The following is a 70,562-nucleotide window of genomic DNA, read 5'->3' as shown; positions in this document are numbered from 1 at the left end:
GGTGTCCTCACACTCCTGCTCTACCTTCTCAGCGTGAAAACACTGGGACAAGCTGCTGCCTGCTTTTCACGCTCACTGTTTGCTCTGCCTGCCTGCTTCTTGGGAAGCCAGGCCCCGTGGTCACGCTGACCTGTGCAGGGACCTTTGTGCTGGCTGAGTCGCGAGGGGCCTCCTCCTGACTCGTACGTGATTCGGTTTCCCATGGGTTACATCATGTGCTGAGGGCACAAGGCAGGCCCGGGAAGCGACAAGGGGCCAAGTCCCTGGGAAGGGTTCATGGTACTGTCTTCTGCGTCAACATTCTTTTCAACTCTTTCCCAGTTTGCATCAGAAAAAAGGCCGTGCCCTAAGGGGGTGGTCCGTGAAATTGCAGAATGTTATTGACCTGTCCAGAAGGTCGCAACCTCCAAGGCGGTCACAAAGACTGCTGGGTCTCTGGGCACGATGGCGAGGGAGGGTGACCCCAGTGACAAGCCTCAGGGTGTTTTCAGGTCGGCGAGTAAACAAGGCAATTGGGAGTCAGAGGACAGGACCTGGGCACAGGAGAGACCAGGGAGCTGGCTGCGTAGACACACCTGTCCCAGTATAGGATGGAAGGATGGATGGATAGATGGAAGGATGGATGGGTGGATGGATGGATGGGTGGGTGGGTGGGTGAATGGATGGAAAGATGGATGGATGGATGGATAGATGGGTGGGTGGGTGGACACCAGGCTCTGACACGGCAGGGTCACCGCTGAGTTAAGGCTCTGATCACTCAATTCCAACGTGAGGGGAGAGGTTCCCACACCACCAAGCGATCCTCTGAGACCAGCCGAGGGATTTACAGTTCAGCTCAACCCCGACGCTCTCTGCCTGGACATCACGCCAGAGCCCGCGGGGTGAGGCCCAGTCCTGCGAGGCCCCCCCACCCCCGCCAGATGCCAGTGTCAGGTCCAGGTTGTCCCCTGGGCTTCTGACTGCCTGGCTGTAGATCGGAGATTCCCACGGCCCTTCTTAGGCTTTGGTTACTTGGCTAGAAGGCCTGGCTCACTAGATTACTTCATTATTTATAAAAGGATGTGACCAGGAACATGGGGGAGGGAGTGTGGCACAGGCCATGCCATCTCAGAGTGTCTCATTCTCCCCAAATCACCCTGTGTTCACCAGCTGGAAACTCCCCAGACCTCCCCTCTCGGGTTATCACGGAGACCTCGTCACACAGGCAGGACTCACTAAATCACTGGCCAATGGTGCTTGAACTCCACCTCCAGCCGCCCTGCCCGCCGGGGTCGGGGGTGGGACTGAAAGTTTCAACTCTCTAATCACCTGGTTGGCCCCCCTTAACAACCCTGCCATCCTTGGGTGACCTGGGGGCTTCCCCGAAGTCACCTCGATGACACAAGGACCTCTCTTTCCACTCTTGTCTCTTAGTCGCTCAGGACATTCCTAGGGTTTCAGGAGCCAGGATAAGGGATAAAGAGCAGGTGTATGTTTCTAATTATAATGGCAGCATCACAAGGAGCAACACCACTTGGCCGTGCGTGGGGTGGGAAAAGGCACTCATAGGCCGACTTTCTGACAGCCTCGTCCCCACATCTGGGCTCCAGCGGAGGCAGGGCTGATGGAGAGAGCGGTCCCCTCTGACGGAGAGCGGCTCCTCAGGCAGCAAGACCCGAGGACCCCAAGTCCAAGCCCGGCACCTTCGTGTCTCATCCACACCCGCATTTATGACCCCAGAGCCCATTTGGTCCAAGCTCCACTCCCCTATCCAGTTCAGTGTCTGCGTGGCTGGGTCTGGGGTCAGCTTCCTAAACACTGTGAACAGAGGCGGCCAGTCACTTTGTCGGGGAAACTAGCATGAAAGGAGCAATACCGTCTTCATCCAAAGTTACTGTGTCTTAATCTCTGCTTTGAGTTATGCCTTTTGTATTTATCTCCCTTGTCTGCACCGCTGCCTCCATGCAGGAGGGATTCTCATTAAACCCATTTAATTGATAGGGAAACGGAGGCTCACAGAGGTGGGCCTCAGATTCCAGCACACACCACAGGCTGAGAGTCAGAATGAGATATGACTCAGATGCTGAATGTCCTTTCAAATGAGTCCTGTAACCGAAAGCAAAGCTCAGACTCTCTTCCCAGGCATTTGGTATTTTAATCAGTGAGTGACACCACGGTGCACAGTTCGATTCTTAAATCTACAGCAACACAGAGGATGCAAGTCACCCCCAAGAATCCAGCGAGTTGAGATGACCTGTGATATTCTCATTCTTTTTGGAAAGACATGAAGGGCAAAGAAGAGAACTTCCAGGCATGTCTCAGCCTTGTCACCCACTCCATGCCTTCCGGGGTTCTTACGATTATCAAATGGGGATTTCTTATTTCAACAGAGAGGCCCAGGGGCTCCTGCAAAGTCCGTGATCGCCACTGGAAATGTGTTTAGGCTCAAGCTGTGCCCTCCTGGCATATTTTAAAGCTGCTTTCAACAAGGGTTGAAACAGAGGGGTTTCTGCATGATTTTCAGTTGACATGCCCCTGGGGTCTGCAATGGTTTGCAGCTGTAATCAGCTCAGTGCCAGTTTCTTGAGAATATCGTTCTGGAGGGAAGCCTGGAAGGAAGCACACGTATTTCGAGTGTCACATTTTCCAGACGCATCGTGGCTGTTATGTTCCCCTGAGCCATCTCCCCATGGGCCTTGACTGGGGTCCCCCGTGTTCGGCCCCTGCCGGGCACGTGGAGGTTTTCCCAGGCTGGATGGGCGTCTCTGATACCCGCCTGCGATGGGTGCCGTGAAGCAGAGCTGGCTGTGAGGCCGAGGTTTGGTGGCGAATTTATAAAGCGACAGCCCATTTCCGGTTGATGGCAACAAATCTGAGATGTGGGCATGTCTTTCATTTCATGTCAGAGATTCACGGTATGAAATGAGCTAAAAAGATGTTCCGAGAGGACAGTTTCAGTGGCAAGAAAAGAAAGGCAGCTTCAACCTCGAGCAGCTGAACGTTGTGAGAAGGCAGGCGTCCCTTCACCGTCCTCTCGCTCCTGCCTGGGTGATGAGGCGTGGGGCTCACCTGGAGGCTGCTCGCGCTGTTACGGGAAAGCGCCGAGGGAGGTCACAGTTCCGTCCCCAGTTCTGTGTCGTCAGGTCCCCCGATCGTTTCGTTAACGTTGTGTTCTGCCCCCTCATCTGACGGGATGTCTCGCCGTGGTCTGGGGCAGGACCACAGCCAGCTGAGGACAGACGGACCAACCCCTGCACAGATGAAGACAGGAAAGCGGCTCGGAACTGAAACTTAGGTCCAGTCCTAGAGCCGTGGTCAAGCTTTTATTTTCTGCTTTTTTTTTTTTGTTGTTGTTGTTGTTTTTTGAGGGGACCATAAATTTGATGTCTTTGCATTTATTTTAAGGTAGAGATATTAAGAGGGTTCCAAAAAGACCAGGAGTTTTGTCAGAATAAAAGGTGAGGTTGCCGACAATGTAAAACCCGCTGCGCTCCGTGGGGCGCTGCTCGCGGGCCCTGTCAGGGCGGGAGGCATCTCCCTCGGACCGGGGAGGCCGCGCACCAGAAAGCCCACTTCTGCTCGTGCAGGAGGCACCCAAGATAGACGTCCAAGCAGAGGCTGCACGCGGGGCTCAGGGTTCCCATGGTGGTTCCACGTTTGGCCTGGAGGCTGCCAAGCGAGTGAGGAAGGCCGCTGCTTCAGCGGCAGCTGAGAGGTCCGGAAATTCACCCAGCAGAGGAGAGCGGTAGAGAAAGGCGTGCAGAGCGGGTGGGGCACGGAGGGCCAGACACGCCCTTTCCAGGAAGGAGGGCTGAGGGTGAGGACGAGGGACAACTACGTGAGTGGCTGGGGTCGCGGCTGATGGCGGGACCCTGAGGTGACCAAGGCAGAGGCGCGAGTCCCAAGCCAGCATTCAGGAAGCAGCAGGCCTGACTCTGGAGGGTGACAGGTGGGCTAGAGGACGGCTGGAGGAGGGGACAGGAAGGGGCTGGGAGACACAGGTGAAACTATAAACAGGGGTGTCAGGACCGCTGGAACAGCCTCAAAGAAGAGACAGGAAAAATCTGGGTCCAGCTCTCTGTGGTCCTGGGAGAGAGGAGGGCAAGAGAGAAGTTTGACTTTAGAGCCTCTGAGTCTGAACCCAGAACCTTTTTGGTTCTGCAGATTTGGCTGGCCTTTGTCCCGGGATCCTGGGGGGTGACCTGCAAGTCCTTGGAATTGCACAGTGACAGGAGCGTCTTTCTTACCGGAGGTGGGCCCGCCGCATGGAGGACGGTGCTTCGGTTGGTGAAGGCTGACAGCGTCCGGACTAGCAAGTGTGTCATGGCTGCGCTGCAGACGCTTTGGTGTTTCGTCCTGTCACCCTGACTCTGGGCTCAGCGTCAGGTCAGATGGAGCAGGAGGGGGAGCCTGAGGGAGGGGACACGCCCTTGTGCTGGGGCCTCTGGGGTCAGGCAGCGGTGGCCAAGCCTGCCCCTTGCAGTGGCCTTCATCAGGTTGTATTAAATCCATAGGTTACATTGCTCGAGAGAATAAATGTTGACACCAAGAGGCGACACGTGCTGACAGCGACCTCTAAGCTGTCGACTGAGCCTCACATTCTACGGTCACGGCTGCGGGGCACTGGGCACGCGGACCTGAGCACCCCCATCTCTCCCCAGGGCTCCCTCCCCTCTGGCTTATTCCTGTGTCAGAACCCCAGTCGCAGGTTAGGTGCACACTCTCCTCCTCGCTGGCCGGCTCCAGCAGAGGCTGGAGGGCAGGTCCTGTTTGCTTTAGCCACCTCGTAACATGTGGCGAGCAGCTCGCAGGCAGGAGGGCGAGGATCTGCGGGATCCAGCTAACAACGGGGTTTGCCCAGAAAGAAGAAAGAAATGCCACTTTGCAGACACAGCATCACGCAGCTCTACCAGCACCGGCCTGTGCTGAGGGGCCCGCGAGCATCTCAGTGCCCCTCGCCCGGGAGCTCAGGGGACTTGGGACAGGTGGGGTCTGGGCTGGGTCTTCTGCCCTTGGATGATTTTCTCTGTGACCTGTGCTCCTTGCTCAGGTCGCTTCCTGATAGAGGCATCGCAGAGATCTTTGCGGCTCTGGATTGTTGTTTAAAGCCCTTTAAAGAATGGAGCGGTTTGGGGGGGAAGGGGCAAGATGTGGTGGGAGATTAAGGGGTACGAACTACTGTGTATAAAGTAAATAAGCTACAAGGGTGTACTGTACGACCCAGGGGATAAAGCCAATATTTTATAATAACTATACATGGAGTGTAAGCTTTAAAAATTGTGAATCACCACATTGTACGCCTGAAAATGATACAATATTGCACATCAACTGTACCGCAATTAAAAAAAAAGAAAGCGGAGGGTGTCAGCCTCGTCTTTGACTCCCCATTCCTGTCCTCTTCGTTTTGGCTCCTTGTCCTCGTCTCATAGAAGCTGATGATTCAGGAAGAGAGATGATTGCATGAAAGTGGCTTTTTTCTGCCACGCCTCCTGCGGAACGTTCAGGAATGTCCTCAGCCAGATGACCCCCCTTCTCTTGCTGTTAATTGTTTTTCCACTATCAGATCTTCCCCTCGCTGTGGCAGCTGGAGTTCAAAGCTGTCCCCTTCCACAGAGTGTGTCCTTGGTGGGTTTTCTGTAGAGCCCATTAATGCCTGGCAGCACGTGGCCTCTTCAGGCAGCTGCCCCGTGTCGACTTCTTCAAGGCAGGCAAGAATCTGCCAGGAAAAAAGAATGATAAATCCTCCCTGGTGCTGGGCCCGCGGCCTGGGGTCCTGCAGGCTTGCTTCTGTAGAGCAGGGAGGGTCATAGTCTGAGTGCCTGTGCACGTGGAGTCATGCCTCTGTCTCTCGGCGACTTTAATAAAAACTGTCGTCTGCCTGTGTCCTCCATCCTGTGAACCGACAAGCCGTACAGAGTGACCCCTGCGTTGGAGCTGGGCGTCAGGGTGCAGCTGTCAGCACGGAATCGTGACCAGAGAAGCTAAGCGACAAGAGCAGTTAGTGGGTGGACCAAAAAGTCTTGCCACCGGGGGCTGGGCGTGACCACATGCACGGAGCATCACAGGAGGTGGACCTGGATCCTTCGGTCCTGCCAGCCCACCGTCCTGATCTACCCCCAGCAAGGACGGTTGGCAACCATCTGAGCCCGTCAGGCAGGTGGCTGGCAGAATGGCTCAGCCCAGAGCCAGCTCCTGCCCTGTGGCCCAGCTGAAGGCCTGCACGGACCCCCAGACCTGGGAGGGAACGGCCTTCAGGGGGTCCCTGCCCCACTTTGGGTCCCCAGAGGAAGCCCCAGACCTCACGGGGCACAGGGCAGCCACCTGCTGCTCCCTGTTTGAACTGGGAGAGGTAATAAAGGATTATTGTTGTTTTAAATCCCTAAGTGACTCATTCGAACGTCTTATCTGAAGTAGTGGGAGATGACCGGCCACCGGCCCTCTCGTGACCCCTTCTCATCTGCCCTGAAAGGAGGAAACACGTGAGCCCGGTGTGCGGTGGGGACTCAGGGACCAGGGGGGCACCGCCCAGCACCACGGGCAGAGGGGCCCCTCTCCGTGGGCTCGTCTCCCCGCTGCTTGCTCTGGCTTCAGCCGTGATTTGTCAAAACTGTTCGCGGCCAGCAGTCAGGCCCGCCTCTGGAAACATCAAAGAGAGAGCAAATGTCTGGAGGAAGGAAAGCTTCGGGGGACACGCAGATCTGAGAGTTCCACAGGAATTCCAAGTAACACAGGGAAACTTAAGAACCCCCATCTCTCAAGTGACTTTTCTAGGCCCCAGAAGTGTCTTAGCGCGTTACGTCCGTCACCGCATTTCCAGGCATTGTGTATATCCATCCCCTCCACCCCCAGGACGAAGACTGAAAATACTTCATCTTTCCAGGCAGGGGCTGGCTGCCTTGTCCTCTGTGCGGCACGTGGTGTCTTCACACCAGGGGGATTCCTTGGAGAGTGTCCTGGAAATGTGAGAAAGTGTGCAAGGCACCTGACACCCCGTTACCTACACCTGACCTTTTTCCTGACATCTGGCCCAGCTGCACCTTTACGTAGTCACAGGGCACAGATCTTCTGCAGGTTCAAGGAGATTAAGCTTTCTTCCGCACCCAGCTGCTGGGGAAGGACGCCTGGCGTCTGGATGGTGGATAGAGTTACCCACTCTGAACTGTGCTGGGAGACCTGTCTTGATTTTATTTTAACAAGGAGCTCAGATCATCGACCATGCCTGGGGACAGGGTGGCCGGCGTCCGGAAGCCAAATCCCACCACGTGCGGTGCCGGCTCGGGCGATCTGGGAGGCGGGGGTCTGTTCAGCCGCATTTAGCGTCTCCAGTCAAGGGAGGGGCTCCTGCTGCCTGGAATTGGAGACACGTGTTTGAATCCCCGTAGGAGACCTGCTGCTTTGTTGGGGAGTGACAGAGGGGCCTGAACTCTGGCTGGAGCTGCCCCCGCTCCCTGTGCCCCGGCCGCGCCCCTCTGGCTCCGGGCCTCCTTCTCTGGAGATGCTCTGTGAAGGCTGGAACGCTGTTTTCCTGCAGGAGGGACTGCCACCCAAAAAACCCCAGGCAGCAACTGTCCTCCCGGGTCGGCTGGGAGGGCCCCCTCTCCCGGGGCTGCGGGGCTGAGCTGGAAGGCAGCCCATGGGCCCAGCCCCCAGGGAGGAGGGCTCTGTGGGGACGCGGGCTTACTCCGGGAGGGCGGCCAGGAGCTGCGCAGGAGCTGGCCTTGCAGGCTGGCTTGGGGTGTGAAGGCTGGAGGAACACACACGGGGAGGGCCACTTCCGGACTTGGGGGGAGTGACAGCGGGGGGATGCAGGCTTTGCCTCCGACTGGCAGCCACTGGCGGCCACGCAGAGATCGAGGGGCCCCCTCACCAGGGTCCGTGAGCGCAGAGGGCACACGGGTGCTGGCGGCTGCGGAGAAGCCTCCCCCCCAGTGCTCATGTCAAGCGTGAGCGGGGCTGGCTTTGGGGACAGTCAGGGACCCGAGATGTGGGCACAGAGGGGCCTTTCTCCTCCAGCATTCCTGCCACTGGGACTGGGGAGCCCAGGAATGTGGGGTGAGGGCGGGTGACGGAGATGGAACGGGGGAGGGGGACATGGGGCAGAAGAGGTGGAGAATGGGGGAGGGGAGGGGGAAGTGGATGGAAGGGGGAGTCCGGGAGGAGATGGGGTGGGGGAGGGGGGTGGAGGTGGGGAGGGGGAGGGGTGAAGAAGGAGGGCGGAGTGGGGACATTTCTAGTCCCAGCAAGACAGCCCTGCCTGGGACAGGCCTGCCAATCTCCGTTTCCTTCCCGTCCCGATGTTCTGTGACTTAAACCCCAACCGGGAAAGCAGACGCAGAGCTCAGCACAGCGCAGACGGAAACTCGGCATGTTCACTGACCGCGGAGGTGTCAGTGAGGCTGCGGGCGCACGAGGTAGAGGCTCAGAGTTGGGCCCCTTCTGTCCAGGAAGCCACGCACCCGGGCCCACATCCCCACGGGGCCCGGGCTCAGAGGGTCTAAGGCGCGCGGTCTGCGGGCAGCCCTGACCCCCAGCGGTCTGGCCGCTGAGGCTGGTGGTCTCTTCACAGCCCAAGGGCTGCAGGTGGTGGTGGTCCAGTTCTGTGGTGCTGCTCTAACCTCACGTCCAGCTGGAGAACAGGCCTCCGGGCTCCTCTGCACAAGCCGGGTGCGAAGGTGCCCCTTCGGCTCTGATTGGAAGCAGCTTGGCCTCCGGGAGGGAAGTGAATCCTGGGGGTCTTTCTCAGTGACTTCATCCCTGTTTGGGATGAAACTTCCCAACTTGGGGAAAGCTATGCTTCCACTTGGATTATGAATGCCCCCCTGGCAGGGTAAATTTCACTCCTTAGCTGGGTGGGGGGTGGGAGCCTCAAAGGCATCTGGGTGCTGACACCTTCATCCATCCAGATGAAACGTGGGGCGGGCCCTGAGAGGTCTGTGCCAGGAGAGGCCTGGAAGCAAGGGACCGGACCTGAAAACCCCCAAAAGCTCTAAGAGGTTTGGCATGTTGATACAGAGCGGCAGGGAGCACCCCCAAGCCCGGCTCAGTTTATGGATATTTCCAAGGCCTCGAGGGCTGCACAGAGGGGAGCAAGTGGTTGGCGTGGCCAGGGTCGGATGGAGCTGAGTTCCAGCCTCTGAACTGAGCTGAGCCCTGGGACTCCAGTGCTGATGTGAACCCGCTGCCTCCGCCCCCAGTGCCAGTCCTCACGCACATCCGCCTATGGGACGGCTGTGGTCGCATCGGCTGGAAGCACAGCTCAGAGCGGCACCTGGTAACTAACGCACATGCTCCTGGCCTGTCTCCAGAGGACTGGTTGGGAAATCCGTGTAAATATAGCTGGCCTGGGTGAGGTGGCTGTGGTTGTGTGGGGCCATGCACTTTCGGCCTTTTGCTCCCTTACCGGAGTCTGCAGCGCTGAGAGCCCCAGCTACCCTCGGACGTCCTGCAGCCTACGCAGCCCTGCCCAGGGCATTGCGTCTGGGAGCCTCTTGTGGCTGCTCACACGCATCAGGCTTTGTGAGCTGATTTAACTGGGTCAGGGGCTGCCCAGTACTTGGTCAGACATGATTCTGGGTGTATCTGGGAAGGTATTTCTGGTTGAGATTGGCATTTGAACCTGTATGGAGTAAAGCAAATTGCCCTCCCTAGTATAGGTGGGCCTCATCCAATCAGTTGAAGGCCTGAACATAACCAAAAAAGGCAAAGTAAGAGGGAACTTCTCTGGCCTGATGATGGGGCTGGGACATTGTCTTTTCTTGCCTTTGGACTCAGACTGAAATGTTGGCTCTTTGTGGGCCTCGAGCCTGTCAGCCTTCAGACTGGACCATCCATCATCACTTTTCCTGGGATTCAGACTAGAACCACCAGAACTGGCATTCGCTCTCCTGGGCCTCCAGCTGGCTGTCTGCAGATCTGGGATCTTGTCAGCCTTTGTGATCGTATGAGCCAATTCCTTACAGTGAAGCGGATTCTGTATGTGTCCCTACACTCTACTGGCTCTGTTTCTCTGGAGACCCCTGGCTGACACAGTCAGTATTCTCCATCACTGAAATCCATCATGGCCCTCGTGCCTGCTCCCTTCTGGGACTCGGGACAAAGCTGCAAAGCTGTCCTCCATGGTCAGGCATTAGGATGGGACAGTGGACAGGCCTGGTCACCCCATAACAAGGCATCAACTTTATCTGGGCGGCCAGTGCAGGCCCAGTCATGGTGGGAGCAACACTTAGAGAATGCCTCTACATGTCTAAGGGCTTACAGAGCATTTTACATCCTAGCAAAGACATTTACACTAACCAATAACCTGACGTTAACTCAGACTTCTTGGGCGAAGCCTACAACGCAATCACAGAATAGAGGCGTTGAGATGCATTTCGGATGGAGAGTTCTTCCCCTCCTGCACAACTGGAGCCTCAGATGACGTCAGACACCTCCTAGGTGCCGGGGGCACAGGAAGGGAAAGGTTGGGGTTAACAAAAGTTTTTATTTTTTAAAAAAGGTTCTAATGCACCACATGAGTGTGAGACAAGATACATCTAAATGCAAAGGCAATTGTAAAAATTGTATTTAAACCTGAAAGTTGGGGTGTGGAGGTGGCAGGGCGAGCAGCCTTCACATTTAGGAAGAGTGCTTGGAAATGCTTTCACAGGGAGCGGTGGAAGAGGTACACACACACACACACACACACACACACACACAAGGCATATGTCCGCGCGCACACACACAGCCCATCCACACTTACTGCTGACGGTGCATTTCTAAAAGCATTTGACGTTTGCAGGCACGTGGTGACGCGAGTCCTGGATCTCGTGACAATCTCCATGGAAAACCCATCTTTGGGTACCAGGCCCTTCTATGAGAGCGCTTTGATGACAGGGTGAGAGATGGGACACATCTGGGGTTCTGGGGACAGCAGGCCGTCAGAGGAAAGTGAGCCTAGGAACCGCCAGCACGGATGCAGAAGTCGAAGGAAGACCGAGGACTGGCCCCGTCTCCAGCCAGGTCAGGATGGGAAGCTCTGGGCATTTCTGTGCCCAGGCCTGCAGCTTTGCCTCCGCTGCTCAGAGCAGAGGCCATCCCCATCCTGAGAGCAGCCTCCTGCCCTCCCGCAGGGCGCTTCGTTCCATCTTGCTGACCCAGAGCTAAAATGCCTCTTTCCCTGAAATACATCGAGAGGGAAACGTGACTTTGGCCTTGGTTGTGCAGTTCTGGCTGCTTCCTCTCGCCAGCAGCAAAGCTCCCATTTCATGTGGCTGCTGGTTCCCGATGGAGGCTGAGCCTCACTAAATGGTTCATGAGAAATGGCTATTTTTATGGGAGCAGAAAAGGCCAGTTCCTGGAAAGCTGGGGCAGCCGTAATGCCAGGCGGACAAAACAGTCTCTCCAGGAAGCCACCGCCCTGGGGCCGGTCCTCACGCATGTCCTCCTGCGAGACGGAAGCCGCTGCCCAGCCTCCGCGAGGCGCAGCTCAGCTGGGAGGGCGCCTTCTGTTGGGAGAAGGTTGACTTCTCTCCAGCCCAGATTCCCTGCTTTTCACATTCTGACACTTACGAAGGGAATCCTGAACTGGAGAGGGGAGCAGAAAGAGGGGGCTTAGACACAGCGTGGCAAACTGGGTCTCAAAGTGGTCGTTCTCGGGCCCACCCACCTGCTGAGAGGGAACCTCTGGGCCGGACTGGGAGGCTGGTACAAGGCAGGAGCGAGGAGCACTGGTGTGGTGACAGGCTTTGGGATGAGACCCTCCCTTCACCGGCGGAGCACCCCCGCCCCACACACCGGCCCCTTTCCTGAGTGGGCCTGGCTGGTCCCGGCCCTGCTGGCTCCTCTCCGCTGCGATCGTCACTGTGCTCTTCACTTCCTGGATAGGATTAACTGCGATCTGTGCTCAGTTTATAAGGCAACTGCATTGGTTCTCACCAACAAGCTCACCAGCCGAAAGGGCAGCAGGGCTGCCTTTCAGCGGCCAGTGTTCATCCGGCCCCTCACAGCAAGCCAGGCAGAGCGAGGGCTCCTGTTTCGTGACTATGCATACATCCGTGACTTTTCTTAGTCTCTCATTTACAACTTGGAGGTGGACTCTGCTTCAGAGAGATGTGGCCAGTTTGATGGCAGGCACCCGGCCAGCGTCCCTTCTACTGGAGACCTCTCAAAAGTGCCTTCCATTCCTTCACCCAAGGCAGGAAAGCAGCCAGTGAGGTGAAAGGCCGACGGCACCCCTCAGAGCCCTGCGGTCCTCTCCTTGCCCCCAGGGAGCTGCAGGTGCCAACCCTGGGCTACTGCGAAGCGCTGGGTTTGCAAGCTCAGAGGCTGAAGCCTGGATCCCTAACCCACTGCTTCTGAGCTCGCCCCTTGTGTGTCTCACGGAACCACTCTGACCCTCAGTCTCCTCTTCTGTAAGAGAGAGTAATAAACATGTCCCCCTCTCTTGGCCATCATGAAACATAAGCGAAATCTTATTTCAAAGACACGGAGCATGTTGGCACTGAAGGAACATTGGCTCCAAATCGCGTGCTGCAGAGTGAGACTGGATCAGGGCTCCAGAAGTCGGAAGGTCACAGCCGGATATCCAGGCTGGGCCTTGAGGGCCAAGGAAAGCTTGCAAGAGGGGGACAGTAAAGAGGGAAAAAGTGCAAAACAGATGGCAGGAGCAGCCTGCACCAAGCCAGCATTGGGGCGAAAGGGGGCTGTGGGCTGAGATCGGGTGGTAGGGGTGCCGGCCGTTCTGGAGGATGGGGCACGTGTCTGGGAGCCGGGAAAACATGGGGACAATGAGGCCGTGCTGTTTGGAGCATGACCGCTGTGAGAATGGCAAAGAAGGGTGCTGAGAAGCAGCAGGGTGGCTGCGTGGATTCGATGGCTCCACTCCCCCCTCCCAGACCACCTTCCTGCCCAGCAGGGACAGAAATGTTCAACTGTGCCCCTGGGAGTCCCCTTTCGGGTCAGGCCTCTGTGTTCGGTTTAAGTTTCCACGCCAGACGCCGTGTCCCGGGAAGTGCAAGTCAGCGCGCCAGGAAGGCAGGCGCTCCTGCTGCGTCTGCTGCTTCTGCCGATGCCACGGTGCTGGGGACACTGCTTGCTGGCGAAGGGCCGGGCAGAGCCGGGCCCAGTCTCCTGGGGCGTAAGGCTGACGGGCAGGATGCTGGGCACCCATCTGACTGACCACAGCAGGGGACTGTGACCCTGGAGCTGGCAGGAGAGTATCTTTCGGTCGGACCGCATCCTGATCCTCGTGGCTTTTTGACGGAGGTGGCTTTCGGGGTTGTGGCGTCCTGAGTCTGGGCGGTGGCAGGGTGGTGCTGGACCCAGTAGCTTTCTGACTGAGAGGGGACAGCAGCCCCTCACTGGCCGAGTCTGCCGTGCTGTTTGGGAGCTGCTCCCCAAAGCTCATCCCCGTGTCAGCCTCTCCAGTCCTGCCTGTGGTTCCGTGAGCCACTTCACAACCCACAGAGAATCTCTCTCTGCTCTAAACCAGTTAGAGAGGATCCTGGTGTTTGTAACTGAACCCTGACCAATAATGTGAATTACATAAGCGGATTTCTTAATACTGAACCGTTTTTGCGTTCCTGGAATGATCTCAACTTGGTTAGAGTGTTTCTCCTTCTAAACTACTACTGAACTCTCTTTGCTAATCCTCTGCCAAGATGTTGACATTGCTCTCCTATGCAAAGCTGATCTATTTCTGTTCCACACTTTTAAAGTTTAAGTATTAGTGTTTTGCTGGCCTTGAGAAACTGTATCTGGAAGATTTCTTTCTTTTTTTAAAAAATTTTTTAAATAAAGGCTTTATTTTAAAATAGCTTTAGATTTACAAAAAAAAGGGACAATACTTCAGAGTATATGTTTATGTATAACGGAAAAATCGTGCTCTACACTGGAATTTAACACAACATTGTAAAATGATTATAAATCAATAAAACATGTTAAAAAATAATGTTATCAATACTTGCTCATTGATTGTGACTAATGTACCCTAGGATTTCTTTCTTTGTTGTAGTCTAGAAAAGGTTGTGCTAGTGGAATTATTTATTCCTTGAAAATTATCAAGATTTTCCACATAAAACTATCTGAGTAAGGCATTTTGGGGTCAAGGCAGCTTTTAGAAAGCTTCCGTAATGTCTTCCAAGGTTATTAATTTATTAAATTTCCTGTTTCTTTTGGTGTCAATTTGACAAATACATGTTTACCTAAATAATATTCTCTTCCAGAGTGGACTGATGGATGCAGCGCTTAAAAATGATTGTTTCTTGCTCAGCAATGTAAATATGAATGACTAATGAATTTTTCTCTGCGTATTATTTTGTATGTTACTTTTTGTAACCTATAGATGGGTTTTGTTCCTTAGCCCATTCTGAACTTCTTTCTATGTTCAGCAAATGAGGCTAGCTCACATTTATAGACCTATCAGATCAATTTGGTCTTAGCTTCATCTTGTATCTCCTGTTTATTTTAAAATGTTCCTTTTGCTTTCTGTCTTTTGCTATGCAGTCTTTGTTTTTTTGTTTATTTTGGTATTGCAGAATACTTCTTTCTTATTTTGGTGATCTTTAAATAATGTGGAAATGTCTACGTTTTGAATTATCATTGCTGACGGCAACAAATTAATTATGCTCTCTCGTAGCCCTTACGCATTAAGATTAAGCTGTAACCCTTATTCACTGGGAAAAGAGAGAATTGCTTCAAGAGAGGGCATGCCATAGAGAAGCTTCCCGTTGCCAGAAAGAAGAATCAGATAGAACTGATTCCAGGAAAACGAACCAAAGAAAAAGGAAGAGCTGCTGGCTAGCTGTGTGTTTTCTTGCTCTGTTCTCTCCAGACAAAAAAGGTGCAGCTTGGGGACTCTCGGAAGAGTGGATCCCGATTCCTCCTGGGTCTCTTGGAGGATACTGCCCACGGAGGGCCTTGCACAAAGCGGGGAAAGCCGCAGAGGGGAAATGTCCGTGGTGCATGTTTGTGCCTCGAGAGACAGTGTGGGCTGCACTGCACCCCACCCTGCTCTCTCCTGCCCACTGTTCCCTTGGTCCCAGCATCGTAAGTGAACTGGAGAAGGTTCTCCTTCCTCTCGTTGGGAATGGAGAGGAGGTTAGCGTTGAAAGTCAGCAGGCCTGTGGTGGGTTGACACGGCAAAGGGCAAGGTGCCCTGGTGATAGCCGTGTTTCTTTTTTTGAAATATGCTTTTACACGTCTAGCTATAAGGCATCTTTTCAGTTACTTCATTGTCGTTGATTCTCATTTTGTCATCTGACAGGCAGAGAGTATGGTCTCCGTGGTGCTGATTGTGGGGTCTGGGTTGAGGCCCCTTTTGCGGTGCAGTGGCTGGTCTCTTTTGGAAAACATTCCACAGCTCCTTGAAATGCATGTGCGTTTTTCATCTCTTGTGCTGTGTGTGTCTGCTGGGCCAGCACGTTCAAAGGTATTCAGAACGAAGCCCTGACTAATTTTCAGATCTGGTTCGTCTTACCCTACCTGAGGGAGTGAAGCAGGCTCTTAACAGGATGGTCCTTTTTTCACTTTCTCCTTGAAATTGTATCCGTTTTCTTGCATTCTTTTGAGGCCATGCTGTTAGCGATGCCCAAGGATGGCAGGGCCATAAATCCTTGGGCAGTTTGTTCTTTTCATCATTAAGTTGAGATTTTTTCTTACTCTTCCGCCCTGTTATTTTATTTTGGATGATGGTAAAATTCCTTTACTAGCTTGGGATTGGGGCGTGTTGATCGTGTGGTGGACACTCGTGTGTTGGGGCTGTCAGCGTCTTTGTCCTTTTTGTTTGTCTGAGGACCACCCGCCCTTTGAACCTCTGTGGGAGGGGAGGCCACCCCCCCACCCCCGGTGTGGATACTGACAAGCACAATCAGTCTTCTGGCTTCTCTTGCTGCAGGTCACGACATCCAGTTTTGACCAAAGAGAAGCTGTCCCCCAGGGGCTCTGAACTGGGAGCTGGTGATGCTGGGAAGAAGGGAGAGTGGAGGGCCCATCCTGACAGCCGTGGGGACAAGGTCCAGAGGCAGAGGCAAGCAGTGGCCCCTTTAACTGAGCTTCGGTCACTGCCGTGTTCTCAGCAGGGCAGTTCTCAGGAATTCCTTCTGACAGTGGCTTCCACTGTTTCTGTGAATCTGGGGGAAGGGGAGTGGGGAGTGTTGGTTTGGATCAGCCCTAATTGGTTTCTTGCAACTTGGACCCTGCCTATTACTGAAGTTATCAAGTCAACGCATCCGTCTCTGCTACACAGGCATCTTCGGCCTTGCTGTCCACTCTCGCTTATACGTAAATGCCTCCTCCAACACCGCGACACTGGCTCCCACCACCCGCCGTCTGTTTCATTTTGGAAATTCTTGCAGCATTTCATTCCTTTTCATTATTATTATATTTGTTGGGCCATCTGTGATCAGAGATCTTTGATGTTACTGTTGCGAAAAGACTGACCCACTAAGGCTCAAATGATAGCATATTTTGGCAAGAAAGTATTTTTAAATGAAGATATGTACATTCTTTAGAAATAAAGCTATTACTCACCTAATAGACTACAGTGTAGTGTAAACATAACGTTTTTGTGTGCTGGGAAAGCCCAAAAATTTACGTGACTCACTTTATCACTATATTCACTTTACTGGGAATGTCTGGAACTGAATTTGTAACATTTCCAATGTGAGTCCTTTACCAGACATGTGTTTCACAAATTTTTATTCCAGCTGAACATTCATCTGTTACTCTCTTAACAGTGCCTTTTGCAGAGCAGAAGTTTTTAATTTTACTAGAGTCTCAGTTTTTCTCTCATAGATTGTGCTCTTGGTCTATCTGAAAACTCATCACCAAACCCCCAAATCACCTAGAATTTTTCTTATCTTTTCTCCTAGGAATTTCACAGCCTCACATAGTAGGTGTTTGATCTCTGTGTTAACTTTGGTGAAAGGTGTAAGGTATCTGTTAGTTTCATCATCTTCATTTCATCATTAATGAACATCCAGTTTTTCCAGCATCATTTGTTTAAGAAAAAAAAAAAGACTGTCATTTCTGCACTAAATTGCCCTTGCTCATTTATTAAAAACAAGTTGAGTATATTTTTGTCAGCTATTTCTAGGCGGTCTGCTCTGTTCCATTGATTTGGTCTGTTCCTTCGTCAGTGCCATGCTGTTTTGATTACTGTAGGTCTGTAGTTAAGTCTTTAAACCAACTGGTATCAGCTCTTCAGTGCTCTCCCCCTCCTCTTCCTCTTTCTTCTTCAATGCTGTCTTGGCTATTTTAGATCTTTTGCTGTTCTGTGTAAACCTTAAACTCAGAAAATACAGTTTGGTGACATTTCATTGAGACTTCATTGAATCTATAGATCAAGTTGGGAAGAATTGATTTCTTAACAATATTAAGTCTTCTAACCATGATCTTGGATTTCTTTGTCCCTAACAGTCTGCAGTTTTCTGCATATAGCTCCTACCTACTTTTTGTTAGGTTTATAGAGAAATCCATTTTTGGTGCTACTATGAATGGCACTGTGTTTTTAATTTCAAATTCTACTTCCTCCCTGCTGGTGTATAGGAAAGTGATTGGCTTTTTATATTAACCTTGTTGTGCTTGCTTACTCATTCCAAGAGGTACCGTTGTTTTTGTCATTCATTCTTTGGTATTTTCTGCATAGGCAATTGTGTTATCTGCGAACGAAGTCAGTTTTATTTTTTTATATCTCTTATTTCCTTTTCTTATCCTATTGCACTGGCTAGGATTTCCAATACAATATTGAGTAAGACTGGTAAGAGGGGACACCTTTGCCTTTTCTCACATCTTGGGGGCAGAACTTATAGTCTATCACCATTAAGTATGATACTAGCTGTAGGGTTTTGTGTGTGGTGTGTGTGAATGTGTCTGTGTTTCGTTTTGGTATATATTTTTTTTTTTTTTATCAAAGTCAAGAAGTTCTACTCTATTCCTACTGTGCTGAGATTTTTTTTTTTTTATCATGGATGTATGTATTTTTTAAAATGCTTTTTTTGTATCATTTGAGATGATCATATAATTTTTGTTCTTTTCCTGTTGATATGGTCAATTATATTAATTGATTTTCAAACATTGAATCAATCTTGCATACCTCACAATCCCACTTGGTCATGATGTATAATTAAAAAAAACTATCAGTTGTTTGTATGACTATTCAAATAAGATTTTTACATTGGAAAATATTTTGATGCCTTATAACTCACTTTTAATCTACAGTTTCCCTCTTGTTTTCTCAAATTCAGTCATTTGCATTATAGAATTCCCAGCAGTTTGGATTTAGTTGATTTCCTTTTCATATTGTTATGGAAAAATGTGTCACAGCTCAGTTGTGACAGCAACCTGGATCCAGGCGAGAGACCTGGAGAACTCAGGTTTATGACGCCAGCAGCCAAGAGGCGTTAACACTCCAAGCTCTAGGCCCCGTCTTTAGCTTTACACAGGCCTTTATAGGCTGCCAGTTTTACACTTTGCAACATCATATGCAAATAAAGTATAACAGAAGTTGACCAACCAGGAACAAGCTTTGTAGAAATAGACCAATCAGGAGTGAGAGAAATAACCAATCAGGAGTGAGTTCCATGCAAATTAAGTACTACAAATGGACCAATCAGAAGTTAGGGAAGTGGACCAATCAGAAGTGAGAGTAATAACCAATCAGGAGTGAGCTCAGGGAACCAATAGAATTTTAGGGGTAAGTAAGCCGTTTCAGAGGCAAAAAGGGAGATAGAGCTGCTGGGCCAGGGAACTGGATGGCGCCGGCAGGAGAGCAGTGGCCTTGCTTGGGGGTCCTGCCGGTCTCTTTATGGGGCTTCCCGCCTCAGCATTTTAATTTAACTTGTTCCTATGTCGGCAGTTGGATTCAGAGGCTTAGTTTACATTTAAGTTGAATTGACTGATTTGTTTGGGGGCAACACTACTTCACAGTTGGCGTGTACTTCCATCAAACAGTACATAATATCTCCTTTCTCTCTCTTTGTGATGTCAGAAGCCACTCGTGTTCGTTTCTCCAATATATAATCTTATTAATGGTACAGATTTTGATTTCTATTTCATCATTCATTGGCTGGGATAGTTCTATAAAGAGGAAACTCTCTCACTAGTTATTTGATACCCAAGGAAAGAGTTTGTCTAGGGAAGGCAGGATAAATATTTGAGTCTTTCCTTTTAATTCCCAGTTTTCAGAATCATGAGTTAATTCCTGTAGTAACTTTTTTTAAAAAGTACCATTTTGTATTCCAGGATTTAAACATCTTGCTATATTTTAATCCACTGCTCTTACGATCTTTGTTGTTGCTCTTGGCACCCCCTCTATGACTGCTGAGTTCCCATTCTCAGTGGCTCAGCCCTCATATCTTTATTAGCATCCTTGCTTTCAGAGAAGAGCGACTGCTCCTGTTGCATCTTGCACACCTGCTGCCCCAGGGGTGGCGTTAACCATTCCTCAAGGAGCCTTGGTCCCTTTTAGTGGGAAATGCAGAGATTGCAATCTGCACACTTAGGAGAGTTTTAACAAGAAAATGCAAATGGCATGGGGAGACCAAGCCTGTGCAGACCGGCGACCCGAATCACGTGTGGGAGTTCCGTGCATTCTGGATTGTCAAAATATTCCCACAGAATGGCTTTGTTTTTCTTCTGCTGGGGGGCCCCGAGGTTGCACCCATCCAGGACAAGTTTTTACATTCATTTCTTGGCCTACGATTCCCTGGACCACATTCACAGTGCAAATCTGGAATCTTCACTCGCATGTGGTAGGGCTTGAGGTTTTGATTTCTCGTGGGAAAGCTTCTTCTTCCCATTTGGAGCCCCAGGCAGATGGCAATCCTGCTTGACACATCCCAGGACTGGCAGCTGGAATTCCTCTAACCTCCTCTTTTCACAGGGCGGGCTGCTCGTTTATGGATAGCCCTTCCGTTCTCACAGCGAGATGCTGGGATCTCGGTTGCCTGGGTGTGTCCACGTTCCCCTCTCCCACCCAGAATATCCCTGGGCCTGCTTCCAGGTGCTGGGGCACTGGGAGTGTAGTCTTGCTTCTGTCTGAGTCTCTCTGCTGCATTTCTGGTAACTAAGGACCGACCCTTCTCTCTTCTGAGCTGGGCGAGAGGTTTTTAAGACAGTCATACTCAGCATTTTAAAATCTATTCCCTCTTCTGCCTTCTTCTTAACCAGAGAACCATAACGTTCTATGTTCCCTAACTTCTTTCCGCCTCTGATGGGGCCGCATTTTCTCCGTCAGAGTGGGGAGAGGGGCACGGGTCTCTCTCCCGGGCTGCTGGCTCCCTGCCAGGCTCCTTGTGCGCAGGGAAGACGCCTACAGCTGGAGGCTTTGATTTCCGTGACATTTAACACATCAGATGCGGTGACCTGCGTGGCCTTTGTCCTGCCTCCAGAAGGCTGGGTGGGGTCCACGTGTCCCCAAACACCGGACTCAGAGGGATGTGGGCTCCTGGAGCGCAGGGCTACCCCCCGGAAGGACGGTGTCTCCTTCTAGGTGCTTGGCAGGCGTCTTGCCATCTTCTCATTCTTTACCAGGTCATTTTTTTGGGAAAAGACATTAAAAATTTTTATTAAAAAAGTTTTGTGGGGTTAGGTAATTAGGTTTGTTTGTTTGTTTATTTTTAATGGAGGCGCTGGGGAGTGAACCCAGGACCTTGTGCGTGCTAAGATGCACTCTATCGCTGAGCTACAGCCTCCTCCAAAACAGACATTTTTAGGAACATCATCACTAAATACTGCATGCTTCCTTATCAATAAACTATTTTCCTCTGAAGGAAGCGCAGACGCGTCTTCAGAGACACCAGCGCCAAGCGTGCCGCGGCGCGTCTGGATGACCCTTGGCCGGCTGGCGGGCCCGGCGGCGGGAGCAGCGATGCTCGCTGGAGCTCCTCCCAGCTGTGAGCACAAAGGCCGGTGTTCTCCCCTTTCCAGGTGAGCTGTTCCCTCTGACTCGTTTTCTTACTGATTAAGGACGGCTGGTCCCTTTGCTCGTCATTACAAAGCTGTTGTCTGTAAACGGTCCACCTCTCACTTCCTGGTTTTCCCCCACTTTCGGAAGGCGGAGGCCACAGCCGACTGGCTCAGAGCCTCACACCACGCTTCGTGCTCCCCCTCGGGCGCGAGTCCCACCTGAGAGGGGCTTTGGCAGATCACACGTCCCTCTGCTTTCAATGGTACAAAGGACCCCTCCAAGGGGGGTGGCAGGCGGTGACGGACTCTGCGTAGCTACAGGAGATGGTGACATTTCCTGTCACCTCACACGGTGCTCGGTCCTGAAGGAGCCAGCAGGCAATGCGTGCTCAGCGCGGGTCTGTGTGAACGGCGCGCTTGCAATAAAGACACGAGAGGTTTCCTGACGTAGGATTCAGGGAAGGGCGTTGGTGAGACGGAGCGAACGCTAGGCCTGGATACGGAAGGTGCAGGGGAGCGTCCCGCTCCCACCCTTGGGCGGCGATCGATCCCGGTAAATTTGTTTGAACTTATCACCGCCTTGCCTCCGGCTCAGGATCCAGGGACGCCTACTCCACGGGGGTCTCACTGAGGATCAAAGGACAACACCGGGAGGAGGGATGGGCATGTGCTCAGCATGCAAGCGCCTGAGGCCGGCAATGACCCTGACAGCAGGCGAGACTTTCCGGGATGGCCGTGGACGTGACGTGTTCTCTGGTTCCCGGCAGAGCCAGCTCTTTCAGACTCCGTTTCCCCACTGCCCGGCATCCTAGTGGCACCTGCTAGGTTCTCAATAAAGGCTCCTTCACGTGCAAGCAGAAGGTCTGATGCAAAAGTGCGACCATGACCAACCTGACTTTGTCCCTTTACGTTCGCTGTAGGAGTCGCTGCCTTGCAGTGCCGATCAATGCAGGCAAGCAAAGCCGGCCTCCCTGTGCGCGGCAAGCTCTTCCCCGGCATCCACACCTACGGTTTTCATTCGGCAGCGGTCCGCTCCCCAGGGGCCAGCGATATTTGGCTCCTGCTTCAACACTGAAGTTTGGAGGTGAGGGATACCCTCTGCCGACCACGGACAATTTGGGGGACCCTTTTCCTGGTGCTGGAAATGGAGACACAAAAGACAGGTCCCAGCTCTCCTGGGGCCAGACCTTGGGACTCTCTAGGGCTCCTGCAGGAATAGGGGTCGGGGGTCCCCTCTGGAAAGAGATGGACACGGACGGATTTATTTTGCCAGAAGCTTGTTTTTGCATCACGGCGGAAAGATCGTTGGATTCGGAAGTGACCCAGTGACAAAGTGGTGCTTGCCCAGCCCACATGGGCGGGCCCTTGCGTCCCTGCACCGCCTTCAGCTGCAAGTTGGGAGCGGGAGTCTGTCCCTGACAGGCCGCTGGCTGAGTCCACTGGAAACGGCGGGGCCTGGGGAGTGTCGCTCAGCCCTTCCTCCCCGCTCCCTCCACTCCACTGGGTTGACACCAGGTGGCTTTGCTTCCCCGCGGCCATCCGGCTTCCTCGAAATGCCGTTTCCTGTGGAACAGTCAGCTTGGGCCGTCTTACAGCTTTTCCTCCGCAGAGCAGGGCCCGGGGCACTGAAAGAACTTTATTCAGCTCCCATTGCACGGGCTGCAAGTTTTCCATTCGGGGAGACTTCATGCATTTATTATGTCTGACCAGGAGACTCCCACTTCCCAAATCAAGGACCATTCGTGAAAACGGTCAAGAGATTTTTAGCTTCAAATCCAGAAACAGTGAAACCGACCAACACAACAGAGCAGCACGTTATCCCAGAGGCTGACTGTCACAGGCCTCAGAGTTTGTATGCAGGTGGCGTGTAATTACGGCAGCAGAGGTGCAGAAATGCTGGTTAATTGCTTGAATCTTTTTCTCCTTCCTTCTTCTAAATGCATTTCAATTTGCTTTTACCAGGAATTAACCAGGAGCGCTGGCTGTCTCAGAGGTTACCATGGGGCACCCTGCGTCTGGGGGTGTGCAGGGGTTACGGGATGCACCCTGCGTTTGGGGGTGTGTAGGGGTTATGGGGGCACCCTGCGTCTGGGGGTGTGCTGCAGGGAACTCAGACTCTCCTCCTTCCTGTCACCCCGGCAGCACTGCTTTTCCTAAGAAGGGAACTGATACAGGCTGGGGTTTAACCGCCAGCAAATACAGGGAATCTGTGCCTTCTGCTTTCCCTGGAGCCGTGCCCTTCCCGGTATGGGCGTGGGGCTGCCGTGTCTGTTTACAGATCTCTCTCCTTCGCTGGTTCCCCAGAAATCACCAGGGTCACGCTGGCATCCAGCAGACGGGGCCACAGGGAGGTGTGCCCTGCCGTTGCTGTAACAGTGAAGGGTGATCTGAATCGCAAGCCCAGTTAACACGCTTCCCGGCATGAGTTCATTGTCTTAAATGTCAATACGTATCGTAAATTCCTTGTAACTTCTTAGCTTTCTCGAAGAGGCAGTCTCGCTCACTGGTGCCTTGCCCACCGTAGGCACCTGAAACCAAACCCGCCGGCCACCTCCCCCTCCCCGTCCATTTTCCCATCGACTGACTCGCTCCCACTCACAGTGTAAACGCGCCGTAGTAAACCTGCTATTCGCCCCCTCCAGCTGCTGCCTTGTCTCTCTGCACCCCTTCACGGCCAAACTCCTTCAGTGATTCTGCTCTCGCTTCTTTTCCCGTTCTCCCTTGAGTCCATGCCAGTCACTTTTATTTTTTTTCCCCTCCAAGGTCACCGTTGACCTCGACATGGCTAAATCCAGCGGTCAGTCTTCAGTCCTGGCTCCAGCTCCACCTGTTGCTGCAAGACAAGTGCCCCCAACTTTAAACAACAACACACGCCTGTGAATCAGGATTTTGTTGGTGGGCTGGGCCCAGCTGCATGGTTCTAGATGGGTTTTTCGTGCGGTTGAGGTCGGACGGCAGCTGGGGCTGGGGTCACCGGAAGGCGAGATGGGGCAGTGCCTCCAAGATGGCGCACGCAGCACGGTTAGCAGTCGGTGTTGCCTGTGGGCTGGGAGCTCAGCATGAGCCTTGACCACAGAACCTGCACATGGCCTCTCCCTGTGGCTTGGACTTCTCACCCAGTGATGTTGGTGTCCAGGAGAGAGTCTTCCAAAGGTGAGCGTTCCAGGGACAAGAAGCAGAAACTGGGGGGAGGGTACAGCTCAGTGGTAGAGCGCATGCTCAGTGTGCACGAGGTTCTGGGTTCAATCTCCAGTACCTCCACTAAAATAAACAATAATAAAGCAAAAATAAAATTAAACAAAGCAAGACAAAACAAAAAGAAGAAGCAGAAACTGCCAGGTCGCTTATGGGTTCCACCTACAACAGGCACGGGCTCCTGCTGGTCAAAGTGTCACAGGGTCCACCTGGATTCAAGGAGGGTGAGAAATGAACTTGGCCTCTGATGAGGGGGTGACAAGGTCACATTGCAGAAGAGCGTTTGGCATGTGGGCCCCTCCCTCCCCTTTGAAACAGGATCCTCAGCATCTTTGCGGGTAGGACTCTCCACATCTCCCATCTCACTCGCTGCTTGTTCTCAGCATCTGTCCTGGCTTCCACGTGTGCAAGGAGATGTTTGGGCCGAGGCCATCAGTAAAGCGAGTGAGACAGCCACGCGGGTTTCTGGGGAGATAGTGTTCCGGGCAGGGACAAGGGCGGGTGAGGTAGGGGCTCACTTGGAACATCGGAGGAACAGAGGACGTTCTCAGGGATTCTGGAGTGTGGTCAGTGGGGGGCAGGGAGGCAGGAAGAGTCTGGGGGCCCCTATATGGACTAGCCCAGCCTGTGAATGTGGCACCGTGGACGCCCTCCCAGGGCCTGACTTGTGCCAGGCGGTGGCATCCTGCCCCGGTGCCCTAGGAGGCCGGCTGCCGCTCACGCTCTGATGGAAAAGCATTCAGCCGGTCTTCAAACACATCTGCAATACGGACACCGACAGAACACTGGGCGAAAGAGGAGGGAGAGCCTCACCGCCCTGTAGGTGCTGAGAAGTCGCGGAGTCTAGCTCACGTCCTCGGGTACTTACGCCGAGTTTGGAGATTCACGTGCGCTCTTCCATCTTGTTAGAGCCTCCGGGTCTGCCGGTTCCTGCTGTGCTCGGGTCGGGCTGTCCGCTGAAATGGTTTTCCTCCTCTGACTTCCTGGAATGGGTTTGCTTAAGGAAGTCAGCTTGGTGAGTTCGGCTTTAACCCTGGCACGCGCGTGGGAACCTCATGATGGAAGCAGTGTGTCCTGTGAGCGCCTGCCCGGCAGGGCTCCTGTCCAGACGCTGGGACTGCTGGCCCGCGTCGCGTGCGCCCTGGCTCTGGGTCCCGCTTCCTTAGCTGCGCGCTGGGCCCTCGGGAGGTATCCGAGGTTTCAGAGCAAGAGAATAATCTGAGAAAGACACGACGGCTAGAGGTCAGGCCCCAGTTCCCGAGGACAACGCTGCTGCTCTCTGTTTTAAATTGGATTTGTCTTGGAGACTGCGGTCTTGAAGAAGAAGGCATCGTCTGGGTAATTTTTCCCTCTGGAAGCTCCCTGGAGCCTCCTGGCAAAATCAGACCAGACAAAGAAGTGGAGAGGGGAGCAGATGGGCGCGCTCTCCAATTTAAGTTCGAGTGGGTCTCAAGGAAATGTGCAGGGACAACTGAAAAGGACCTAAAATGCCATCTTCGGAGGATGCCCTGATTGGTTTCCGTGGACAGAGCTGCCCTTCCTTTGTCATCACATTCCTGAGTAATGGAGCTGCGGGTGCGCCGCCCTTCGCTTGATCTGGGCTGAGGAGGGGAGGGGAGGGCCTCTCATGTGCTGTGAACTGAGCTGTGTCCCCCCCAGACTCATCTGGTGAAGCCCTGATCCGCCCTGTGACTGTCAATGCAGTCTCTAAATAGAGAGAGGGCCTCTAAAGAGGTAACTGGGGCCAAATGAGGACATCAGGGCGGGGTCCTAATCCCACAGGACGGGTGGCCCTACGGGAGGAGACATCAGCCCCCCCGTGCTCCCTCTGTGCCTCGGCAAGAGGCAAGGTTGTGTGAAGACAGCGGGAAGGAAGGGGGCTCTCACTGGGTCTCCTGGCACCTTGATCTTGGACTTCCAGCCTATAGAATTGCGAGAAGTAAATATCTGTCTTTTAAGCCACCTTAATCTGTGTTTTTTCAAAAAATTGAAGTGTAGTCAGTTTACAATGTTGTATCAATTTCTGGTGTACAGCACAATGTTTCACATACATACATTCCTTTTCATATTCTTTGTCATTATAGGTCACTATAAGATATTGAATATAGTTCCCTGTGTTGTACAGAAGAAACTTGTTGTTTATCCATTTTATATAGAGTAGTGAGTGTCTGCAAATCTCGAACTCCCGGTTTATCCCTTTCCACCCCCCTTTCCCCCTGGTAACCATAAATTTGTTTTCTATGTCTGTGAGTCTGTTTCTGTTTTGTAAATGTGTTCATTTGTCTTTTTCTTTTTCAGATCCCACATATAAGTGACATCATATGGTATTTTTCTTTCTCTGTCTGGCTTACTTCACTTAGAATGATGATCACCAGGTCCGTCCATGTTGCTGCAAATGGCATTATTTTATCATTTTTCATGGCTGAGTAGTATTCCATTATATAAATATACCACAGCTTCTTTATCCAGCCATCTGTCAATGGACATTTAAGTTGCTTCCGTGTTTTGGCTGTTGTAAATAGTGCTGCCATGAACACTGGGGTGAAGGTGTCTTTTCGAATTAGAGTTCCCTCTGGATATATGCCCAGGAGTGGGATTGCTGGATCACAGGGTAAGTCTATTTCTGTTTTTTTGAGGAATCTCCATACCATTTTCCATAATGGCTGCACCAAACTACATTCCCACCAACAGTGTAGGAGGGTTTCCTAACCTGTGGTAGTTTGTCATGGCAGCGTGAGTCGACTGAGACACATGGAATCAAGTATCATCGCAGGACCAAGACAGTGAAGGGGTGAGGGACAACATGGACATTCATCAGCCCCCACTGCCTGCCAGCGCCAGGCTCCACGTCCACAGGAGGCAGACCCACCCACGGCCACGTGCTCCCACCCAGGACCCCGGGGGGCTGCCGTCGCCTCGAGCTGGTGCTTGATTCCTCCCTGGGGTCATGATGGATGGAGAATTAAGACAACCTGCTCCCGAGTGCAGCAGGCCCCCTGCCCCGCTGCATGCTTCTGTGTTACAGCTCCCAGTGTTCTCTCTGCCTTCAAGGCTTTTGTCCCCTCAAAAAGCATTTCTTCCCATCACACCCCACCCACTCAGTCACTCACGAATCCATCCTCAGCATTGATGCATTTGCTCTGTGCTGACTTGTCGGTTGCCACCAGGAGCGAAGACCTGTGATGGGACATACTGAGCCCTCAGTGAGAGCTTGGTTGGGCGTTGGCTTGGCCTGGGGAGTGGGTAACAAAAAAATTCTTTTAGGGGATCATATCTCAACTATCTGACCAACAGGACAAAGAGTACCGCATATGGCAGTCAGAATACTGGCAGCATAAGAGTAGGGCTAAGTCACATCTGGGGCAAGAGAAGCTGGTCCCGGGCCAGGAGCTGGACCCCCTGCCCTGTGACGCGGCCTCACCACGCACAGGCTGTCCACGTGATGCTCGTGAGAAGGGTGCAGAGCAGATCACAGGTCCTCTGCGGAGGCGGTGGGGTCCTGACACGAAGCTTTCCTGGTCCCTCTCCTGGTAAAAGTCCCTCATCTTCCCTTTGAAGGAGTGACCAGGAGAGACAGAGAATCACCCCTGGGCAGCTCTCTTCCCATGGAAGGAAGATTCAGGAAACAGAATCAGTGCTGCCCCTTCCCTGTACAGTCTAGTTAGGGACACAGAAGGGAAATAAATGAAGCAGCAAATTAATAAAGACAATTACAGACTGTGATAAATGGTGTGAAGCAAACAGACAGCGCGCGGGGAGGAGGCGAGTTGCTGGCGAGTCTGTGCTTCCCCCAGGGTAGTGAGGAGACATGTAAGGTTGCTGTATCAGGAGCCATCATTGCTGACAGTGTGGGGAAAAGCGTTCAGAGGCAGGGAACAGTGCATGTGGGGTCTGGAAGTGTGAAGGAGGGTGGCGTGTGCTTTGGGAAACAGAAAGAAAGCTGAGATCACAGCACGGTGGACAAGAGGAAAGATGGAGGGGAGGCTGGTGAGGTGGGGCTGGGTCAGCCCCAAGGCGAAGACGCGGAGCGGGAGGAAGCCGGGGGAGGCCATCTGGGGTGCCGTCACGTGGCCCAGGCAAGGGCCGGGCAGTTGCACTGGCCCGTTGGCAATGGGGATGGAGAGCTGGGGGCAAATGTGAGACATGGCGTGGAGGTGGAGTTCGCAGGCGTCACTGATGGACTTTGCATGTGGAAGAGGAACAGGTAAGCACCAGGGAAGGCTCTGCACTGGAGCTGCGTGCATTTGGCTCTGGGTGGCGGCCAGAGCGTCTCAGAGATGGCAGCAGATGTGCAGGAAAGTGACAAGTGATGACTGCGGGCTTCCTCTGAGCTTCAGAGACCCTCAAACCTAGGGATTTTAAAATTCACTGGAATGAGGGCTCGTGGGAAGGTGTGGGAAGAAGGTCAAGTTGAAGGTCAAAACGGTGCCCCACGTTACTGCTTCATTTTCCTGTGTTTCCTCTTGTTGCTCTGCAGGGGCCAAGGCAGTGATCCATGTCTTAGGGCCTTTATAAAATATTAATAGACGCATACTTTTGTTTTCCATTTTACTTTTCTGGAAATATCTATTTTAAGAAAGGCTTGAGAGGCTTCCAAGTCCAAGGAAATCTAGTCATTCCTTAATCCGCCGAGCAGGTGCCTTCAAAGCAGCTGCGGAGCAGGAGTGTTTCCACGCTGCCCGCCAGCCGGCTCGGCTGTCGTCCGGGAGACCGGCGCTCTGCGGACCTCCTCGGGCCTCTTTCCAGTCCCTTCTTGCTCGTCACGCCCCACGTGGGACGCCGAATTGCCAGGAGATTAAAGTGCTCGTTTTTACCTCTAGCAGGAGTCCCTGAAGGGCTTTAAGGAAAAGCATGATTCTTCAGTAAATGTGCAGATTAATCCAAACGGCCGTTTTATTTGGGACTTCTTTGGTACGGCTGGCTGAATAACGCACTCCCTGCAAGATGCCCACATCCCAATACCCAGAGCCTGCAATGTTACATGACGTAGCAAAAGTTCCTTTGAAGATGGAATTGACTTAAAAATGCTGCGATGGAGAGATTATCCTGGGCTACCCGGGTGGCCCAGGGTCATCATCGGGTTTCTTATCCGAGAGGGGCAGTGGAGTCAGAGCTGGAGTTGGAGAGAAAAGACGTCAGGAGGGAAGCAGAGGTTGGAGCACTGTGCTTTGATGATGGAGGAAGGGGCCACGCGAGCCAAGGAATGCGAGCGCCTCCAGAAGCTGGAAAAGGCAAGGAAGCAGAAATTCCCTGGGAACTTTCGAAAGAAAGACGGGCTCGCTGGCATCTCGGGTTCAGCCCAGGGAAATGCACTTAAGGCTTCTGACCTCCTATGAGATGATAAATTCATGTTGTTCTAAGCCACACAGTTTACGGTAGTTTGTTACAGCAGCGAGAGGAAACTCAGAGGCCTAGAGCATTAATTCTGCAATGATCGAATCTCACAGGATGGACATTTAACTGTGTGTTCTCGTAGTTCACTGCTCTGCGTCATCCCGTATTTTGTAGTTCGTAGTTCATCTGGGCTGATTTTCATGCTTGGTCAGATGATTATTTATGTCCTTTCCCTAACACAAGAGGAGGCTCTCAGCTGACTGCCATTGTTTGGAATGGGCGTGAAATTAGAATCTAAAATTACCTTGTTACTCGGATCTCTGTAGAGTGGGCATAAAGTCTGGAAATAATGGTAACATTATTTTAATTTGAAATGAATGTGGATAAACCATTGAGTACGCATTCAGCTATGTTCCCAGAGTCTGTGAGCACCTTCTGGAACCTCTGCTACTGCTGTCCAAGGGACCTCCTTACTGCAGCTTCCAATAAGCAGCAGTTAGCCCTTCTCACTAGGGTGGGCTTCATTTATTTTACTCTCACACACACCCCCACCCACACACACACCCCCACCCACACACACTCATTTTGGGCTTTGATTCTGAAAATAACTTTCAAAGGTTAAGAAGGACCCGGATGTCCGTCACACAGACACACGCCGTGTCTGCGTCTGGGTTTGCATGCTGACTTAGGGTGCTGCTCCCACTAAATGAAGGCCAAAAGGCCAGGAAGCGAGGAGTTGGCAAGGATTTAGTGAAGAGGGTGAGGGGGCATGGGCTCCACTCAGGGCACCACCGACGTGGGCGTGCGCAGATCCGGGCGCCCACCCAGTCCCCCTTCTCTGGCACGTGGCCGAGGCAGAGGAAGCTTGAGACGGGCGGGGCTGGGTCCCTGCACCACTGCTGGAGGAGGTCCCCCTGCCCATCGGAACAACCACTTTTGATTTGATATGAATACAAAGTAAACTTCAATTATGTCTGGCTAAGCCACATGCTATTTGGAGGGTTTATCTGATACAGCAGCTTGCGTTTCCCGAACGAACACGTCCCCCAACAACACAAAGAAATGAAGGTGTGAGATAGCAGAGAGGGCCAAGTGCGAGGCAGACCTCGGGGAGCGGGGCGGAGTGACCGGCTGGCTGCGTGGGCGTTGCTGTCATCCATCCCAGGAGCCGTCCTGAAGCTGACACTGGCCTGAGAAGACGCTTCCAGGCAGGGACACGGGCTGGCACGAGGGCCCGAGGTTCAGGGCACCCGGAGTGGTTGAGAAGCAGAGAGACCAGGGCTGTGCTGTATTGGCCGAGGTGGTAGGAGCAGCATCCGGAGATGGAGAAGAGGGCCGTGGTCGGAGCACGGGGGCTGGATAGAACCAAGAGGAGAGTGGGTTTTGTTCCAGGAGCAATGGGCACCCCACAGGGTGCCGCGGGGCAGTGTTCTGTTCGCACGCGTGAAGGGTCGCTTAGGTGCGCAGGTGGGCAGCCGCCGCGGGAGGTGGGAGGCCAGGGAGCAGCCAGGGCTGTGGTCCAGCCAGGGGACGGCACAGGGTGGACATGGAGAATTGGGGCATGTTTTGGAAAAAGAGCTGACGGGACTTGCCCAGCATTAAGCGAGGGCACAGAAGAATCCAGGGTGCCGCCTGGGTTGCTGACTGAGGACCTAAGACAGAAGGGCTTCCAGAGAGGCTAAGCCCGGGCTCGGAGGCGTGGGGCGTCCTGAGCCAGCGAGCGAAGCCTCGGGATTATTAATATCCTTGGCAGAGCGTGGTTATGGGACAGACATCCTCTGTATTTGTTTTATTGAAATTAAAATACAGAAACATCATCCATAAAACAGGCCCCCAGGCGACAGCTTCCTGTTCTAAACCCAACGCTGGCAAATTAGTTTCTGCAAAGCGACACCACCTGTCACATTAAATTAATGCGGCCGATTTGTATTTTATGGGGTCTGTAGCTTTATAGTGCTTGACTGGAAAATTATTTTGGTTTATAGTTACAGAAAAGCTATAAAGTGCATGAAATTCTTACCCAATTTCACATTGTTACATATTTACTTCGCGTTACAAGGAGACTGATTAAGTCAAGGCAGCAGACCCGTGATGAACTGCTTCTTTTAAAGGGAATGTGGTGTCGTTCAGGCTTGGTAAACACGGCGTTGCTGACCTGCTGAGAAATGCCGCCTGAGTCCGTGCTGGGCACACAAAGATGGCCCTGTTGGTCGCTGTGCGTGGAAGGGTGGCATTCTGCTAAGTGAGGGATGTCCCCTGTCCTGCCCCTGTGGGGACCCACTGCACGCATTTGTAAGATGGCGGTCGTCAGTGGGAAAGGCTGTAGCTCCCACCTTGGCTCCACACGGCCGTCCTTCATCCGGGGAGTTTACAGAACGCTGAGGTCTGGACGCTAAACCTGCAGACACAGAGAGTTCATCTGGGGGAGGTCTGGGCATTGGAAGCTTGAAGGGGTGGTTGGAAGGTGCAGGCAGGCTGGGACGCAGGTGAGCAGAGCAGGGCCACCTGGGCCTGTGCTCAGTCTGATGAGCCCATCTCACTACACTCGTGGAGAGGTGGACGGATGACATGAATGTCACCAGGAGGCCACCTCCTCAGAAGGATGCTGGATGTCCCGTTGGAGCTAACCACCCCGTTGGAAATGAAACAGAGACCTCATTCTCTCCACAGCATGTGTTTTGACCAAGGAATAAGAAAGGGCAAACACAGTCTGAGAAATTTAAAAACAAGACAGGAAATAGGAAATTCACCTTCTGAGCTTTGAAAGAAACATTTTTTTAAATTAAATCCCCAGGTCTAGGGGGGACCCCAGAATGAAGTGTATTTCTGGGAAGACGGCAAAGCAAACGGGCAGACGCTGTGGTCTACGCCTGGGGCCAGACTGCCCGATGGGGTGGGACTGAGCTGGGGCTGGGGCTGATCCAGGCATCTCTGTGAGCAGCATTACCAGAATCTTCATGTCTCTGGTCCAGGCTGGAAGTCACCTTGCCTAGAATGTCTCTTTTATTTCACCTCTTTGTGCAAACAAATGGTAATTCTCCACTCCTGTGTCTTGCTCGCTGCTTCCCCACTGTGTTTCTCACGCTTTCCGAACACGTTTACTTATGTTCTCCCTCCCTTGTAGAGTGGATGGGGGGGTGGTCCTCAGAACATCTGAGTCCTCCCTGCTCCCTTACTCCTTACTTCGGTGCTCGGATACAGTCGGCACCCAGCAAGTGTCGGTGAGTCACAACCCAAACCACTTCAGCATCCTCGTTCTTCCCCAGAGGGCTTCTGCTCTGGGCTTCTGTTCTTCCAAAACACAGTTGTTCGCGTGGGCAGCGGGTGGCCTCCCTAGGGGGTTGTAAGGGCCACTGGCCATTGCCGGAGGTTCTTAGGGAGCTGGAAGGTGTGTGTCTGGGTGGCAGGTGTCCCGCACAGACTCGGCGCTTTCTGGAACTGGCCACAGCAGCTGCAGCTGGAGTTGGAAGTGGGTGGCAGGAAGTGACTTCGGAAGATTTCTTAGCATCTAATACCCTCCACGTCTGCGTCTGTCACGTGGGTGGCTTGGAACAGACCGTCCTCAGAGTGCGGCTGTCAAAGGGAGATGGTGGGAGACCAGCAGCTGACGGCCCCGCAGGACCTGTGGGATCAGAACTCTGCTTTTAAACAAGCTCTCCAGGGGATTTTCATGCATGCCGAAGTTTGAGAACCACTGGCCTAGAATTTCTTCCATCTTTCTCATTCTATCCTCTGCGTTTAATCCTCGAATGCATAGTTATTGAGCTTCCCCTGTGCGAGCAGCACTGTGCGGGGCTCTAGAGAGATGAAGATGAGAGGCAAAATCTTCGACTTTGAGAATTCCAGCATCTTGGGAGGGTCAACATGCAGACCCTTGTCGTGCGGGCCAGGGCTGTGAAATGGAGCACGGGTACAGGGGGAGCAGAGAGAGGAGCACACACGTCTTCTGGAGCATCACGATGGGAACGTACAGCCATGTTTTTTTCCATAACATCGCAGTGCTCTGCAAAGTGGTCCCGTTGTCCCCGTTTCACACCTCTGATGTAGGGGCCATGCAGCTGTCTCTACAGGAGGGGGCATTTGAGCAGGGCTTTGGAGAATGAAGGAAAGCTATCCTAGAGATCTGGAGTGAGGCCAGGGGTGAGGGGCAGGGCAGGTGGGGCCAGGACCACTGGTGCCTTGTGGAGACACTGCCCCAGGGTGCGGAGCAGCCACTGGAGACTGCGTGAATGTGAAATGAAATTTTGCTGTGTCCATCCGCTGCCAGCGGGGTGTTGTTTGGTACAAAAATCAGCCTGACTGATCACGAGCACTCATGGAACAGACTGGCTCTCAGTGCCTCCAGAACCCAGACAGGTCTGGTGTGTACACACCTGGGTGTGTAATGGGGCAAGGAGCCAAGAAGAAAGCTCTAGGAGGTGGGTGACTAGGTCAGCTTCGTGTATTTTAAGCGAGGTGAGCCGGAGAGCTGTCAAGAGAAACAGCACGTAGATAAATGGCTCAGTTCCTGGGTCTTCAGGACTGAGGCGTCGTAAGCGCATTGACTTTGATGTTGCCCAGGAGAAGGGGTTTTAGACACAGACTCCAAGGTGTCCCAGTAACCCGTGGACGGTTGAGGAGCACCCTCAGAAACAGAGACACAAGAGAAGCCAGGGACACACGGTCAGAAGACAACTGACGGCTCTCTGGAGAAGCCTGCGGCCAACAGTGACAGATGTGATGCAAGAATAAGGAAGGAATTAAACCTGACCCTTGGTTTACATGCAGGAAAGGTCCTGGGGGAGCACTTTTGGGGAACAGTCAAGGGTAGAGCAAAAGGATGGGGCTGAGGCGCACCTGAAGTTGAGGCGGCTGATGCAGTTTGCACAGGCACGTGGTCCGATGAGGAGCCGCCCTCAAAGCCTAAAATACTGAGAGCATAGATGGCACCCAGATGAAGAGTGAGGGGCCGCGGGACCTGTGCTCCGACCCGGCTCCACAACTTACCATATATGTGACCTTGGAGAACTGCTTAAGCTTTCCGTGCCTCCGTTTCCCTCATTTGTGAAATGCAGTGGTCATAATAACAGTCTCACGGGTAACTGAAATGTGAGCTCAGCCAGCGCCTACCCAGTGTGCAGAAGTGCCTGGCACGCAGTCGGTGGGAAACGGGCGAAATGCGGCTCTTTTATCTCACAGCACTTCATTAGGTGCGGGGAACACCGCGGCATCTCAAGGCTCCTCTTCTCGGAAACTTTAGTGGCAGCTCACTTGTCAATGCCAGCCTGCACTACATTATTTTTCAAGGTTGTCTAGTCGAGAGTCACCTTGGGCACTTGTTAAAGAGAGAAACTCCTGCGCTCCACCTGAGACGTCCTGACCCAGATCCTCAAGGAGGCGATCTCGGGAATCAGCTTCCTTCCTCAGCACGTCCACAGGGATTCTCACCGTCCCATGAGGAAGAGAAATTACTCTCAGACAAAATGAGGCACGTGTTTTGAAGAAGATGGGCTCACAGGACTTCAGGGGCCAGTTGGCTTTGGTTAAGTCCCAGGGGGAGAAATGGGGCAATATTTGATTTAGCAAAAAATGAAGGACCATGTGGGAGTGATGTCGGCAGGGTGGCAAATTAGGATGTTCCAGGTCCTCACTCTTCTACAGAAACATCACGTAAATAACACAGAATGCAGACCAAAGCAGCTTTGCCGGGAAAATCTAGAAACCAGTTAAGGATCTGCAGCTACCTAAGCAAACTCTCAACCAAGAAAAAGCCACACTCCAAACAGTAGGAGATGTTGTGCTGTTTTTGTTCATCGTTGCACCATCCGCCTCCTGGTGAAGCACCACAGTCAGGAAGGAGCTGCCCAATTCCCAGTTTTTCCCTTGGAAAGAAGGGAAAGACTTATTCACGAGGTTCTGGCTTGTCCAGGGGCTTGGCTGGTTCTGTCTCACCGCACTTGGAGCACCGATGTAAGTGATGGCATGGTTTGGATATCAAGTCGGAGCTCCCTGAAAGCAGTGCCAGGTGCCAGGGCAGGTCAGAGCTGCAGGGAGGCTTCAGACCCAGGAACACTCGGGGCGAGAGATTAGGGGCAAAGAAATACACAACATCAAAAGAGTATCTAAGAGTCTGAGATGAAGCAGGCCCTTCTAGAGATCTCGTTACCAAGACCTCCTCTACAGAAAACGCTAAAGGTAGTCAAGACTCTCACTTTGGATTTAAAGAGGTGCGTAGTTTGGAAGTGAAAGGCTGGAAAAAGATGTTCCACGTAAATAGTCCTCAAATGAGAGCAGGGGTGGCTATAGTAACACCAGGCAAAATGGCCTTTAATTTGAAAACCGTTACAGGAGACAGAGAAGGATATTGTATAAGGATGAACGGGTCAAATCACTAGGAAGATATAGCAATTATAAACATACATGCCCCACACACCAGCCTTCCTAAATACACTGACGGGGTGGAATGGAGAGATGACAGCTCGGCAGTCACAGTCAGCGACGTCACTATCCCACTTTCAACAGTGGGCAGAAGAACCAGACAGCAGATCGATGAGGAAGAGAGGACCTGCCAACAGGACGAGACAACCTGACCTCACAGACGTATACAGAAGCACTTAGCGCACCAGCAGCAGCAGGGTTCATACATTTTTCTCAAATGCATACGGAACATTCTGTAGGAAGGCCGTGTGTTTGGCCGCAAAATAATGCCATCTGCAAGCAACATGGATGGACCTGGAGAACGTGGGAAATCTGGAGCCCTTGTGCATTGCTGGGGGGAAGGCAAAGAGGTATAGTGCCAATGGAGAGCGGTATGGCGGTTCCTGAAACATTAACAATAGGGCTATCCTGTGATCCAGCCACTCCACTTTTGGGGACAGAACTAAAACATCGAAAGCAGAGTCTCAAAGTGGGGTTTGTCCACGTGGGTTCCTAGCACCACTATTCACCACAGTCGAAAGGAGGAAGCAGCCCAGTGCGTCCATCGTTGGCTGAGTGGACAGACAAAGCATGGCAGCTGCGTGCAGCGGAATATTACACAGCCCCAGAAAGAAAGGAAACGTGACACACGCTGCTCGGGACGCACCTGAGAGCGTTCTGCTAAGTGAGACAAGCCAGTCCCAAAGCACGAGGCACGCACTGGGCACGGGACCGAGAGGGGCCAAATTCCCAGAGACAGGAAGTAGCGCGGTGGTCGCCGGGGGCTGGGGACGGGGCAGAGGGGCACGGGGAATTGTTCAATGGATGCACAGCTCCAGTTTCACAAGATGCAAAGAGTTCTGGAGATGGATGGCGGCTTTGCCTGCACAACAAGCTGAACGGACCCAATGCTGCCGAACCTCATGCTGAAAAATGATTGGGAGGGTAAATTGTGTTACGTGTATTTCAGCACAATTAAAAAAAAAAGATGGAGAGTCATGCGGATGAGGGAATCTATCAAGTTGGCAATGGAAAGACCTCCATCACCCACGTGAGGGAGTAACTTGGCCGCTGAGGTTTGGCAGTGGTGACTCGCTGTGTGGGAAGCTTGGGTTAAAGAAGGACTCTCTGGCAGGGAACCAGTTAGGAGTTAGCCGAGAGACCTGTGGTTCCCACAGGTTCAGGGGCATCAGAATGACCGGAGACCCACACACATCTGGTGGGTCCAGGGAGAATCTGAGAACATGCATTTCTAACAAGCTCACAGGTGATGCCGATGTGGCTGGTCCAGGACCCCACCATGAGCACCACTCTTCCTGGGAGACGGCCAGGGCTGTCAAGAGGTGCTGGAAGCCGAGCGAGCAGCCAGCCTGTGGCCTGGCAGGGCGATGTCTGTGTCCTTTGTGGGGTCTGGACACCTGGGCCGGTCTGTTTACCCTTGCGCCGCAAGGCTTACAAGAAGCCACCTGATGTGGATTTGCTGCCCACTCACAAGCACAGCATCGCTGCATAAACAACCCCAAATGGTCCGTTTCCTGGACGTTCCCTCCCCGCCTGCCCCGGGGGCAGCAAAGCTGAAACCACCCGCCTCTCTGAGAAAGGCTTCCTTGTACTTTATTACCCGCTTTTATGGACTCTGTGATACGAGTTCTGACCTCGATGAGCATGTTCTCGTCTGTCACGTGACCTGGTAAGAAAATGGTCTGCACACTATGGTTCCATGCTTTGATGCTTGTTAGGGCTGAATGCAAGCGGCTGCTTTGAAAAACACGGAGTTAATAATTCTCCAAGCCGGAAGCCGGGATCTGCGCCCCGGGGAGGACTGACTGTGCTGGGAAGCCCACTGAGACAGCTGGCCCTTGGCAGGCTTTGCAGATGCGGGCAGCAGTGGCCCCTTCTTTCCCACCTGGGAGAACGCTGATTCTGATGGCCTCCATGGCGGCCGGGAAGACAGCAGACCGCATTCTGGGAACCTCCACCCTCAGAGCGTGCTCTGGACAAGATACTGGAGCTGCGGATTTAGGGCTAGTCTTGTTTCGCCTTGGCTCTGGTGTCCAAGAAAGACCAGTTCCTTTTTCTGGGCATCTATCAAGTTGTGAGGTGGGCCGTGGCTTCTGGCTCACGAGCTCCCTCTGGTCCTCAGCACTGGGGAGCTTGCAGCCACAATCTGTCTCCTCAAGCAAGGCCATCTCATCAGTTACTGATCATGGACCTGTGAGCATCCAGAGAGCAGTGCAGAGTGCCTCTCTGCTCTGTCTCCCTGTGGTCCTCTGCTGGGTGTGGGCTCCGCAAGGCAGCAGGGTGGAGGCCGAGCCCATGGGCTCGGGGACGAGGCAGCAGGTGAGAGGACCCCAGCTCCCGGGAGCCTCCGGGTGGCACAGCTCTCCTCCTCTGGACAGCGTCTCCCCTCTAGGGAGTGATGCGTCATCACAGGAGAGCACCCGTGCCTGGCACATAGTAGGCGCTCAAGAAACATCGATTATCATCATCATTGTGACACCTCGGCCTGGGGAGCTCGCCGGTCTCCCCCCGGGCTCCCTGAGCTCTTTGCAGGGCGGAAAGGTGCATCCATGCCCGTGAGGAGCTCAGTGCGGGGAACAGTCACCTGTCCTCTGTTTGGAGAACCCGAGACACGCTTCACGCTGGATGATTACGGAGTGAGGTCAGGGGTCAGGAGGGGAGGAGAGCGGCTTTGCTCCCTAGGGCAGGCTGCCATTCCCTGCTGGCACCAGGAAAAGCATACTCAGACTTCTTGGCGAGAAGCAAATAACTTTTAGCCCCGGGAAAGCTGGCTCAGAGAGGGGGCGCGGGCGCCGCTGTCACCGCTGGGAAAGAACAGGCCTTCTCGGGAGGCACCGCGTCAAAGGTGATGAAACGCGGCCCTCCCGGCGCCGCCTCCCCGCGGAAACTGCGCTCCTGCTGGGGAGGTGGACTGATGGACGACACAGCTGCGGAAAGAGGACAAAGGTGTCCCAAATTCTGGATCCTGTCTCTAAACATGCAAGTCTCCACATGGAAAAGGAGGTGCCTGGGCGGCGCGTGGCCCCGGGCGCTGTGACGGGTGGGTGGCTCACGACAGCCGGGTGTCTCCGTGCAGGGCGTCATGCACGGCCCCACCTCCGGACAGACCTGCCTGGGTTAGGGGCGGTGCTAAGGGCAAGGCCGTCTCCAGAGGAGGGAGGGCGGAGCCCGGGGCCCTGCAAAGGCTGCTGCCACGACAGAGGGTGGAGTTTGCTTGGGGACGAGGGAGCGGCGTGCCCTCTGCCCCTCTGTCTCCACCGCTCGGCGGGCTGTGTGCGTACGGGGGCCGTGCAAGGCCGTGGGCAGCGGGATAAAGTGCTTGCGGGTTTTTTTTTCCCCCAATTTGTGGATCTGCCTCAGTAAAGAGGGGTGATTTCTCTGGGGCCTATGTCATATTGGCAGTCAATCTAGAAAGCTTGTGATTACTTTTAGGCAACAGGGGTTTGGCACGTGCATTAACGTGTCTCTGTGAATTTAAACACACAGCCTATAGCCATTACTGTGATCAGATTCAGAGTCGGACATTTCACGTTACTTTTTAGGAATGAGGTGTGCGCTCAGCATGTTTGAATGGGGCGCAAAATCTTCTCACATAAATCAACAGTGTATCTTTGCAACGGAGGTGAAATCTTAGGACAGTCTTGCAGGTGTTTTTAACCCAAACTTCATGCTGAATGGTCCTGGTTTGGCAAGTAAATTTCCTTGTCAATTTATTAAATTATTAAATGAATATTTAATTATGTTTGGCATTGAACCAAATTCCTACAGATCATTATTTAAGCTGAACTAAATTTAAGTACTTTCTAGGTGACTCTGCCCACTTGCCAAAGTTACCAGTAAGCCCCCCACCAAAAAAAAAAAACCGTTCAGGCCAGTTTCCCAGTCACCCCTAGACAGGTGCAGAGAGAAAAATTTGAGTTTTTTGAACGTGGCCAACTCAGTCTGCTATCTTCCTGAGAAGTGAAACTGCTCAAATATATACTTGGAGTCTAAAAATGTACACATTCGAATCTCAGTTTTGTATTTTTGAAAAGCAAAGACATGGAAGAGCTGGGATGGCGTTTCAAAGCCCAAACGTGTCAATATTGAAATACACGTGGAAAGGCAGTTGCAGTAAATGTCTGCCTTGGAATTGCTCTCGATTAAAATCCTGAATGCATGGGACATGCCTTGTCTCAGGGGAATATGCTCCATGTTGTAGACAAGGCTGTGAAAAGTTCTTTTGCTAATTTTAGGTTATTGATCAAGGCACCGTTTTAATTTGAGATTTCACTGTTGATGTTGGATCATTTTAAGTTTCACTTTGGAAGTAAATTTTGGATTTTGGAATTGGCTGTGTGTGTTTACTTGTGGGGCGGTCACTGACCTTCAGGTGGAAGCAGAGGGTGAGATGTCACGAGTTTGTATATCTCTGCTTAAGGGACCCGTATGTCGAAAGTCACGGCACCATATCTGGGATGGAACAGTCAACAAAATTCCTCCTTAAATACTATCCCCAAGTCAGGCATCCAGGTCTGCGCGGTGTGTTAGATCTCATGATTGCTGTGGGTCGGGGTTCTGGCAGGGCATAGCTGGGTGATTTTTCAGCTCCAAGTAGCATGGGCTGAGCTAGCTTGGTGGGACTCAGCTGGCCATTGGGTGTCTGGGGGTCTGAGCTCTTCGTTCCCATATCTGGCAGGTTGGTGGGGTGACTGCAGGCTAGATTCCACTAGGACTATGGCTCAGAGAGTCTCAGCACAGCACCTGATGGTGGCAGGCTTTCCAATGCTGCTTCAGGGGTCCCCAGGAGGGTCCCACGTGGTGGGGAGGGAATCCAGCTATTTCATAACAAGTAGACCCAGAGCCACCTGGATTCAAGGGGGAGGGGACGCAGACCTCCATCCCTCCGTGGGGGGTGATGTCAAAGCAAGGCAATCATCTTTAATACCCCCCAAGCTGGCTTCATCCCAGAGTGAATGTTAGGCATGCTAGGGGTCGTGAAGCCCAGGGTCTGGGCCAAACGTGCCTCCCTTCTCTTCTGGGGTGACCAGGTTCCGAGGAAAGCAGCACCAAGCAGTAGTGCAGGAGTGACCGGGTGATGAAGATCAACACACGTATAAGTGGTCCAGCTCAGCGGCAGTCCTTTACCATGGCAGGTGGTCTCCATATTCCTTTTTCCCTGGTGGCCACCCTCTGCCCCTTGCCCCACATTAGTGCATGGATTTTCTGACTACAAACTAGCAAAGCAGGAGCTGGTCCTCATGGTCCCCATTAACGTGGCTTCCTGGCCCTGACTGCATCCACCAAGTCTCACTTTGATAAGAACGTTTCTGCTTGAAGCCCCAGTGGAGAGTGTGGAGAGAGAGAGAGAATGTTCAGGAACAAGCCAGCTCTGCACAGACAGCTCCTGCTTCCTCGGGATGGATCCTTGGCATGTAATGGCCAATAGGATGTTGAGAAGACTTGCGGGGACTTAGGAATGGGCCAATGAGGAAGCTGGTAAATGTCAGCGGGAAGGCGCACAGCTCCAGTTTGGCCCCTTGAGTTAGATGTGTGTGACGATGTGAAGCGCACTGACACCAGATGCCCTTCGAGGAGACGCCCGCTGTCCCCCTGCTTCCCCCACCCACGAAGGCCCCTCAGGACTCCCCTGGCGACTTGGGTCTCTGCTGCGGGGTCTTTCGCCCTCTTATGTCCCTCCTCTCAGCAGACGTGCACAGGCTCCTGATGAGCTGCGTGCTCCCTGAGGACCCACGGTGGGTGTAAACCTGTTTGTGGTCATTCAAGTCCCTTGCAACATGGCCACTGAGCACCTGCTCACGTGGTGGTCACAGGCAAAGAGAAGCAGCACAAGAACATAAAGACGCAGTCTACAGAGAGAATTGTAGCTCCCAGAGTCATTCACAGACATTGAGGAGATGCTGGGATGCAGAGCGTCCTTCTAGAAGCTATTTCGAATGTGATGCTGGTAAGGCATGTAAAGACTCTCACATAGAAAACAGTCGATGAACTTTAGCTATTTTTTTTAAACACTTTATGTTTCCCTTGATAATTGCATTTTAGAATAACTTTCTGTATCAGCAGTTTAACCCTCCTTCCTGTCGGTCCTCTCCAGTGACATTCGGTTCAGACTTCCGTGTTACATACGCAACCTGCAGGGCCATGCCCCTTGCCCAGGTAGGGAGGTAACTGGTGTGAAAATGTCTGTGGCTGAAGGTATTTAACACACGTGAGGTGGTGCTGACAGAGGGTGTCTTCTTGGTTTTGAAAGAAACCTTGTGTGATCTTTCAGACAATGACAAAGTAATGAATAAATTGATGTTTTTCCCTTTGGCTTTGATTCATTTTGGAAGGCAGGGATTGTGGTCCGTGGTACCCTGAACATCAATTTCCCGGCTGTGTGTCATTCAGATGCTCAGGAAACGCTGGTTGAACATCCTTTCTTTACACAGAGCCCAGGTGCTTTCTCGGGAAGACCAGTGGTGTCAGCCTGAGATACAATCCTTTGTCCATCTCCTTCCAACCCTTCGCCAGTTCTGTAGGTGAAAAATTAGCCCCCTGACATCCTGCTGTGTTTGGGTCTGTCTTCTGGGTGTGTAGGCACGGTCCTCCGTGCGTGAACACACCAAGGGAAAGAGGAGAAATCAGCTCTCTCAGTGGCCTTAAAAACCAACCCAAGTCCTGTTGATTTTACCCACAGGCCACAGCCCCTTGGGTTGTTCAGAACTGGGGCCTTCTTGGGTGTCAGGGACAAACGACTGTGACTTGGCAGACGACCATGCGAAGACACCTTACTCCTGTCCTGTGGCAGGCACTGTAGTTACTCAGCCATCTTCTCCCCGACTGGAAAGTACCCCAGAGGCTGCTAATTTACTTCCTTAAGGACTACCAGAGAAATTGCAGCAGAAAACGCCTTACACTGGAGGAGGTCTTTTGTGCTTAGGGTGTCTGTTTGTTGTGGAAAAATGTGTGACAGCTCAGTTCTGACAGCAACCCGGATCCTGGCAAGAGACCCAGCAGCACTCGGAGAGCTGGAGAACTCAGGTTTATTACACCAGCGGGGTCAAAGGAGTTAACACTCCAAGTTCTGGCCCCTGTCTGTAGGTTTACACCGGCTTTTATAGGCTGCCAGTTTACACTTTGCAACATCCTATGTAAACGAGGTATAAGGAAAGTTGACTAATTAAGAACAAGCTTTGTAGAAATGGACCAATCAGGAGTGAGAGAAATAACCAATCAGGAATGAGGGAAATGGACCAATCAAGAGTGAAGGAAATAACCAATCAGAAGTGAGCTCAGGGAACCAATAGAATTTCAGGGGGTAATTAAGCCGTTTCAGAGGCAAAAGGAGCTAGAGCCGCTGGGCCGGGGAACCGGATGGCGCCGGCAGGCGAGCAGCGGCCCTGCCTGTCTTTTTATGGGGCTTCCTGCCTCATGTTTCCCTGAAATATATATCCTATTGAAAAGGGAATCCAAGAATTGGACCCTCAGGGGATACGAGGAAATGGAAGAACGTATACATCCCCAAACGTGCACAATAGGAGGGGCGCCCTTGCTATCAGGAACCCGCACAGTGAGGGTCTCAGTGCCCCCTTACATGAGCAGAAAGGCGCCAGCCTCCACTGGCCTGGGTTTGATTTTGGATTGATGGAAACGTTTTGGAACTAGGTAGAGGTTGATGATTGCAAAGCACCGTGAATGTACTAAAGGCCACTGAACTGTTCAGTTTAAAATGATGGATTTTATGTTATGTGAATTCTACCTTAATAAAATTAACAAAAAATTTTAAGGAAAAAAAACCCTGTCCATATCAGCTTTATTAATAGGAGCCCCAAACTGGAAATGACCCAAACGTTCTCCAGTCTCAGAATAAAGTATATACGTTATTCACCCACTGGCATTCTACACAGCGAGGACAATGGATATAAACTCAAAGGTGGGTGCATCTCACACACCTTGCGTTGGGACACGGCATGTTCACATCCTGTGAGTCCATTCACGTGAAGGTCAAGAACATGCAGGACCAGCCAGCGGCCGTGCAGGTCAGCATGGCTGTCTTCCCTGGAGGGAATTACCAGGGGGCCGCGATGTTCCATACATCGATGCGGGTGACGTGGGTGTGCACAGTTGTCAAGGCTGAACTGCATCCTTAAGATTAGCCATCTGTTCTGGATGTAAATGTCCTTCAATAAAAATAATAATTCCCAGAAAGGAGAAGGATCGACTCAGAGAAATAGAAACATTAACCATCGTATATGGAGTCACCCACCCTAGGCTGGCCAGATGTCCTCACGGAAACTGGTCACCTGGCTGGTCCTTCTCCGTAGGCGGCAACACCTGAGTCCAGCTTGGCCCCTCTGCTTCCACGTTACTGTGTCATTTCCTGCTTGGTGCATCTGTCCCCGGCAGGTCTGTGGGTCCTCGAGGGCAGGACCGGGTCTCACTCTCCATGGGGACCTGGCCTGGAGAGAAGAGGAACTTTATGAAGGTGGTGGAGGGACCCACGGAGCTGGACTCTCCTTGGGTGTACGGGCAGGGATGCAGAGAGACCCCGGGGTCACAGTGACCTCAGGTGTCCCAGCCAGCCATGGCAGGTGTCCACAGCCCTGCTTGGCCCCTGCCCACATGTGGACAGGCACCCCAAGGAGGAGTCTGGACCAGATTCTCAGTGTCCTCTGTTCAGGGGCAGCCACTTCCAGGCCTCAGTCAGCCAACAGCCACCACAGTCAGTCCCCTGTGGCTGCAGGAAACCGCCTCCCCTGCAGCAGCCCTGGGCGCCGGGACCTTGACCCCAGGAGGACTCCCGCAGAACCCTTGGCCGCAGCCTGGCATTTGGGGCGGGTCCCTGGGAGCCTGGAGCAGAGCTTCTCAGACTTCCCTGGACACTGCGGTGCCCAGGGCCCTGGGAACGTGCGGATTCTGACTCGGGGGGTCCGGGGGCAGTGGTGCAGATGCTCTGGTCTGGAAGATCTGGCGGGAAATAACACCTAGTAAAAAACGAGGAGCACGTGTGCTCATGCACAGGTCAGCCAGCTATGCGTGAAGGCGCATGCCCAAACCTCCACGGAGAATTTAAAGCACCGTCAGTGCGAGAAGCCTGGGAAATGTAAATGGGGCAGGCTCCAGCCCGAAGCCCTGAGCGCCTTCCCTGCACGGCGCGCCCTCGCCCCCGCCCCCGCCCCCCGCCTCTCTGGCTGCGGGCCTGCTGGGGTCAGAGGCAGCTCACCGCTTTGCGGCAGAGGCTATGTGGGACCCACCCTGCCCGGCCCGGCCAGGAACTTTCCCCGCCACACCTCCGGTTCTGCAGGGCTATTTTTAGAGTCCTATTTTTAACCCATTTGAAGTTCCCACTGACTTCACCGCCTAATTGGAAAGGTCAGCTCCCTGGAATCGTCTGTCTTACACTCCACCCTGCAGACTGTGCAGAGCAGGGGTGATCAGATATCCCCAGCGGGGGCCCGTGCTGACACACGTCCCTTCTAGGGTTCAAGCGAGGTGGCGGCGGGGCCCGGCCCCCAGGCCAGCTCTCAGAGGCCCTTGTCACCTCCCGCCAGTGCTGGCCTGTAGGGCACGCGTCGCCCAGGCCCACGCGGACCCCGCCCCGTCCTCTCTGCAGCCCAGGGCGAGGCTGATGGAGGGGTCTGCGCGCGGCCCCTTTCAGGAAGGCTCTGCACCCGCCCGCCGAGCAGCTGCCCCTCCGGATCTCCGGCCCTTCTCACCTGGAGGCGTGTTACAGCCCCGGGAGGGCTGTGACCACCACACAGACCCCTGCCCCCCACCACCGGAGTCTCAGACGGAGGAGATTTGGGGCAGAGGCTGGGATTTATGTGTCTCACCTGATGCGGCAGGTCTGGAGGCCAGGCTCTGGTCTGTGCCACAGGGCATCAGAGTCCCTCGGGAAATGCCACGTCTCCTGGCAGCTGCAGGTCACATCTATGTCTTCTGGGAGGGCAGAATGTATCCCCGAGGTGCCTGGGCTCCAGTCTCCACCTTTTCTGGGTGTCATCAGAGTAGGTCACTTGATTCCACTAAACCGCTGTTTTCCAGTCTGTAAAATGGGTTAACATTTCTTACCTCTGAAGGGTGTGGCCACGTGGGGACCCGAGGACCCCCCAGGGTGTTCTTGGGAGTCCCACCTGGACCCCAGTGTCAGCTGAGAGTGGCCTGTGGGGCAGAGCCATCATGGGCACTGACTGCGAGCCCTTTGGCTGTGGACCCCTGAGCTCTGCCTGGACCACTCTGAGCCTGAGTTTCTGTCTGTGAAATGGGAGACAATCTCTCCTTGGTGCTCATAGCGCTGCCCAGAGTCTCCTTGAGGTGGTAAGTGAGTGAAAACCGGGCGGGGTGGGTGGGTTCCCACGGCACCACCCCCGTGAGGGCTCACAAGACCCCATGTCCTGATGCCTCGTCACGGCTCTGCCAAGCCAGGTGAACCCGGGACACTGCAGTCCTGCTGAGAGCTCTCCAGCCCTCTGGGAATGAGTTCTGCAGAATTCATTGGCCTGAACGCTGACCCGGAGGTGCCAGTTCAGAAGAACGACTTGTGTTTGCCTTGGCACAGGGTGGCTCAGGTTTTCCTGGCCTCCTTGGGCCTCCCTGCGGTGCTGACACCCCCATTCTCTGGAACTAGGCATTTCCGGCCCGGCACTGGGTCCCACCTTCTCCCCTTCCTGTGTAAACAGCGGGAGGGCCCGGGACAGCATCTCCCGCCTGGTGCAGTCCCCTGCAGCCCCTGACAGCGTCCACTCCGTGAACGGCTGTAATTCACCAGGTGCATGAGGGACAGAGGCCGAACGCGGGCAAGGTACACACCTCCTACCCAGCCCTGCCTCCTGCGGAGGGCTTTCACGGAACCCTCCCCTCCCCTCCCCTCCGGGAAGCCGCTGGCAGAGGAATCTGAGCAGCAAGGCCGGACAGGAAAGCTGTACCCCGGGGCATCCACCTCCGGGCAGACCTAGTGAAAACACGGGGCAGAAGACTGCAGGCTCCCGAAGTCCGCGTGGGGAGAGAGGAAGCCAGGAGGGAACGGTGCCTCCTTCCTGGAGTGAGCCAGCCCAGGGGCGGGGGTTTGCAGCCCTCCGGGCTGAGGTCTGAGTTCGACACCAGAAAGGACACACTGGGAGGCCAGGTCTGGGCAGGTCCCGTTTGTTGTGTAAATCCTGGGGCCTGAGTTCCCAGGACTCAGCACTCCTGACTTCTGACTGCCAAGTTTCTGTTAGGGCTGGATGCGACCTCTCTCAACCCCAGGCTTGTTTGGGTTCACTTTGTGGTTGGAGTCCCGGGAGCATTGCCAGCAGGGGCCTCCGGGAGCCACTCGTGTCTAGAGGGAAGTGGGCGGGCCAGCTCCCAGCCCCGGGCATCCCGGCAGCCGGTCCTCGCCGTGACCCAGCTCCCACCCGCTGTCTGCCCAGGGAGTGTATCCGTGGCAACCAAGGAGTTTTTTTTCCCTGTGCCTGAAATCCCGCTTCTAATAGAAACTCGTTCGTCTCCTGTGTTCTGCAAACATCGAGAAATACTGCCCAGCGGCTTCCGCACAGATCTTTTTCTGGGCCCCAGTCTTTCTGTTTCTTTTATCTTTTCCCATTAAGAAGCAGTCAGCAGCCCTGAGGGTCAGGCTGCTTGCAAAGTCCTACCTTCGGGAGACTGAAGATTTTCGTTTAAGAACCTCAACCAGCTGGACTCTCCATGTGCCATGTCCATGCTGATGACGGACGAGGAAATCCAGCCCAGGGTCCCCCGGAGCAGTCTCATAGTCGCTGCTTCTGTGAAGGGAGGCCGGGGGCCTCCCATCCTAATGCTTTGTGGCCTCTGTTTGTGGGGGGGTTCACCCAACTTGGCAGCAGGGGTCACCTCGAGGAGCGGGACACCTCCTTTGCTTTGGACAAGGAGCAGGGGGCGTGTTAGGGTAGAGAAGTGAGTTGTTGGAGGTTCAGGCCTGGGCTGCCGGGCACCCAGGCTGCTCCGATGGGTTTGGAGGGACAGCAGAACCATGGTCCCGGACACAGCCCAGCAGCCCTAACTGGGACCAGTGAGGAACAAAGGCGCTCTGACCAACCGACCAGAGAGCCAGCTGGGCCCCTAAATACTAAAACAGTAACCAGAGGGAAGCAGTAATGTGACAAAAGATTGAAAAATAAAATAAAATAAAATAAAATAAAATGAAAACCACGAGTTAAAAAACAAAGAGAAAACCACAAATTTCCTTCAAAGGCAAGTCAAGCCCCCGGGAGCAAGCTCTGGTTCTCCCCTTTGGGTCCGGGGTCTGGGCCACGCCCTCCGGGGGAGCACGCATGTTTGGCTGGGGGCTGAAGTCCCCCTGTCAGGAGGGCCCCTCCCTGCCCGGCTGCGGTCACCTCTAAGGGGGACTATCAGCTCCCGTCTCTAGCTGGGTCAGACTTTTCTGCCTGAGTTTCCCCACGTTTAAAATGGAGGCACACATAGCAGCTAGCTCCCAGGATGCCATGAGCATTTGGTGAATTGATGGCTTGGTCTTGACAGGGTCCAGCGGGCCCCAGGGCCCATAGACTCGGCTCTGCCCCCGACTGTTGATGGCGGTGCCCACGGTGGGGGGTGCGACCCCTCCAGGCTCCTACAGGAGGACTTGCGGGCCGTTTGCCGCCACCTGCTCCCCCCATCGCTCACCCAGGGGCTTTACTGTCCCCTGGGATGGCCCTCCTGGGTGTGTCTCTTCACACAGAGGGTGGTCTTCACAATGAAAGGATTATTTTTGGTAAAAACTGGGTCTCAGACTCTGCGTAGTCTTTTCAGACTCTTCAGTCTAAAGTGGGAAGGAAACCAGAGGGCATCTGGTGTGACTTTTGTCACCCACACCCTCCTCCCCGCAGCCCAGTGCACGGGCTGGAGGGCTAGTGCCTGCCGCCTGCGCCCCGAGCGATGGTCGCCGGGGAGCTGTGGGGAACGTGCCCACCCTGGACTCCCAGGGGCGATGGCCTTTCACAGCCTTGAACCTGGCCGGTTGGTGGGGTCGTCTCCGTTTTCGGAGAGCCTTTCTCACAGATGCCTTTTCTTCCAGCAAGTAACAGAGAGAGGAGAAAATGGCACATGCGATGAAATGTCAGTTACGACAGAGAAGACAGCTACATGGATGGTGAGGGGCTGGATGTAGTTTTGAACACAGAATGGGTTCAAAAACCGGGTGCTTACTACTCAGGAGCAGAGATTTGGGGTGGGCTTAAAAGCTGACAACGAGCAAACATCAGATTGTCATACTAAGTGAAGTGAGCCAGAAAGAGAAAGAAAAATGCCATGTGAGATCCCACATGTCCATGTAAATTATAGTCCATATAAAGGTGGAATCTAAAAACAAAGGACACAGATGAACTTACTTATAAAACAGACACAGACTCACAGACAGGAAACAAACTTACGGTTACCGGGAGGAAGGGGGTGGGGAGGGGTAAACTGGATGTTGGGATTTGAAGATACTATTATATACAAAGTAGGTGGACTGTAGAGCACAGAGAACTATATTCAGTATCTTGCAATGGTCTAGAAAGGAAAGAATATGAAAAGGAATATGTGTGTGTGTGTGTATAAATGGATCTCTATGTTGTACGCCAGAAATTAACACACTGTCGTAAATCAACCACATCTCGACAACAAAAAATAAAAAGTAAACAGGAGTCTGACTCTTCGTGACAGCCGTGCACGGCCTTGCCCACAGGAGTGCTGTGCACAACAGCCTGAAAGCGGGAACATCTTTAATGTCCGCGTACAGACCAACGGGTGAACGGGTGTGGTTTATGCACACAGTAGAAAGGGCAGAGGCATTTAGCCGCGAAGCGCTGACGCAGGCTGCAACACGGAAGAAACCTGAAAACACCGCGCCAAGCGCAAGAAGCCAGGCGCACAGGGACGCCCATCACACAATTCTACTTATGGGAACGTGCAGAGTAGGGAATCGCATAAAAGTAGGAGGCAGAGTCATGGTTGCCTGGGGCTGGGAGGTGGGTGGGGGGTGGCTGGGGGTATAAAGAATGATGGCTAAGAGGTACGGGCGATGAAATATTCTAAAAAAATTCTAAGATGTTCTAAAAGAGGGCTTCGCGTCCCTGTGAATGTACTGAAAACCACAGCTTGGTACCCTTTATGAAGGTGAGTTGAATGGTATGTGAATTACGTCTCAAGAAAGCTGTTATGTGAAGAGAGCGGAGAGGTGAGACTGGATCGCAGTTGTCTGGGGACGGGGGCGGTCTGGGGACGTTAACCCAGGCTGGGCTCTCTGCGAAGGTGGGTACCTGCTCAAACAGCTCTGGGCAGCCAGCCCTGGCCGCCGGTTCCTGCATCAGTGTCCCCAGCCATCCTGCAGTGAAGAAAGGTGTTCACTTTTCTTAACCCTGTGTTCCCCAGACTTCAAAGACCTTCACTAGGGCCACACCTGGAAACACTGCACTGAGGTCTGCAGCCCCTTGTCTCCTGCTCTGGAGTTCTAGAACGTGACCTCTGCCGAGTGCCCCACACGCCCGCAGTGTCTGCAGCCGGGGAATCGGTTTGCCCAGGGAGGGGACCCACGAGGCGGTGTGAGCATCCAGGTTGCTTTGCAGCTCCACCCGGCAAGTTTCAGGCGCCCTTGCACGGGAAACGGAGGCGCAGCACCGCGCTGCCTGGGCGGCTGCGGCCCCGCCATCGCCGTGTGGAGCAGGACTCTCGGCTTCTTCGCACCCTGAGGTCACTGCAGCCTGTGTCCTGCGTCCCACGGGGCCGGGTGTGTGTCACGCCCCAGAGAACCGAGGGAGCTCTCGGCTTCTTCGCACCCTGAGGTCACTGCAGCCTGTGTCCTGCGTCCCACGGGGGCGGGTGTGTGTCACGCCCCAGAGAACCGAGGGAGCTCTCGGCTTCTTCGCACCCTGAGGTCACTGCAGCCTGTGTCCTGCGTCCCACGGGGCCGGGTGTGTGTCACGCCCCAGAGAACCGAGGGAGCTCTCGGCTTCTTCGCACCCTGAGGTCACTGCAGCCTGTGTCCTGCGTCCCACGGGGGCGGGTGTGTGTCACGCCCCAGAGAACCGAGGGAGCTCTCGGCTTCTTTGCACCCTGAGGTCACTGCAGCCTGTGTCCTGCGTCCCACGGGGCCGGGTGTGTGTCACGCCCCAGAGAACCGAGGGAGGGAAAAGAAGCTAAGTGGTGGCTGTCGGAAGGACGGACCGGAAGGGAACAGCATCCCCGCGCTCGTGCCCCTGCGGCAGATGCGGACCCAGGGCCTGAGGAAGTGTTTGGAGAGTTAACCACTGTGGAAAGGCCGGCCCAGGAGTCCAAGAAGGAGAACTATTTTCCCTTTCGGCTGCGCATTCAGACCTAGGGCTGCCCTGAGTGTGCAGTGAGTCAACCATCCATGGAGCAGAAGCTGCGATTCGGGAGGGGACCGGGGCTCCGAGGGGAACACAGCTGGGGGAAGACGGGAGGGTCACGGTCCGGGCAGGAGCCGGGGTGTCAATGGCCAGTTAAGGGCCAAGTGTTGGAGGCCGTCCAAGTGAGTGAGGACCCAGGGCAGTGGGCGTAGACAGTGGAGAGGGCTAGGGGGGCGGCATGGGAGCGCGGTTGTACAGGGTGAGCCAGCAGCCAGAGGAGGGACAGCGGGTGCAGAGGCACGGGGCCTGGGAGCCAGCTGATGCGACACCTGCCCCGGTGTGCTCCTGGGGCCGTCGCAACTTTGGGGACCATCCGGGAAGGGCAAGGACAATCCTTGGCTGCAAAGCTGCTTCATCTTCCCTGCAAAGCAGCCGTGGGCAGTGATTATTCTCTGGTGCTCACAAGGCGGAGCACAGGAGTTCTGCAATCTCGGGGACCTCCAGCTTTTGGGGTCCAAAGACACGCTGTGGGGGCGTGCACACACCCACCTTGAGGCCTCCCACCATGTGTTTGCCAACAGCCCACCAAGGCTGTCCGGGGATACTGGCCCCCTAGCGGCCCATCCTCTAGCCTGCAGGCGCCCTGTCCTTTGACATGCGTCCTCCCCCAGGGATGCGCCAAAGGGAGCAGGCATCAGAATCCCCGGAAACTTGGTTAAAAGATTAAAAGACAGATCCTGGTCCCAGCCACCCAAGTTCCAGTTTAGCCGGTTTGGGTGAGACCTGCATGTCTTTTTGCGAACAGAGTCCCAGGTGGTGTTGATGGGGCTGGTCCACTTTCCAGAACCGCCGTTGTGGCGCAGGGCAGAGCTGGAGAGAAGGCAGAAGGGCCCGCGCACGTGGGTTGGCCTTGGGGTGTCGTAACACACTCCACAAACAGAGCGGCCCAAAGCAGCAGACGTGGGTTCTCGCCCCGTTCAGGAGGCCGGACACCACGAATCAAGGTGTCATCAGGGCTGCGCTCCCTCTGATGCTTCTGCGGGAAAATCCTTCCTGGCCTCTCCCAGCTTCTGGGGCTGCCGGCCAGCCTCGGTGCTCCTTGGCCTGTGGGCACATCACCCCCGTCACGGGGCCACCTCCGAACTACGTCTTCTCGCCGTCTTCCCTCTGGGCACGTCTGTCTCTGGGACCAAATCTCCCCCTTTTTTTATAAGGACGTGGGCAGTCAGAAACCGGTTTGTCTGGGAAGGTTCCAGATTGCTCAGGCATTCAGACACTGGACACATTGCAGGCGTTTGTATCCTGAGATGGGCTTGTGGTGTGTATGTGCGTGTGTTGGGGGGGGGGCTTGTACACATGTAACCATGCATCTGTGTATATAGTTTATTTATTTTTTAATTGAAGTATAGTCAGTTACAATGTGCCAGTTACTGGGGTGCAGCACGACGTTTCAGTCATCCGCACACAGACATACTACAATTTATGTGGACGGTATATGCCGGTGCTGTGGCTGGGGCAGAAGAGAGAGTTTGAAGTATGAGACCAAGGTACCATCTGAAGAGAGGTAGTAATCTGTCTTCCAGTAGAACGTTTTTTGAAGTTTTGATCAATGTTCCACGTTCTTGACCATGAGGAGATAAAGCCGAGGGTTTGCAGGGAGGGACCGAAGAGGTCTGTGAGGGCAGCTGTCACAAAAGCGACAGGGACGCAAGGTGGGGGCCCAGTCTGTGCCTGCCAGAAGGTCCTGTCTCGGACGGATAACGGAGACTCTTCTGAGGATGGAAAGGAAGCACTTCTCTAGCTCCAGTGCTTGAATTCGCTTTTTCTAACTCAAGGACCGCCTGCCTGATGCAGTGTGTTCAGAAAAGAGGCTTCGTAATGTATTCACCAACACAAACACACGCACACACACCTCCCCAAAGGCTCACAGGAAAGTTTAATTCGAACACGAGAGGAGACGGGGCATCTCATAGACTCTGCCCTGCATTTCATGTGCATACGTGGGCGTAGGTGTTAAAAATGCACACCAAGGGACACCATTGGCCCCGCGGCTGTGCACCCCCCATTTGTAATACACACGCACATAGACCCTCGGGGATTCGGTTCAACCACCTGTATCACGTGGACACCTTGGTCTCCCGCTGAGAAACTCCTCATGGCTCAGTGACTACAACGGGTCAACTTCCTAAGCAGGGAAAGAAATCCCCCCAAACTTCTTAAAAATCACCCTGGAGGCCCGGAACCCCGCCATCCACAGAAAGCAGGAGCAAAGCCCTGCGAACGAAGAGGACAGCCTCCCCCACGGGCCCCGCGAGCTGCGGGCGGGCGGGCTCCTCCCACCCCGGGGACGGGTGGGCAGCGTGAGCTCCTGCCCCTTTACTCGGGATCTTCGCTGATGGGGTGTTGCACTTTATTTTGTTGTCTGTGCGTCCTCACACGCAGAGAGGCTGCGGTGGGGCTGCAGGGACAGTGTGACAGAGCGGGGCCACAGCCGCGGTGGGAACCGCTGCCCCGACTCCTCCTGGCAGCCGGGTGCAGGGGCGGGGGGTCTGGAGGGGCCCAGACACAGCCAGGACATCCGGTTCCTCGTGAATTAGCAAGACACAGACTCTCACGGGGGGCCGAGCGGGGCAGCAGCCTGGAACCCCGGTGTGTTCCGGGTGCTGGCTGATGGAGGAAGCGGGTCTACACCCGCAGGAGGGGTAACAGCGAGGGTGGATAAATGCTGAGGGTGGAAGTGGCGTCTGGGAGCACTGGAGTGGACAGTGCATTCCCGGGGCCGCCTGGCCGCAGCCTGATGCAGTAACGGCGGAGGAATCTGGAGAAGAGACTGTCCTGCCAGCAGCAGCAGAGCTCCTGGCTCTCCCCAGCACTGCTCCCCCCAACCCTGCCCCTGCCCAGACAAGGAGGGGTGCTCGATGACAGCCAGAAGCCGACACCTCAGGTCCCAGGCCCCTTGAGGGCCTGCTGGGGGATCTACGGGTCCAGGTGAGCCTGGGCGCTGGAACCCGCAGGTCTTTGGGGCCTAAACCCGAGCCCTGCATGTTATGGATGAGGCGGAGTGAGGACCCTGTCATTTTGGAAGAGGGAGTGTGGGGGCTGTGACCGCCTGCTCTCAGAAGGAGGAATGCACTTAGTGGGGAAATCGCAGAACCAGCTACTCTTTTTAGAAAAGATTTGACAAGATGGTGGCGAGACACCGGACCTGGGTCTCGAGGGGTGCTGTGACCCGCCTGGAGACGCCGTCTGTCTGGCGGCTCTGGGGACTGAGGCGCTGCCCTCACAGCGGTGTGGGGACCCAGGACGTGACTTCTCACGCGCTGCTCATATGCAGGAATTCTGCGATTAGAAGGCACAGACAGGAATGCCAGCTGGAGATAAGGAGACTGCCACGAACCCAACCAGAATTGGAGATGCAGGGCTCCAGGGGCCCTCTTCGCCATCAGGGGAGGGCGGCTCCGAATTCCTCTGGCCTGCTGCTGGTGCCAGCGCGTGCCCGGCCCTGCACGCAGGCTGGAGCCCAGGTGGCGGCGGTCCCGCCGTCAGCTGCCTGTGGGGTCAGGGCTGGCGACCTGGCCGCTCCCGGCTTCCTGGGGATCCGGGCAGCCCTCCCTCACCCTTCATGGACATTTCTGCTCCCTTAGCTATAAGGTCACACATGTGAAAGCTAACATGCAGACAAATTGTTATTTGATTCCGTTTACAAAACCTCTTTGCAGTTCATTCTTCTGATCCTGTAAGTGGAACAGTCGAAATTGCCAAATCTCTTTTTTTTCCCTTTTTTTTTTGGGGGGGGGGTTGCTTTTTGCGTTGAGAAATACATGACATGTAACATGGTATTAGTTTCAGGCATATAACAATGATTCGGTATATGTATACAGTGTGAAATGATCATCACAATAAAACTAGTAACAACCACCGCCATACGTGGTTAAATTTTATTTCCCTTGTGAGGCCAGGTGCCTTTTTCAATGTCTGTATTTTGGTAAGGATAATTCAGAACCAGGGGGTCCCCACCAGAGTGTGGCTTTCAAATTGTGTGCTTCTGCCTGTACCAATGGGCTGTGAAGTCGATTTAGAGGAGTGTGGTTAGCATTTTTAAAAAATGTGAAATATGGCGGGACAGGCGATAGTAGAAGACACTAAAGCCTTTGTTCCCATCCAACTTGGAGCCCAGGGTGTTACACATCCCCACAAGGTCCTGTGCTCAGGCCCTGCCCCCTCCGCTCCCTGCCCTCCGCCCCCGGGGACCCCCTTGCTCTGTTTCCTATTCATGAAGGGCTTTTCTTCCAGTTTCCACTGGCCACCCGCTCCCTCCACTCAGGCTGGTGCCCAGATGTCAGCTCCTCTTAGAAGTCACTCCTGATCCCGCTCTCTTCATCCGGACCGTTAAGCCTGCCTCACTTTTCTTTAAGATACTCAGCGCGACCCGATGTGATTTTATAGCGCTGTGATCTTTGCTGTGGTTCTGTCTCTGTCGTCAGATCATCAGCTCCATCTGGGCAGGACATTGCCCGGGTCCCTGCCGTCTGCCTAGCAGCTAACGATGCCCGGGACACAGTAGATGCTCAAGAAATGTTTGTTGTTTTTGAAGGAAAAAGTGAAAAATGAATGATAATCGTCCTTCTGTCACTGAGCTGTGGTGAGATCGAATAAAAAAATCCAAACCTGACGCCCAGAACGTAGTTAGCACTCGGTAAATGCCAGGGTTCATACTGTTTAACCTTCTCTACATTTTCAAGCCACTCATTACTTGTGAAATGTTAAAATAAGACTTCCTGGAAGGTGAGAGAGTGAAAGAATGTTAATGACATTTAGCTATTTCTTTTAAAATAAATAATGTATCTGTAGCAACTATGACAAAACACCCATTTTTGTTAAGCATAGGTGATGAGACCTGGTACATAATTATAAAATTGTCTGTGTTTTGACTAGTTTTGGAATCTTTATAATAAAGTTTCTTTTGTTAAAAAAATAAAATAAAATATGACTTCCTGGGAAAGAAATACATCCCGTGTTCCCCAATGAGTGAGAGTTTCTGAGATGGAATCATGTTTATTTTAAAAGCCAAAACTGAAAATGTAAGTGTCCTGAGAATCCACGAGTTGATGGGAAATGTTCATGCCGTTTCCAAAAGCACAGGCGGCTGGGAGCCTGAGAGGGAGCTCAGTGCAGCTGGCACTTCTGCTTTCCGTGGTCATGAGAGCATCACATTTCAGAGTGCACGACTCCTTCTGAATACCGAAGGCAGAAGGCATTTCGAGTATGCGCTGAATATTTTCAAATCCACAAATTCTTCGGGGTCCCCTTGGTTCAGGGTTAGAGGGCTGCTAGTTCCCTATTTGGAAAGGATTTTGGGAAAGGAGTCCCTGGATGCCAGGAGCTGCTAGATGTCACCGGAGAAATATTTCTCTCTCGTGATAGCTTAATAATAGAAGCACTTTGCATTCACACATTCAAGCTAAACTTAACTATGCAGTCATGGCTTAGTCTCCAAAGACGAGGTGTTTTACCTGGGAGGGAGCTGGGCAGAAACACAGGTATCTGAGGAATGCGTTAGATATGCCCCAGCACACTCCTGGCACTCTTGGCAGGAACATTTGGTCCCTCTCATCATCAAGTGTCTTAAAATAAGCTTACTGCGTGGTTCTCTAAGCTAAGACGGGGTCACTCAGAGCAGTTGAGACAGAACACATTTCTTAGGTTGATCTCTTGGATGTGTGTGGCGGACGGACGTTATGGCAGAGGTAGAACGCATCTCCACAAGAATGTTGTCTGCATCCTGTTACCATGGGAATGATCGTCCACCCCCGGAGGTGTATGCATATTTCTGTGTGTGTGAGTGTCAGCCTGGGGAACAAAACTCAACTCTTTGCTTCTACTTTGTCTTGCAAGAATTTAAAAAAAAATTCCTAGGACACTTAGAAAACACACTTCTTTCCCGTCCCTTCATTGTCCAGTGCTTTTGCCTGTTTGCCCCTCTCGTCCTGTTCTCCAGGTTTCATGTATGCTTGATATCGATTGATCCTACGTGCCAGGCACCCGTGCTAAGTGCTTACATGGCTTATTGCTCTAATTCTCTCAGAAGGCCTATGAAGGCGGTATTATTGAGCTCTTCTTACAAATGTGGGCAGTGAGGCTTTCCCATGGTTCCTTGCCTGGGAAGAATGAGAACCAGTGTTCCCATTCAGGTCTCTGACGTTGGCAGGCCTGCTTGCAGCCTCACTTCTGCAGGAACTTACAGTGAAGTGATGGGAAGCCTGTCTGGACCACAGCCACGTCCCACTTCCAGGAGGCTGACTGTGGACACCAGCCAGGAGAACCACTCCTTCTGCCCACTCCCTCCTCTTCTTGTCTCTCGACAGTGTGCTCGAAGGCTCCTGGAACCACAGCACATCAGAGGCTACTTTGCAGTTGCACCCTGGGGAATTACGGGGTGACTGGGACTCTCCCTGGGAATTCACGTGCAGCTGCACATCTGTGCCAGGGGATGGGCGTGTGGGGAGGCTGCCGGGGTTGCAGTGGGGTGTCTGATGCTCCCTAGAAGTGGATGGGCATTGTTAGGAACTCTGAGCCCACGAGGGGTCAAGGAGGGTCAGGACCACTCAAAACTGATGACAGCTGTGGGTCAGGGAGGGAAGAGCACTGTGTCTCCCAGACCCTGGTTTTCTTTGGGGTGATGACAAGTCCTAGGGCCACCGTGAGCCTGGGACAAAGCAGGGGGTGGGTCTTACTCCTCAGTGGGAAGATGGCCAATCAGGCCCCTTGTTGCAAGTGCTTGATCAAGTCGATGACTTGGCCAACACCTTTCACACTTTGCTTTGGGTTCTAAATGGAGTCTTGGAACATATAGAGCTCAGCCAACATCACTGCGTTTCAGAGTCCAGAAAGGCAGTGGACAGTGCTGATGATCATGGAGGTGGTGGGTCCTCTATACCTAATGGGACAGAGAGTTTCAACAATAGAGCCTGTGGACAAAGTCCCGGAGGGGCACCTGGGAAAAGGGAGGAAGTGGCCAGGCCCTTCCTGACATCCTTGCTGTGGTCTGGCTGGGCACAAAGGATGAACATTAGCCTCCTGGGTTTTATTGGATCATTCAAGGGCATTTCAAGTGCTTGACTTCACCACCTTCAGATCCTTGAGCACAGGCTCACTCATTCATCCATCAAGTATTGTTTGAGCCCTCCTGGGTGCCATGCAGAGTTGTCTGTGCTGGGGACACAGCTCTGAGCAGAAGACAAGAATCCCTGCTGGAGGGAACTGACCTCCAGTGTGGCGCTGGCACATGTGTTCTATAAACATTTCAGGCTTTGGGGCCGTGTGGTCTCTGTTGTAGCTACTCAGCCCTACAAAGGCATTCTCATGCAGCAAGGTGGCCACACCCAGGGACAGATTCTTCCACAAAACCAGGTGGCCAGCCTGTCCCTGGGATGCGGCCCGGGTAGAAGTCTGTTGATCTCTGCTCTAGTGGATGAGATGACAAAATACCCTCTGGAGTCAACTAACCTACCTAAGTCACTGATTCATGGTTTTGGGAGAGTTCAAAGCCAATTGTGTTTAACCATTGAGTTTGGGGCTATTTGTTACACAGCTATGACGGCATCAGATATCTGACATAAATGCATGTGTGTTTTTAACTTTCATAGATTTTGCATCATTAATAAGAATGATGCCAGATTTTACTGTAACCAGTAATGTATGGGAGAGCAAAGCAGTAAGCCATTAACTTGTTGTTCTTTGCCAATCAGGTAAAAGATTGGTAGTGACCATTTATAGTTTGTATTCCTTGTATTATAAAGTGAGATCTTTGCCCAAAATTGAAATTAAAACATTTGGCAATCCTCTGGAGAGCCCTGCAAAAACCTCCTGATTATGTTACTCTTCTTTGCCACTTGACCTGATCACCATCCTAAATTTGGTGTTTATTATTACATATAAATATAAATTATTCAGAGAGAAATACCAGATTTATTTTTGTGGTATTTTCCAGGTATATCCATTCTCATTTTCTTTTATTTAAAATTCATGTACTCTTATGTTTTTAGGAGTATTTCTTTATAACATATATTAACATTTTCATCAAATTAACCTCTAATTTAGGTGATAATTTAGGCCAATAATCAGTATTTTGAACACAGATATATCTTGGTGTATTTTATCATCCTTTGTGTACTTTCTAATTATCTATGTCTACTTTTTAATATTCTATCATTTTTACTTATTAAAGTTTGTTGTTACTTTTCAAAAGAAAGAAAAAGACTCTCTAGGGTCAAGTTCTGCCAAGTTCCTTTTCCCTTAATGCCTTTGCAGGATGGATCCATTTTTGAGCTGATTTTAGAGCATCCCGCCCCAGCCCTTGTCACCTCGTCCCCTTGTGGGAGGGGTCAGGCCAGCAGGGTGTGCTCTGGAAGACACCCTCTGTTATGGGCTGGGTTGCGTCCCCCTGGATTCATACATTGACATCCTGACCCCCAGCACCTCAGCATGTGATTGTACTGGGAGACAGGGCCCTTAAAGAAGTGATTAAAGTAAAATGAGGCCACTGGGATGGACCCGAATCCAGTGTGACTGGTGTCCTTGTGAGAAGAAGGGATTAGGGCATAGACAGGCTTGGGGGCAAGACCGCACGAGGACAGAGGGAGGAGACGGCCGTCTACAAGTCGGGGAGGGAGGCCTCAGGAGGAACCAGCCCTGCTAACTGGCACCTTGATGTTGGACTTCCAGCCTCCAGGACTGTGACCAAATAGGTGGGTGCTGTTTAAGTCACCCAGCCTGCGGCATTGTCATGGCAGCCCCAAAAGACCAGCAGACCTGCTCTGTCCCAAGTGCAGGAGGCTCCAGACGGGCAGACGGAGGAAGGGACGGGTGCTCATCACCAGCTGGGCCCCAGATGTGCAGCTGCCCAACCGACTTCTCAGCTCCTTCTGGGGGAGTGACGCACACGTGATGAAGAGAAGCAACTTAGAGAGAAAGTTGGTGGAGAGGATGCCGAGAGGAAAATACCCCTCCCAGCCTCCACAAGGTTAATGCATTAAAACCATCGGACAAAAGAAAACACTCGCAAGTTTTGCTGGCGCCGCTGTCTCAGGGAACGGACGCCCTGGGCTGGATGAGAGCCTTGGTCATCGGCTGCGGCAGCCGCGTCCCGCGGACGGAGCGCGGGAGCTGGGTCTTGGCATCAGAGGATCCAATTGCCCAAACTCTGGAGCCTGTTAGAAAAGCAAACAGCCGGCACTGAGGTTCCTGCTGTGCGGGTTCATTCACGAGAGCGGCGCGGCCGGTTCGAGGACAAATACACCCATCCGCGCTTCCAGGGTTATGAGCTTTGAGGACCATCCTTACAAGCTGCTCTCACAAGCAGAGAATCAAGAGGCCCCATGCCAACACCCAGGGGCCCTACTGAGCCCAGACCCGGGGGCCCGCTGCTCGCCAGGCGACGAGGAGACCTGCCAGCCGCCGCGTGGGCCTCCCTGACGCCTGACCCCCACGTAGGCCCAGAACAGGCTGCTGGCGCTGTCCCGGCGGGACGGCACGAGTGCCCCTCCCAGCTGACCGTGGGATGGGGCAGGATAAGTGGGCCACCCTTGATTGCCTGCAAACTGGTACCACCTGGGTGATGTCACACGTCCCGAGGCCCCCAAGCCACATGGCTCCAGGGTCATTCTGTGCCTGGGCGTCTGGGGGTCTGTGGGCCCCCCAGCTTGCTGCTGCCCCCGTGCATTGGGGAGTGGCATTCACAGTCACGGTGGAAGACCCGTTCGGGGCATGCCCTACACAGTGAAAAGCGGCCTTGGTGGCTGTGAGGGGAGGGAGTGACCGCCGAACACCAAGGCCCTTTCCCAAATGCTGTTAGAATATCTCACTCCAAGATGAAATGCAAACTTTCCTAATGTAAGATTTAGCATTTTAAGTAAATATTATTCGTGGGACTCCATAACAGCTTGATTTCTTTGGCTTCTCGTGGCAGCAGGCGAGGTTCAGCGTCGGGTCTCCCAGGGCTCCGCTTGGCTGGGGGCCCGCGGGGATGGGGAGGGGGAGCGGAGGGAGCCTGCAGGCCTGGCCACAGCCAAGAAGCATTGCCCCAGGCCTCTCACCCATCCCTGGCTGGCCAGCCGGAGGCAGGCACGGTTCCGGCCTCTCCGGAGGCTTGGTGGAGGCTGCAGTCTGTCCAGTCGGCGGGAGGGAGGGCTGGGGACAAGGGGCTGAGTGGAGACTCAAGGGCCTTGGAAATATTTGGAGAAGCCTGCGGTTGGGGAGGGCACGCCCAGGACCCAAAGGTTGGATGATGATCGTCCGGCTCTTGGGGAAAAGTAAGGTCAGGGGACAGTGGCGGCCAAAGCTGTGGGTGGGTCTGGGGCAAGGCATGGCTGGAGAGCCCGAGGGCCAGAATGCCCCGGGAAGCTTGTGCTGGCCTGTCCGGTGGTCCCCCTGAGGCCCTTTAGCTGCCATGCTAAGCGTGCCTCACTGCTCGGCTGAGAGCTCTGTACCGGGAGACTAAGCCGGAGCACATTTTTGCAGCCTTTTCCTTCAGGGTTTTGTGGAAATAACTTTCCACAGACAGGCCTGGCTAGGGACAGAGGCGGGTCTTGTATAGGAACAATGGTTGCATTTTCCTGGGAAACGCCATGGGGTTCCCAGGCAGCTTGGCTTCAGCAGGGGCCCCCCATCTCCGGGCAGATGTGCCCACACTCCCAGGCTCCACAGCAGGGCTGTCTGTCCAGCACCCCGTCAGCTGGGAGGGGAAAGCTAGTTCCTTCTCTCAAGTCCACAGCTAGTCTGCCTCCCAACCCCCTGACCCTGGCCACCTGGCTCCCTTCTCTGGAGCGAGCCCATCCTTTGAGCCCACGAAGCCCATCCTTTGAGCTACTGTTTTCAATAGCCAAGACATGGAAACAGCCTAAATGTCCATCAACAGCTGACTGGATATAGAAGATGTGGTATATTTATTATTATGGAATACTACTCAGCCACAAAAAAGAATAAAGTAATGCCATTTATAGAAACATGGATGGACCTGGAGATTGTCATTCTAAGTGAAGTAAGCCAGAAAGAGAAAGAAAAATACCATATGATATTACTTATATCTGGGATCTAAAAAAAAAAAAAGACATAAATGAACTTATTTACAAAAGAGAAACAGACTTCCAGACATAGGAAAAAACTTATGGTTACCAGGGAAGAAAAAGTGTGGGAAGGGATAAATTGGGAGTTTGAGATGTGCAGATACTAACTGCTGTATATAAAATAGATAAACACAAGGTCCTACTGCGCAGCACAGGGGACTGTCTTCAGTGCCTTGTAGTCATCTATCACAAGAAAGAATATGAAAAGCATGTATGTGTGTGTGGATGACTGAAGCATTGCGCTGTGCACCAGAAATGGACACAACATCGTAAACTGATTATACTTCAATTCAAAAAGAAAAAGAACGCGTGATGGGGGGGCCTGAGAGCAGAGGGGAAGTTGAGGCAGAAGCTCTTCCTGAGACCGTGAGCAGCTTTCAATATGCTTGTTTGCATTTACCAGTCTCCGTTTCTTCTCTCTTCTATTTTTACCAAAGTAATACATGCTCATGGTTTAAGAAAGAGGATGCAGTGGAAGTGACAGTCCTGTTTTTTCCCTTTTTATTTGTAGATTAAGGCACTGTGATTCACCACTTCCTACAGAGGCTTCTGCTGGAGAGCCGGCTGCTGCCCCGTGTCCCTGTGTGACGGAGGTGAGGCCAGGCGGATGGCCAGCGAGCAGCTCAGCCTCCTGCAGCCACAGGGACGCCCCGGGGTGCATCAAGTGTCTCTCAATTTTAGTTTTGGAATATTAGAGGTAATCCTTTTTTTTTTTAAATCAGAAAACAACAATTTCATTGCTTTTTACTCAATGTTACTTTATCACCTTGTGTCCTCCTGGCTTCGTTCTTCATTTAACTGTAATGCAGCTGAACGCAGAATTCTAGTTTTGAAGTTTTTTCTTCAGTTATCTGAGTGTCACTCTCTGGTCTTCTTATTCTCTGTGTTATTGTGAAAAGACTGATGACATTCAGATTCTGGTTTTTTTTTCCCTTTGAAATTATCTACCCTTACTCACTGAATATTTGGGAGATTTTTCTTTGTCTCTGATAGTGTTAAATATCCCCATAATGTTTCTACTATAGATTTTTTTTTCCTTTTCACTTAGATTTCTCACCTTTTTGCTCCCTCTTAATGCCTTCCCTGTGGTCCCCATGGGCCATCTGATGTACCTGTACTTAGAGCCGTAAGCCCTTCACTCCACAGCATCGGATGCTGCCTTGATGTTAGCTCCCACCCCCAGCGGTGGGCTAGTAGCGCTATTCACGTGACTCACAGCGAGGCAAGGTCTGGCTCACGCTGGACCGCGGAGCAAATCTGTCACCCAGATTAGACTCTGACCTGAGTGCCTGGTTCTCTGCCATGGATGTTCTGTTCTCACAGACCAGGCCCTGCCGCCTTCTAAATCCGCAGGACTTTCTCACAGTTTTTCACAGTCGTTACCCCTCGCTGTCCCTCAGAGACAGACACAGCGCCCAGAACGCCTGGGGCTCCAAACTGTACGGTAAGACACTGGAGGAGAATGATGATTAGGATAAACAGACTTTGTTCGTCTGGGCTGTTTGAATCGTGACTGGTCACATGGGCCCAGTCTGCTGCAGCCGAACGGCGGTCATTGCCGTCAAGGGCGCCTCTCTACGGGCTGCTCCCTGAGGACAGACAGGACGGGGCAGGTCAGCGTCCCTGAGCTCCGGTCACATACAGCTTGTCCAAGCAGAGCCTGGGGGAGCCGTTTGCTGGGTGCACAGAGCCAGCGCCAACACGAACACGCTGGTGATCGGAGCACGAAGATGGATCAGACGGAAAAGAAGCAACGCAGCTCTGTCCTGGCACCTACCTGCCTGTATTTCCCCTCCTCCTTCCGAATGCCTTTGACCTTGTCTTCTCTGAGGGACGGAGTCTGCCCCAGATCAGGACAGAGCACGCTGGCAGAAAGGGAGGCCTTTCCTCCGCGTCCTGATCGACCCTGTAGCAGCTGCTCGCTTCCCGCAGCACCTGCCACAGATGCTAGGGAGCGGCCAGCGGCGTCCCCAGGCCCCTCGGAGCGGGGACTCCCCAGCTCGGGCGCTCTCCGGAAGCCTGAGCCCGCGTTCCCAGGGCACCACCATGCTCTTAAAGCCTCCGCCCGCTCCCACGGCACTGGCGCAGCTTCATTTCCAGCAGACTTGGCCAGATGATCACCTTACCTGTAGTCAGTTTAAGTTTGAACCATGACATCTTAGATTATGGCAGGGACTTAATAATCTCGCAGAGACCGTGAGACATACTAATGTAAAAACCATGACAAAGTCTTGGAGGTTCATTCATGCATCCATTCAACAAAAAGTTAACAGTCACAGGCACTTTCTTAGACACTGGGAAACAGCAGTTAAAAAAAAAAAGGTAGACAATGGGGCTTACTTTCTAGTGCAGGGAGGTTGATAAGTAACAGCAACAGCCATCAGTAAAGATGGCTGTTTCAGATAAATGCAGAGAAGGCAATAAAACTAGACTGAAGTTGGGTTACCGAGTTCGAAGAAGACAGGATCGAAGTTGTTGGTTACTTTGTCTATACTGGTAGCCAGGAAAACCTCTCTTGGAAAGTCATCTGTGCTCCGAGCTCTGCAAGATAAGGAGGGACAGGCCATAAAAAAGCCAGACGGAAATGTTCCCGGCAGTGGAAACAGCAAACACCAAGTTCCCGGGCTGGGATCACCCTAGGTCTCTTTGAGCAATAAAAGGGGCCAGTGTGTTAGGAACCTGGTGAGCCGGAGGCTGAGTAAGAGATGAGCCCTAAGACGTGGGCAGCCATGAGTTGTGCAGGAGGCGTCCATCCACCTTGTTTCCACGTGCAGTGTAAATCCACCAGACGGATCCAACCAGGTTTTTGTTCGGCCTTGATTTTATGATGTCTCTGGGTTACTGCAGATGACAGATTGCAGGGTGAAGGACAAAAGGAGGGAGAGCAGTTAGGAGGTGGTTGCTGTGCTATACACAAGAGATGAGGTTGGCTGGGGCTCTGGTTGTAGCAACGTAGGGGAAAGAAATGGAAGATCTCAAGGTACTTGTTGGAGCTGTGGTTGATGAGATGTTCCACTGATGAATGTGATGGACACCTCCAGGGTTTGGGGACGAGCTCACTGAGTGATGTTATTACTTCCTAAGACGGTGGAAGCCAGGAAGTAACAGATTTAGTGGGTGGAAATCCAGAGTTTCAATGGTGTTAGGATTGACATGTCTGTTAGAAATGGATAAACGGGGCAGAAGGGCTGTCAGTACTGGCCTCGGCATGGTTTGGGGGTGAAATTGAGCAGAGGAAAGTCGAGAACGCAGATCGTAAGCTTTTGAAGTGGCCGAGGATACAGGAATGATGCGGGTTGGACTTGGAGCAGGCGGTGAAGGAATGTGCTGGCTGGAGGTGAGCAGAGACGAGGGTTGAGTTGAGAGAGACTTGAGGATGTGCACTCTCAGGGTGATGCTGCGTTGGCTGAGGGCCTTAGGGAGAGGACGGCGGTTTGGTTTAACTCAGTGGGTAGAAGGCCAATCACTGAAACAGAAAAGGACCGGAGAGGGCCAAGTTCGGGGGAGCAGCGTGGGTCTGCCTTTGAGCGGGCTGAGCTCTGGCACGTTCGGGAATGGTACTTGACCGTGGTACTGAGCCCAAGCTAGGGGCGAGGTCTTATTTTAACCAAGTGAAACATCTCTCTCTCTATTACAAAGGAGCACTTACTACTTTTTCTAATCGTAGAAATAATACCTAGTTATCGTAGAATATTTGAAAAATCCAAAAAAGAAAAATACGACTCAAATCTGACTACCCAGAAATAATGAAAAGGAACATCTGAAGTCTTAAAAACACATACACGTTGTGCCCTTTACTTACAATTTTTGTAATATAATACTTTCGTTGTGTTTTTAAAACTTAATATTCAGTGTGTGTTTCCCTACGTTGTGAAACATTTCTCCATAAAATACTACCTAATGGTGTCCTTGTCCTTCACGAAGCTTAGGGAGCAGAAACTCAGAATTGGTTCTCCCCCACCCCCACCTCCCCCTGCCCCATCCTGGGGTGCCCCATGCTGGCCCTGATCCCTTACATACTTTATGAGATGTGGTGCCGTTTCCTACCTGGGAGGGATATGGTGCTACGCGAATATCAAGGTCACGTGACCAAAGTTACAAGTCAAGGAAACTGACAACCTGAGAAAACTGCCTCGGAAATAGGCTGAGGTCTGCAGGGGAGAGTGGCCTGTGACTGAGGATCGCTGACCCACAATCACTCTGATATGGCTCTCTCTCCCTCTGCTCATCCTTCCTTTTTCACTTTTACTTCCTCACTCAACGTTTACTGGCTTAAAAATAAAGGACAGAAAGAAACACGAGCATAGAGTAGAAGCTGGTGTTGCCCAGAAAGAATCAGGCTGTTCTATCAGCACCTGGGCCGGACCCTCTTTAGAGCAGGGCTGACTTTTATGCTTTTCCTGCCCATCCGGGGATGAAGAGCTCTTGTCTGGTCCCACGTGACGTGGAGGAGCCTGAGAGGAGGCAAAGGGCGGCTTCCCTCTGAGAGCAGTGGTGGGAGGAGAGAGGGAGCCGGAAAGGATGGAGGAGAGCACAGGAGGGTGACTCATCCCTCCCCACTCGCTCATACCTCTGGGAGGCATTCAGGGGGCCCCTCGAAGTGTGGAGTCACCCAACTTCACAGCACAGTGACGAAGGAAACTGGGGTTTCTATGGCTGTTGTAAATATGAGCGTGTCCTCTGCTCACAACATGAGTGGGAAGACACATGAGAGAGAGGATGGGCAGAGCTTTGTGATTTAATGGAATACGTTTTGTGATTGATAATAGATAATCTCTATTAGTGAGCTTTGATCAGGGAAACAGGAACTGCATGGAGTGTTACAGAACAAGGAGCGAGAGTGTGTGTGTGGGTGGGTGGTGGGTGGTGGGTGGTTGGGGGGCACTGGACCTTAAACAGTTGTAGGAGATGCTGGGGAAATAATAACAATCTAGGGGGGCCCAGAAAATGAGACAGGGACCACGAGAAAGAAGCCTGTGCTTCCACGTCTCCTCTGTGCCTCAGGCCAGCGGCTGGCCTGAAGTCACTGCAGGTCTTTTGAAAGAATAGCTTCACACATGGTTGGATGGAGAATAAGACACACTAGAACCCGTGAAGGGAAACTCAGGGACCCCTAAGAGCCAACTGGGGCCCACCCAAGAAAAAGGGACACCTGTGGCTCTCTTTCACTGCATATCACCCCAAGCACCCAGGTGACCGGCAGAAGGCACTGGAGTCCTTTGGTGGGAGCCTGTCCACTTACATTTTACAAATCAAGAAAGAGTTTGAAGTAGATTATTTAAAATTATAAATGTGACCCCAAACAAGAGTAAGACTATCTGTAAAACTTGAGGAAACGGTCAGACACACACAGGCATACTTGGACATTGGACAATACTGAATTATATCTCACCTAGATTTTCTTTTAGGGTGTGAAGATATCACTGAAAAAGAAATGCATTTAGCCATTGAATATCTAAAGAGACACAGATCTACATTTAAATCTAAATAACTGGAAATCAAAGACATGTGACACGATATGGGTGGGATGTGATTCAGTGTAACATTTTTGGAAGAGCATTCTTCAATAGCTATCAAATTTAAGAATGCATTCTACTTTGAAAAAAAATTTTTATTTATATATATATATACTTTTTTTATTGAGTTATAGTCAGTTTACAATGTTGTGTCAATTTCCAGCGTAGAGCACAGTTTTTCAGTTATACATGAATGTACATATATTCATTGTCACATTCTTTTTACTCTGTGAGCTACCACAAGATCTTGTGTATATTTCCCTGTGCGATACAGTATAATCTTGTTTATCATATTCTATCTATATGCCTGTCAGGATCTACAAATTTTGAACCCCCAGCCTTTCCCTTTCCACCCCCCGTCCCCTTTGGCAACCACAAGTTTGTATTCTATGTCTATGAGTCTGTTTCTCTGTTGTCTTTATGTTCATTTCTTCCTTCCTTCCTTCCTTCCTTCCTTCCTTCCTTCCTTCCTTCCTTCCTTCCTTCCTTCCTTTCTCTCTCCCTTTCTTTCTCTCTCCCTTTCTTTCTCTCTCTCTTTCTTTCTTTCTCTTTCTTTCTTTCTTTCTTTCTTTCTTTCTTTCTTTCTTTCTTTCTTTCTTTCTTTTCTTTCTTTCTTTCTTGTCTTTCTTTCTTTCTTGTCTTTCTTTCTTTCTTGTCTTTCTTTCTTGATTCCACATATGAATGATCTCATATGGTATTTTTCTTTCTCTTTCTGGCTTACTTCACTTAGATTGACATTCTCCAGGAACACCCATGTTGCTGCAAATGGCATTATGTTGTCATTTTTATGGCTGAGTAGTATTCCACCGTATAAATATACCACATCTTTTTTATTCAGTCATCTGTGGATGGACATTTAGGCTGTTTCCATGTCTTGGCTATTGTAAATAGTGCTGCTATGAACATTGGGGTGCAGGTGTCATTTTGAAGTAGGGTTCCTTCTGGATATATGCCCAGGAGCAGGATTCCTGGGTCACATGGTAAGTCTATTCCTAGTCTTTTGAGGACTCTCCATACTGTTTCCCACAGTGGCTGCACCAAACGGCATTCCCACCAGCAGTGTAGGAGGGTTCCCCTTTCTCCACAGCCTCTCCAGCATTTGTCATTTGTAGACTTTTGAATGATGGACATTCTGACTGGTGTGAGGTGATAGCTCATTGTAGTTTTGATTAAGAACGCATTCTACTTCAATCTTGCAGATTCTATGAGTTAGAATACATTTGAAATCTATTTGACTGGTACAAATCCTTCTCCTCCTGAAACCATATGTTTAAGTGTGGAGATGTTCTTTTTGAAAAAGTAGATTCTGAAAACCATCAAAATGTCCATGTGTAAAGGAATGATTAAATAAAATGTAATATTAGCAACTTCAAAAAGGAGATGTGTAGATCTTTTTGTGTTGATTTGGAAAATACTTAAGATATATTATTATATTATTAATGAAAATAGAAAGTCAAACAGCATGGATCATATATAAGCAAATGCTACAGTTTATAAAGGATGTGTGCATGTAAGGGCTGCGTGCTGTGTGTTTTATAAAAGACACACAAGGAAATGCTAATGGTGCTGGCATCTAGGTGGAAAGGAGAATTTTATCTTTCACTTTATAATCGTCTGTACCTTTTGAATTTTTGACAACCAGTATTTACTGCTTTTAAAAGCTGTGATAGCAAATACAGTAGAAAAAAATTTAAAGTATATGAAAGTGATTAAAATAAGAGCTATTTCACTCCAGAACCGATGTCTCACCAGCTGCCTGCCATGAAAAGTATGATACATTTTCCTTCCGCATCTTTTTTTTCTGCACATTAAAGACTATCTGTTGATTGATCATCTATCATCATCATCAATCTATCACTTATTTATCAATCCATCCGCCTATTATCTATCTATCTATCCTCAAATGAAATGGCACTACCCACGGTGCTCTACAAACCTCTTTTGTCAAAAACAACGGACCTTGAATATCTTTCTAGTCAGTTCAAGCACATCTGTCTCATCCATTTCAGTGTCTGCCTGGGACTTTCAGTATGATGGTAGAAAGATATGTTCTTGGAAACATTGGAAAACGTTCTTGATAAATGAGCAGTGAATGTTGACTTTGACGTTGTTTCCCAATGTGAAGCTGAGCTGGATGCTGGTGCTCTGGGTGGGGGGCTCCGGGGGAGAACTGTGAGAGTGGAGGGCTGGTCTGAGCCAAGCTGGCAGCCCTGTCACCCTTGGTTGACACCCAGGTAGCCCAGAGTGGGCTCCAGAGAAATACCCTTCCTGCTGCTCTGCGGATATTTTTCTCACCGTTTCCCCAAGAGCCATGGCGGGTAGGGGAAATTAAAGTAAGTGTTAGCTAAGTGATGGGGAAGCCTTTCCTTGAGTCGGCTTGCCCCCTGGGGAAGGTGGGGAGGGGCAGACTGGACAGGACCCAGAGGGAAGAGACCGAGTCTGCAGTTACTAGAGATTATTGCTTTGACACAAACTGAAGCTGCTTCTCGCCACTTCCGTCTGCTGCTACGGACTGGACCTCGCAGCCCACAACCACAGAATGCTCGGTCATTCCTCCCTCGGGGCTGTGACCGTCAGTGGACCGTGGTGCCCGGCGGGAGTTCTCCAAGTCACATAAGCCCAGGTAACCTGTGCCCTTTAGGAAGCTTCACTCACACACCTGCGAGCACTGGCCACTGGGGCAGATCTCCCCCTGGGCACACGGCCCCACCTCCCCTGTGACTTGCTTGGATCAGCAACAGCCAGGTCACAGTTGACAGGTCGCAGCAGGTCACAGCCCCCTTCCTGGTGTTTGCTCCTCTTCTGTCCCTCTAACACCTCTTCCTTTTGGG

The 70,562-nt window shown here is 52.5% G+C and overlaps 2 long non-coding RNA genes across 4 annotated transcripts; one reads left to right on the top strand and one right to left on the bottom strand.

Moving 5' to 3' along the window:
• Window positions 1–18,255: 18,255 nt before the first annotated feature.
• Window positions 18,256–43,473, top strand: LOC116660775. Its single transcript, XR_004316397.1, has 3 exons — window positions 18,256–18,286; window positions 28,468–28,473; window positions 42,764–43,473. It is a non-coding gene; the product is annotated as an uncharacterized LOC116660775 (long non-coding RNA).
• A 97-nt stretch (window positions 43,474–43,570) lies between these two features.
• On the bottom strand, window positions 43,571–46,629 carry LOC116660724. 3 transcript variants are annotated; one of them, XR_004316326.1, is made up of 3 exons: window positions 46,446–46,629; window positions 45,624–45,835; window positions 43,571–44,249 (listed from the first exon to the last, which is right to left on the bottom strand). It is a non-coding gene; the product is annotated as an uncharacterized LOC116660724 (long non-coding RNA). The 3 variants fall into 3 exon arrangements; XR_004316327.1 differs by lacking the exon at window positions 46,446–46,629 and adding an exon at window positions 45,924–46,043; XR_004316328.1 differs by lacking the exons at window positions 45,624–45,835; window positions 46,446–46,629 and adding an exon at window positions 45,014–45,089.
• Between the last annotated feature and the right edge of the window lie 23,933 nt (window positions 46,630–70,562).

This window comes from Camelus ferus, chromosome 31, assembly GCF_009834535.1.
Source record: "Camelus ferus isolate YT-003-E chromosome 31, BCGSAC_Cfer_1.0, whole genome shotgun sequence".
Lineage (NCBI taxonomy): Eukaryota > Metazoa > Chordata > Mammalia > Artiodactyla > Camelidae > Camelus > Camelus ferus.
This window is presented reverse-complemented; position numbering and strand designations above follow the sequence as displayed.